A 72,089-nucleotide genomic window follows, 5' to 3' on the forward strand; every position below is an offset into this window, starting at 1 on the left:
AAGACTCAACAGCTTTATAAATTAATCTGTTGGAAAGATATTGAAATATTCTAATATTTATAAGTTATTAATTTAGTTTACTACTATACTGATGTAACAAAGCATGTTATAATATAATTCGACGTTTTTTTCCTATTGAATATTGACTACATAAGGATGATTTAAATATTTCTGATGCAGTTACTTATGATAGAGTTTTTCAATTTTACTGATCTTGGCCTGTAATTTGTTACTCATAATACCACCTTCCCAGTGTTTGCGGATCTGTAAAATTATCTAAGTTGTACAAAACAGTGTGTTAACTTAAAAAAACTAAGTTTGAAATGTTTACGAAGCGGAATAAAAACTTCAATGGTTTTTTACATTGATTACTAGTTTACGAAATTATTTTAATAAGTCTTGGCTGATAACTTTATTTTATTTATTTTTGAAAAAAATTTAGTTGGTTTTACGGTTTCAGCAAGTTTAGAAAGAGAGCTCTTGTCTTTACTGTAGAATAAAATTGTGTTATTTTAAGTGGTTTAATACATAACTAAAAAAATTAATTTTCTAGCGATTTTGGTGATAATATGTCAGCATTGAAACTTTGTTTTTCTTGTTAGAAAATATTTCTTTTGTTATATACTTTTGTTTATAGCAGTAAAAATAAAGAAGAAAGATTTACTTGTTTACATTAGTAAGAGCAACAAAGGTGCAGGTCTTGCGGTGGACTGGTTTTCTAAGGTGAGAATTGCCTTTACAATGCAGTATGGGACTCCTATTTTCGGGAAAAATAGCAACAAGATATCAAACTGAATATTAATTTTTGAATTATATAAATTAAATGTTAAGTGATATTTTAGCTTTTTGCATCAGGTTACGAAATTATCAATGCAAAAGTATATTTAAACAAAGAAAATCTAAAAAGGCCTAACACCGTGAGCAATGAAGTCTTTTTCTTTTAGATAAGTCTGGTGACAGTGTTGACTCCGAAACTAAAAATGGACGCTTGGTTGACTTGTCACCTTCTCCCTCAGCTCTACAAAAGTTCAATATTATTTAAAAGTTTCAGCTTTAAAAGAATTGAATTATTTTAAGAGCTTTTAATTACGATGTTGGTTCTCACCAGGACAGGTATATGACAGAGATAACTGTTTGTATTCTTTGTAGGTCTTTTTTTTTAAGCAGTGTTGTGAATTTTAATGGTTGAAAAGAAATAAAGTTAGTTATAATATCTAATAGTTTAAGGGATTTTTTGAGAAAAAATTTGCGCACCCCCCCTGACCAAAATACCACGCTACGCCACTGAGTGATATGCTTCAAAGTGTTGGCCGAATTTGTAGCACTGCTTCTTTTTGCTTTGTAGCACGGTTTTTTTACCAATACGCATAAGTAAGTTTGTTTAATATATTTTTTAATAGCTGTTTTTTTGAGCAGACTAATAAGATTTTAAAGTTTTGCATCGTAATCGGCAACAACTTAAAACTACAAAAACTAAAGACTGTTTGTAATAAAATTGTTTTGAAATCTTAAAGTGCTTCTGAAAGATGCTTTCTAACAAAGTTTTAAATTTGTTTAAGTGGTCGAGTTTTGCATCGTTTCTGCCGTATACTACAGATCTGCAAATTTTAGCAAAACTTTGTGTGTTGTTTTTCATCTATAAAAATTGTTTTAATCGACAGACAGAAAGAAAATAACATTTTAGTATGAAGTTTCAACAAACACATTTGTCAAATTGTGTAAAAATTTGAAACTTTTTATCTTATAATGCGGGTTTATTTTAATGCTTAGTTGCTATAATTTAAGTTACAAACTAGTGGATGTAAGAGATAAGTAGAGTCATAGTTGCCAGATTTATATGAGATATGAGAAATCGTCATACAATTAATAGATCTTGTGCTTTTCATTTAAAGAACAAACAACTATTCAGTATAAAAATTCATTGTTTCTAAAATTTGAGAAAAATGGATAGAGCTGCTATAAGTATAGTTTTTGTATTTTTTAAGCTTTAAAATTCCATAGCTCACTAGTCACTATACCTTAACTGTAAAACACCTAGTATTGGTTATTAAATTTCACAAACTATAAACTTAGTATAGCTAGATTTAAGTGAATTTATTAAAACAGCTCTGCTTTGAAAAAAAAAATCCGTTTGTCGCAAAATTAAAGTTAAATGTTATATATGCGGCATTATACATTTCTTAGTAAAATATTTTTTACCTAAACAAAAAACGTTATGAGCTTTTAAATTTTTAATAATTTAATAAATTTGAAAATAAATTTTAAAACTTTATGAAAACTATCAAATATTATTTTTAGTCAGTCAGAAAAACATTTTAAGCTTTAGCGTTTAGCCTATTTTTGAAAGTTATTTAGCAATTTATTAATCATACTTAGATATATCCAGTAACTAAAGTGCTAATGGCAATAAAAAAAGAACTAGTTTAAAAAAATAATATTTAATATAAGCAATTTAATTTCATAGCGAAATTTATTTAAAAATGTTCCATTTTCAAATAAAAGAAAGAAAATATTTTTTTTTAGTTTCGGACTCGATTAAAAAGAATTTATAAAGTTAGAAACATTCATAATTTCTACTCACTTAGTAATAAAGTTTAATAAATAATCGTTTATTAGTTTTACTTTTAAATACCTATTTTTGGTATTAATAATAAAAGCTGAGCTTAACCAAAAATCTAAGTATAAAAGTTTCATTCAGCTTTTTAAAACCATTTTCGGTCCTGGCTACTGATAGTTCTATTTTTATTGGTTCATAAAAATTAACTTTCTCCTTAATGGGCTTTTTTACTACTGATGTAACATTTTCAGCTGACTTTTGACAATAATAGAAAAATTGTTTTCTTAAAACCAAAACATATAAAATGTAGAAAAATGTAAGTTAACTTATTTTTTGATTAAAAGTTTATTAATGATAAGCCAATATTTTAAAAAAGTCATTAAGTTTTGTTTTGGAATTTATAAAAAACAAAAAGTCATATTTAGACTCATTTTTTATATTTATAGAAAGTCTGAACTCTCAAAATTATTTTCAATGTACCTGGTTTTGGTAATCAAGCTGCACATCATTAAGGGCAAAAGGGGGGTAAAACTTTTTTTACATTTTTATCTTACTTTAAAGATCTTTAACTTAGCTAAGAGTTGTTTTTTATTGCATTTTAATATTCAAATAAATTTTTGAGGTATAAGAGTTAAATAGCTTCCTTATAGAAGCACCAAAGTCATATGTCAAAATAGTTTTTATTAAAATATTTATCTTCTCCAACATATTTTAGCTTTTTTCTTAACTTGTTACAGTTATACTTTCAAAAAAAAAGTTAAAAAAAAAAGTTTAATCTTTTTCATTTATAATGTTTTTTTAGTGGTTTTTTTATTGTTTTTAATATTTTTTTTAAATAGGATTTAGCTTTTTTCAGTATTCTTCAGTTTAATATATTTTAGAATATGTAGCATTAAAGTTTTTTTATAGACAAAATTCTTTGTTAGAAATGGAAAAGTAGAAAAAATCAGAAATGTATATATAATTATTTATAAAAACAAATTGTACAGTAATCTTCCTTTATTGTACCAAAATACGTTTCTGTGTGTTAATGAATCATCACACTTTAACTGGGGTGTTTAAAAAATAATTACTGTAATGAAAGAATAGAAGCATAGAATAAAATAGGTGTATACATGTTTTCATCAAAATAAAATATTTTCTACAGATAATAGTTAATAATAGGTAAAATACTTAATATTAAATCTGACTGTTATAAAACTATATAATATTTTAGACTTAATAATCACAAATATTATATAGTTTTATAACAGTCAGATTTAATATTAAGTATTTTACCTATTATTAACTATTATCTGTAGAAAATATTTTATTTTAATGAAAACATGTATACACCTACTTTATTCTATGCTTCTATTCTTTCATTACAGTAATTATTTTTTTACAGAACCCAGTTGAAGTGTGTTGATTTGTTAACACACAGTATGTTGGTACAATAAAGGAAGATTACTGTACAATTTGTTTTTATTTATATTCCAGTGAAGTTACTTCACTTAGACCTTTTGTTTAAATGATTAAACCTATATTTTTGAACAGTTATATAATTTTTTACCTCTTTTCATTAGCTTATTACTGAAATAATCTAATAATTATTCATACATGAAAGAAAAATGCTAAAGTTTCATATTTTTTAGTTGAACTTATTATTTAGTAAAAAAAAATTAAACTTAAAACACCGTTTATTGGTTTAGTTGAAAAAAAACTTCAAACACTTATTTACTTTTTTAATGGTTGTTTATCTATGAAGTACAATAAGATAGCACTTAATTTAGAAATTTTCAAAGTTAAAATAACTACAATTATTTTTATTAGCTTTTATATATTTTATTAAGTTGGATGTCATCTTCTTTTGTGTGTCAACAAATTGTTGCCCTTGATGCTAAATACAAAAACTATAGATGTAAAAACAATGAGCACTTCAGTATGTTTTGTAGTTATTATTAGTATTGATTTTTTATCCTGAAATAGATTAGTTGAATGATTTAAAGTGTGTGGTTTTATAAAACTAAATTCTTAAATATTATATTATTAAATATAATTTAATTCAAGCATACTTTTCCTTTTAAAGGTTACAACTTTATTTTATTTTTCAGTGTAAAAGCCATATTTTGTTCTTTATTTTATTTAAGAATGTTTAAGCTCTTTATTTTATTATTATTTTTAAATAACTTAAGATAAGTTGATAGTAGAATATAAATTAAGAAAAATACCTTTTTACAACTTAAACACAATTTTATTTACTTGTATTTTTTCTCCTATAAAATCAATTAAAAGCTAAATTACTTTCCTAGACTATTTATAATTAGAAAAATTAAGAACATTTCAGATTAAATTTTTACCTTTTAACATAGAGTTCAATATATTTTTTTGGGTCTTAAACGCCATACACTATTATATATATTTATAATACAAAAAAAACAACTAATTTTTGTATTGTTTACCAAGTTTCAACTTTTAACACATATCTTCAGAAGAAATAATGTACATATCAGAATTTTTAAAGAATCACAAAAAAAAACACATTATGACGTTTCAAATAAAATTGAATAATTTTAGTTAGCTTATCTTAAAAACAACTTATATACAAGTCAACTTATTTTTTGCTTTGTTTGTTCTTGTTTTTGGTTTTATTTTATTACTATTTTTTGTTATTGATTACTGGTTTTTGTTCTTTTAAAATACATGTTGTTTTGATTGTGGAGACAGGGTTGCTGCCTTTCTTTTCTTTTATTAAATGATAAATCTTTTTTAATTTTTTCGATTTCGTACTTTTCTAGGCAACATAAATGGCATGTTTTGTTGTTTTTTGGTTTTGTTTTATTTTTACAGAGTATATCCCATTTTAAATTATAGTCCTTGTTTGTTTTAAACTATTATATATAATTTTTTTTTTGATATTTGTTGTTGAAAAAACTATTTAATGTTCAAGAATGATATTTTTCATAGTTTTTCATTTTAGAGTTTCAGTTTTTGACGGTTAAGTTTTTTCTTTTTTTTTAAAGCTTTTTTTAAAATTTTTGATCTAATTTGGTGTCCGCTTGATGACCAGAGGTCTTTTTTGTGCACCCAGGTCCTTGGACCAAAGTGTTTTTTGAGCATCTATTTGTTTTTTTTTTTTAAACTTACACTTTTTTTTTTTTGAAAGCTATTATATGAATTGCTTTTTAAATATATGTATTTAATATTAATTATACAAAAAAAAAACAACTAATGTTTGTACTGTTTACAAAAGTTTCTAAGCATTACATAGCTGAATTACACGTTTCATCAAAACAAAGATAATGCAAACAGTAAATTTTTTAAAGAATCACCAAAAAACACATTATGATGTTTCAAATGATATTGAATAATTTTAGTTAGCTAATTTATAAAACAACTTCTGTACAAGTTATCTTATGTTTTGTTTTGCCTTGTTTGTTTTTATTTTTAGTTTTCTTTTGTTGCTATTTAAAAAGAAAATATTTTGGTTGTGAAGACAGGGTTGCTGTCTTTCTTTTATTTTATTTACTTAAGACTCTTTTTTAATTTTTTTGAATTACAATTAATAGATTTTTTTTGTAAGATTGAAAACTTTGAATTGATTTACATACTTAAAATGTTATAAATTTAATTATGATATGACAAATAACTTGTAAATAAGACAAAAATTTTATTTTCCACAGCCCTAGTTACTAATTATTTATTTTGTTTATTTTTCAGAATATAAAACTAGAGTGGAAGTATACATAAAAAAAAGTATTTATGATTTATTTTCACTTGCACTTGATAAAGTTAAATGTAATAAATCATAAAAATGATTTTGCTGATAAAGCTTTATGAGAATTTGTTCCTTTGAACTAACAAAATAAGTTTTTGCTTAATTTACAGGAACTGCATATCTTCGCAGGCGTATGCAAATTTTAAGAGACTACTCAGCAAATGTAAGTTTTATAATTTTTTCTGTATGGTAATAGCTACTTAAATAAATATTTGTTTAAGAACATAGCTGATTTCCAAGTTAGAAAAGACTACTTGAGACTTCGAAAACAAATCATTTCAAGAATGTTTGGCCAAATGTCTGAAGCAAGGTTAAAATTACATTTTTGAAAGTTTTCATTAGAAATTTTTAACAATTAAAAGTTTTTTATCTAGTAGATGTGCTAGACTTAAACTTTTTTAAATAAAAGCAAGTTTTTAATTAATTTTTTAACAAAAATATTCGTTTAATACGTTTATTATCATCTTTTACAAGTTTATAACTGTATTAGTTTTTATTTGACACTATATCAATGTTTATAATAACTAATCTTAAAAATTATTTTAGTAGTATGGTTGGATCCAGCATCCAGAGTAGTCGATTACGGCTTGACACCGTTGGGGTTGGTTATTGTTAGATAAGTTTTTTAGTTTAGCTGAAAATAAATATAGGTTTATCATTCTTATAAAAAAAAACATAATTAAAAAAATAATTTATTTGGACAAAATCTAATAGCAACAATGTAAGACAGAGTATTTGGAGAAACCGTATGTTGATAAATACAATAAGTACTATAAGTTTTTCATTACACTGTAATACATGACAATTTGTTTATAAAAAAGATGAATTTTAAAAACTTTATGATGACTTGTAAAAAATTAGAAAAAAAGTTTTAAAACAAAACACATATTAAACAAAAACTTGAGACAAGATTTATTCAAATAAGAATTATAAAAATGTTTTTGAATGAATCTTGTCTTAAGTTTTTAGGCAATAACTGTAGTACTCAAAAGTTATTTAAAATCTATTTTAATTTAATATTTAGTTTATTATTTTTAAATTCAATGTAGAACTTCACTTATAACAATGAACTATTCTTTATTGAGTTCTATAGTTTTACACTTTCATTGTTCACTAAATTTAAAATATACCTTCTAAAAATATCATAAATAAAACATTCAATATTGATACGATATTAATTTTAAGTAAACTTAAAATTTTTGAGTAATTTTTTTTAATAAGAAATTTCTCGAAGTTGGTAATTAAGAATGTTTATGTAGCACAAGTTTAGTTTTTTATTTAAAAATAATTGAAACAGAATTAAAAAGAATCATAACACACTTATGTAAATTAAAAAAAACTTTACAAATATGATTAAAATACATTGCTTTTTAGATTTCATCAGAAGATAAATGTGTAGTTGCACCAAATAAAAAAATGAGTGTAGTTCCAACAGAAAATGCAGTTGCTAGTAGGTTAGTATTAATAAATGTATATTTTTGTTAATAAATAAAAAATTTAAATTACATATTAATTTAGTTGTAGATATTGTTGTTTAGTTGTATTTAAATGTATAGTTTAATTAATACTTTAATATTTATTTATAGTTTTCAAACAAACATAAATCATAAATATGTGATGATTATGAATAAATATAGTTAATTTTTCAAAAGTTTTTATATTTAAAAAATTAAGCATTTGAAAACTGAATGAATGTTCATCTAAAGACACAAATATTTAAAATAAAATTCTTAGTTGGTACTTTAAAATAATTTTTTGTTCCTGTGAAAAAAATAGAATTACCTAAGTTTAATTTGTAATATTTAAATCTAACAAAGTAAAGTTTTTGTTTAAAGTAGATGGTTTTTTTTACAGAAGTCTTGTTGGTGGTACATCAATAGCAGAAAATTATGCATTTCGAGGTATGCACCACATTTTTGATGACCATGCTGGAAGCACAAGTAAACAATTTAATAATGCTTATCAAAATAATTTTCATCGATACTTTTTTAGACTAAAATTATATTTTAAAGATTTTTATAAAGAAGATACTTATAATGTCTCTCAAAGTTTAGTAAAAGTTAATATATATCAGTATTATTGTTATTTTTTAATTCTTTTTTTTAGTTGTATACAGATAAATCACTGGTAATGGCTATTATAATATTCTTGTAAACTTTTTTTTATAGGTTTTTAATTGTATTATGTTTATGAACTTTGATATTTTTTGTAAAAATAATGTTTTTTTGTGAATTTTTAGGTTACTTTGACTATTATTTAGCGGAAAACTTAGAAACTCTAATAATTTTTAAATCAAAGAATGAAAAATGCTACAGAAAATTATTTTATTTAAATTACTATACAAAATACTCTTTTATCAATCTTTTAAGCTTAAACTTGTAATTAAAAATATTATTAAAAAACTATTTATAGTCCTAATCAATTTTCACATCATTAAACAGCTACATCAGTGAAATTTGCTAACAATGATAAAAACATGTTTGCATATTCTTCAATGTCTGGTAGTCTTTTTATATGTGAAATAAATCCTGTACCAAAAGTTTTTCATAGACTTGACAAACATGACGAAGGTGTTAGTGGTAAGTGTATCTTTTAATAATTATTCATGATTGAAATTTGTCACAAAATATTTTAAAAATTTATACTATTTTATATAAAATGCTCAAGACACAATGTAGTAAAATGGTTAAGTAACACAATTTATGTTTTAAAGTTAATTTTTTAAACTATTTATTGAGTTACTGTATTTAGTCAAAAAGCGAATAAAGAAGGGCCGAAAGTAACTTAATTTCTTAACTTAAACAAATGTTTAGTATATAAAATGCTGTTTCTAAATTTTTAAAGTTTTAAATGCCATCTATTAAATACTCATGTTAAAGCATTCCATTTAAACTTAACTATTTAAAAAGGTATTTAAGTTAAAAAAAAGATTTGTTTAAATGTTTTAATTTCAAAAAGTTTAAGTGAATAAAAAAATCTATAGTTTATACAGGTTAAACTAAAAGAATAAAAAACTTCTAATATACTAATGTCAAAAATATTTTTTATCAAAAGTTTTTAAAGGTGTGCCAGGGTAGCACATGATAATGTCAAAAGGGTCAGGAGCAAGATAGACTACTTTAAATGATATTGTTTTTTATATGTTACAATTGCAAAAATTTACGTATTGTTCAATTATGAGAGATAACTGTATTAATGGTAGTTTTATATAGCTCTGCATCTCTACGATGTTACCACGCGTCGCCTTTGGTAGTACCTATTTAAGAGTATAATATTGAAATTACTATAAACTAGTATTCTACGGCACATAAATGCTGAATATGGCCATAGCTTGCTAAGGTCTTGATCCAATCAAGTTTTAATTAAAAAAATAGATTGAATTCCAGTCGGGGTTGGATCTTGATTTAAAATCCTGGCAATAAAAAAAAAAGACTGTTTCTAGATCTTTTAATCTTAATTTAGGTGTACCAGAACAAATAATGCCGTTTTTTTTAATTCAAGGTCCAGTCAGAACTTGATTCAAATTTATTTTTTAAATTAAACCAGATCTTGGCAAGTTTTAGCTAAATCTAGCCGGATCCCTTGTTTTGATCCAATCGAACTTTAAACTTTGATATGCACTTTCTAAAGTGGCTTAAATAAGATTTTAATCCATTTGTAAAAAAAAAACATAGACCTTATATAACTTATAAATTTTCAGACAACAAAGTTTTTCTTTTATGTTTTTTTAATTCGATCAATTTTATATTTTTGTAATTAAAACAATTTTTTTTATTGTATTATTGTTTTTATAATTTCTTTTATGAAAAATTATATAATGTTTTTTTCTTATATTTTTATTTTATAACTACACTGTGTTTGCTTACAAATGTTTTCTTAAAATTTGTTGTTTAATAACTTAAAGTATTTTAAATTTTCAAACAATATTTGTTTTATATTAAAAAAATTTTTTAAAGTTCTTACAACAATATTTACTTTTTTGACTTTTGTATATTTTTACTGAAGTATTTATCTGCTTCATATTCTATAAACTTTTAGCTCATACACAAGTTAGTATCATTACTAATTTATAAATGTAAAACATATATATTAGATAGTATAAAAATATTTATATTGATTGGTTTAATTAATTAAGGAACAAACACAAATCATACAACAAAATTAAAGCTGTAAGTTGAAAAGATTTTTTATGACCTTATACTTATAGTTTTTTTATAACTTCATAAAGTTATTTTATTTTCCTTACTTAATTACAGACTTTGCTTGGTCACTTTCAAATGATTTGATAGTTTCTGTTGGACATGATTCTTGTCTTAAGCTTTGGCAGGTTAAAAATGGAAAAGTTTTACGTGTTATACAAAGGTAAAATTCTAAATTAGCTTGTTTTAAAAACTACTCTTTTAGAATTTTTCTTACCTTGAACTTGTTCTTAAATATAATTTAACTTTGAGAAACTGAATTATTTAATTTTTTTTTATATAGCAACAAGCTTGGAATGGTAAAATGTCCACTTCATTGTTGTTTGTTTCAACCATTGAATAATAACATGGCGTTGTGTGGCAATAGCTGTGGACAGATTACTGTTGCTAATATTTCCACTGGAAAGCTTGTAAAAGTTAGTTAAGTTTTTCATTTCTGCACGAAATTAAGAAATAATATATAGCAATTTTGAGACCTTGGTTAACTATAAAACTTGGTTTTGATTGTGGTATACTAAGTAAAAATTAAAAGTAATTATAAAAAAACCTGCTGTTTATTAAAAGTAAAGTTAATAATATGCTTTTAAAATAGTAATTCTGTTTATTGCAAAATAAATTTTGTTTACCAAATTAATATATATCTATAATACTTGATGATGTGTTATATTTTAAATTTATAGACTTAAATTTTTTAAAGATATTGTAACTAATGTAGTTAGTACAGAATTAAATTTTTCTTAGTACAGTAAGTAATCATTTATAACTTAAATACAGGGAGGTAGTGCTCGGGTTTCCGGTGCAGTTCTCTCAATGTCCTTTGATTCATCTGGCAGAATATTATGGGCTGGAACCGACAATGTTTGTTTTTAGTTGTAGTTGTATGAATATTTTTGTCAATAAAACATAATTTAATCTCTATCTAATGCTTAAAATAAACTTATAAAAACTTATTACAGTTCTTCAATATGTTACATGGGTTTTTAACAAATAGTAAATACTTGCTATGGCATTAATAAAATCTAAAAAAATATATTTTGTTTTTCTTAATAAATCCAAAATAGATTTTTATCTAATGACTGTCCTTCGATGTTTTTAAAAAAATTAATTTTTTGTTTAACTTCTTAAATTTTTTTTTTAGTTTCCAAAAGTTTTGAAAAAAAAGCTTAATGTTTTTAAGCCATGTAAGTCCTCTAGGTATTAATGTAGTTTTATATAGTTTGTAAAAAAAACTTTTCAACTTACCGTTTTAATTTTGTTGTATGATTTGTGTTTGATCCTTAATTATTTAAACCAATCAGTAAATATTTTATTACTATCTAATATATATGTTTTATATATTTATAAATTAGTAATGATACTAACTTGTGTATGAGCTAAAAGTTTATAGAATATGAAGCAGATAAATACTTCAGTAAAAATATACAAAAGTCAAAAAAATAATTATTGTTGTAAGAACTTTAATAAAGTTTTTTAATTAGAAAAAAAAATTGTTTAAAAATTTATAATATTTGAAGTTATTAAATAATTAATTTTAAGAAAACATTTGTAAGCAAACACAGTTTTTTCATTTTATTTATATCCTGTAAAACATCATATAATATATTTTAAACACAATTTATATTTTGGCTTCTATATTTTTGACTATAAAACTAATTAAAAGTAATTATGTTGTAGTCAAATTACAATTCTACAACATTACATCAGTAAAACTATGGAGAAAATGTCCTATATCTACTTATATCTCATTAGCTAATGTGTTTTAAGTGAAAGTATTTTATAAAATTAAAAGTTTCATTAGAAAATGCTTCAGAAAAGTAAAATTGTTATTTTTCAAAAAACAATTGTATAAAAGTAAAATGTTTGTTAAGTTAGTGTTAGTTGTATAAGCAGTAGAATTTTTAGACGATAAGTATTCATTCATAACAGTATTCTTGTATTTTACATATAATATTTTGCCGAGTATAAGTATAAGATACAGTTTTTGTTTGTAAATGTTTTGTAATGGGAAAGTTAAAATAAACTAAATAACCTTGATACATAGAAAATTTATTAAAAGTTATCTTGTTGTAATATGCATTATTAGTTTATCATTTTTATCAGCTAATAGATAAAAAGTTCAAGTTTTAAGAATTATACATTTATAAATATGAGATAACTTTTAACAGGTTTGCTAAAAAGTTTGAATCTTAAAATAACCTGAATTTTGACTATTAAGGCAAAAAAATACTAAAAAAACCTGAAACTTAAAATATTTTGAAAAAAAACCGAGAATTTTTACACGTAAAAGATTAAAATTTTGATTACAAACAAAAAATTTATCATATTAGATAATTTTTACGTATAATATACAATTTTATTTATTATAAAACACATAAACCAATATTTTCAATATTTTATACTATTTGAGACAGTTTAAATATTATTTTACACTAATTAAAGGACTTGACAGTTATATTTTCAAAAACTTGGATTTAATTTTGAAAGCCTGGATAAAAATTTCAAAACACCTTTGGCAACCCTATTTTAAGATTAGCTTTGTTCTAAGATATATATTTTTACAAGGTATAATCATTTTAAGCGTAATCAAGAAAATGAGTAGTATATTTTATATTAATTAACACTGAACATTTTCAAATATTAATTGTAACATTTATATTTTATAAATAAAAAAATAGTTATGTTAGACTTTCCAGTATTTAAGTATGGTTTGTTAAATGTTTTTTTTTAATAATTTATAATCTTGTGTAATGTCAAATAAAATTATTGTTGCCTTAAACAAATAATTGCATTACATTATTAGCAGTCTTTGAATTTTGTGTTTACTAATGATCCTCTTACAGTTAGTTTTTAAATTAGTTGCTAAACTTAACCTATTGCCTACTGATAACCAATGAAAACTATTTCAATAATCATTGTTCAATTTTTTAATGTAAATCTTAAAAGTAATAGATTCAATTCAAAAATTAGTTATATATTTATAAGTTAAGGCTACTAATACAATATACGGATATTTTGAATAAAAAAAGGATGTAAAAAAGCACAATATTACATTTTCTAAAACCTAATGCTTTAATTGAACGTTCTATTTTAAAGTACATACTTTCATCATCTTTCAAATAACCTTGGTAGTAAAAAAACTTTTTATAAAGATAATAGTAGATATTTTAGTTGTTGTTATAATATGTAGTAACATTTTCTTCACCATACAGGGATATGCGATCTCATTTACTTTTGACTTTTTGACTGGGCGAATCAGTAAGCAATATGAGATGTGTATATCCAAATTGAAGATGATTTCAAGTATAAAATCTCGTTCGTGGGTTAGCAGAGAGGCCAGAGACCCGTCACTACTCATTAATACATCCAACAACAAGTTGCAGTTATTTAAGTAAGTGTATTTTTAGTATATAATTATTAAAGAACCTTTAACTCATAAGCAATACCAGTCAGTATGTTCCTATTAAAATATTATTCATTCTTTAAAAACTAAAACTTAAAGAACGTAAATCCATACTGCTTTATCTTATACTTTTTTAATTATTACTTAATAAGTTCAAATCTATTAAAATTGTATTTTATATGTAACTAGTGTTTTAGTTGTAAATATCTAAATAACTTTAAAGATAAAGGTTGTTTAAGGCTTTTTTATTTTTACTTTAAATTTAAAACATTCTAAATAATTTAAAACTAATCATAAATAATAATTAAAGAAATAAAGTCCTATATAATTTTTCTTCTATATAAAAATAAATTTCAATTATATTTATTTATATTTAGTCTGGAACATTAGACCAGAGTGTATAAAGAATATCTGGTAAAAAGTAGTCTGATTTGGTTTATTTAGAAGGAATATTTAATAAAGTTTAGGCTGACCTAGGGTGGCATTTTTTCTTTAACGAATGCCGATTTTGAAGAAATTAAAAAAAAAAAGTATAAAATTACTAAGCATTAAGTGTTTTCAATTATTCATCAATTGGAACTAATTAGGAAATTTGATCAGAAATTTATTTGAAATGAAAAGAGTTTTTTTATCAGAATGCAGTCATTAAAGTCATTTGTAACTAAGTGAGTTAGGAGTAACTGCTAAGGGTGTGATAATTTAATGATTTAATATAAAATATAATTTATGAAACCAAGATATTTTAGACGTTTTAAACAATTTAAACATGTAAAATGATGAAATTTTGGTTAGGTACAAAATATATACTTGAAGGAAATACTTTCGTATAAATTATTGCTATTTTTATTATAAAACAAATTTAAAGTAGCATTACAGTATCTTCTTAAATGTTTTTATACTGTTTCAAGACATTTTTTTACCATAAACTTCATTTTATACTAAAAATAAACAAACTAACTTGTTCTTTCGAAAACCTGTAAAGTTAAAAAAAAAACCTTAGGTAACAAAATCTTATCAACTTTTCTGATAAGATGTCACATGAATGTCCTTATATTGAAGACCATATTCATGTAGTTTTTATAGTAAATATATGTACAGCATTTTGTTTAATTCTTTATCCTTTTATTTATAATTTATTGGTGTATTTGTAATCTAATATAAAGGTAAAATAGAAACAAGCTAGCTGTCTAGGTATTATACAAATTATACTTAAATAATAATAAAATGTCAGTTATTGAATTATTTTAATTATTATAGGTAACAAAAAACAAATTTCATGTTATTTTCAAACTTGAATAATATCCATTATAATTTTAAAAACACAGCACTTGAACTTGAACTAAAAAACAAATTAGAAGCAAATTGTTTGTTTTACTGCTATTTTTGTAGAACACAAGAGCACTTGTAGTGTGTATCTTGCTTTTCTAATTATACACTATTATGTACAAGTTGTTATCAAAGAAATTTATATGGTTTTCAATTAAACAGATTAAATAATTTTTTCTTATAAAAGCAATTTTTGAGTTATAAAATCAGTTTTTAACAAATGTTTTAAGATATCACAAAACCGTTATTGTAGCTGTTTTAGCGATTACCTGTGAATTTATTGATTATAAAACATGCAGAGTAATGGACAGTAAAGGAATGTTAAAATTGCGAAGGAGCTTTGATGTTAAGCATTCAAAAACCTTAATAAAAAGTATTTTCTGTCCCATCATGTCTTTTCGCAAGGGTGCATGTGTAGGTTAGTTTCAAAACTTTTACTTTAAATTCGGTTAGAATAGTGATAATTCTTATTAAGAGTTTGTTTTTTGAGGTTTAATAAAGTTTGAGTCTATGTATTACCCTATACAAAAATATTTAAAGAAAATTAATTCACTAAAAATGTTTCTTCTTCTTCATTTTAAAACTATTTGTCTCCATTTTTTTAGTTATTTTATTTCTATTATAATATTTAAAAATTTTCCCCAAGGAATTTTTACTTTTTAAAAAAGAATGAATTGAAAACCTACTTTAAATAAAATTTTTAAGTTTGGTTACTAATTATTAAATACTTTGTAAAATTTCAACTACTGAATTCTTTTAAACTATTTTATAAATGTTTACAAAAAGTTAGAGTTTTCTAGCTTAATAAATTAGTAATTAGGTGTTTAAATAGTTTTCGAATTGTCAAGAAAACTGATGATGATATTAGCCCTAAAAACAATAAATATAGTAGAAGTAAAGTACTAACCTTTTCTGAAAGTTTTAAAAAATGAATAATTTTTATGAGTTGAAAGTATGAACTTTGGTTATTTTTAATCTAAAGTTTTAATTTTAAACAGATAATTTTAAGTGACTTGAATGTTACTTTTTATTTTACAACATTGCATCAGCTTTTTTACTGAGATAATCGTTTTATCTTATCTTAATTAGGAGTAAGTGATTTTCCAATACATTAAATTTTGTTATTTTATCAAGGTCAGTTATGACATAAATTTATTTGTGAAGCACTATTCAAACATCCTTTAGGCATATGTACGTCATAAAAAAAGAACTATGAATTTATTAGTTATTACAAAATTGATGACTACATTTTTGATAATAACTTTTAATTTTACTTATTACTTAAGACTAATGGTAATAATTGATCAAAATTTAATCTTTGAAAAACTCAATAATGAAAAACATTTTAAGCAATTTAAAAAAAAAAAAACTTTGTTTTCATACCTTGTATTATTTAAAAATGTTCTATTAAAGTTTAAGCCGTTTTACTTTGAAATTAAAGCATCTTGCAGATATATTAAAGTTAAAAAGTTAGTTATAAGTTATTATCAGGGATAAGTTTATTAAGGTAGCCTAATGAATTTCAGTTTTATATTTTGTAAGAATAAGGTTGTTTTATTATCGACTCCAACCACCCGAAGATAATCAAGAAAAACCTACCCAAAATGATTGAGAAAAGACTAAATCGACTGTCCACAGACCTAAGAACCTTTGACAATGCAAAACATAGCTACCAAACTGCACTGCTCCAATCCAACTTCAAACACAAGCTTGAATATGAAAGCAAAGCCAACCCTGTTGACAAGAAGAAACGTAAACGAACAAGAAGAATTATGTATTTTAATCCCCCATACTGCCAGTCAGTAAAAACCAACATTGGGGGGAAATTCTTAGACCTAATTGACAAGCATTTCAAAACAGAGAGCATGAAAAAGATCTTCAACAGAAGTAATTGCAAAATATCATACTGTTGTATGGATAATGTCAAATCACTAATAAGTAGCCACAATAAGAAGATACTAAATAAACTGAATCATAAAAACAACCAAGAGGAAAAAACGTGCAACTGCCGCGACAAAGACTCCTGCCCCTTAAGTGGCAAATGTTTGCAGGGTAATGTTGTTTATAAGGCGACGATTACCAGTCAGAACGAAACAAAAGAATACATAGGATCCACAGGAAGCCAGTTCAAAAAGAGATGGTATGCGCACATTAGTGATATTAAGAATGAAAATAACAAGGGAACAGAGCTTTCCAAGTACATTTGGAGGCTAAAAAACAATAACACCAGCTACGATTTAAGATGGAGCATAATGCACAAGATCAGGGAAATGAAGAATATAGGTAAAATCTGTAAGACTTGCAATTTGGAAAAGATAGAAATAGCACTTGCTAATAAGAAACGAATTTTAAACAAAAGACAAGAGCTCTTCTACACCTGCCCGCACTTTAGGAAATTTTATTTTAAAACTTAGCGTATTAATTTTTCTATCACTTAGTTCTGTTTTTGTTATTACTCGTACCCTCATTTGTTAAGCGCCATTTTGTTTTATTTTGTTTTTTTATAAGCTAAATCCAAATCTATATAGAACAAATCATCTATTGTAAGTATAAATCATATTTAAAATTTAAAAAAAAAAAAGTCTTTTTCATTGTTATAAAACTTTTAATTTTGTTAACTAATTATCTAGTAATAGCGCTATACATTTTTAATTTTAATTTGAACTCAATTATAATTTTTTGCATTATTGTATTTTCTTAAGTTGTCCATCGTTTTATGTTTATCTTATTTTACAGGCCTGAAGATCCCTTAGGGGAGAAACATTGTTGCCTTGTAAATAAATAAATTAAAAAATTAAAGTTGTTTTATTATCATAAAATATTTACATTCAAGTAAGGGGTTGAATTTTAAGAAAAATAAATTCCATTTGTTGCCACAATTTGAGCTAGCTTTCACAGCATTGCTTAAAAGTGAAATTTGTTTATTTATTATTCTATTAGAAAATACTTTAAAATATAACTAAATATTATTTTATCGTTTAATTGACTTGAAATTCGTTCATTTGTTATAAAAAAATTAACAGTTATATATTAAGAAGTAGTTATCTATTACCAAGCTATCTTAGTTATGTAAAATTTTTAAGTTTTAATAACTAAGTTTTTAAATTAAGTTATTTTCATATTTTTCATACCTACAAGTTTTGGTCGTTTAATAATTTTTAGTTTCTATTAAAGTTTTAGAACATTTATTTATCATGTGTTGTTTTACAATTTAATCATCAACATTTGCAATACAGTTCTAAGAGTTATGAGATTAAAATGCAGGTTTTATTTTTTAATTACTCTATCTAAATAAACCTAACGTTTTATTATCACTTTAGTTTAAAATGCACATTTTCAAAATAATTAAACTTTTCTAAAACAAGCTCATATGTTTATCTCTTGTAGTACAGCCAAAATAAGTAGAGCTTTTTTTAACAGCTTACTTGTTAGTTAATCAAAGAACTCATTAAGATTACAAATAACAAGTCACTTTTTAAACTGTTACTCAGGCAATATATTCTTATTTAAAAACACTAGTTGATTGAAATAAAATGTTAGATTTATTTGTTTATAATTAGATTAGTAGTTTAAATTAAAATTAAAAAAAAGCTGTTGAAAAGTTTAAATCCGGAGTTTAAAGCAAACTTACAATAAATGTTTAAAAAACATTCACTCTGTTATAATGAAAATGACTAATATATAATAGCTTTACTAACACATCTTACAATCTTGCAGGTATTAAGATATTTATTTAAAACGTTTTCAAACTTGATCATTACATACTATTTATAAAAACATAATGTTTCAAAGCTGTTTGTTTAACTGTAAAGCATAAATGCAGAAAAGAGAGTAAAACTTAAAAACAGTTTCCCACTAATTATTAAGTACAGGTACAGATTGTTTAGACTTGTGATAGTGTTTTTTTCTTTTATACTTAAAAAAAATTATTAGTAAATGAAGTTTTATTATATTATACAGTTAAGAATTTTTTATTGAAATATTTTTTAACAACACAGTTAGTGGCGGGGAAGACAGTAACATAACATTTTTCGATGTAATGCACAAAGGTGGTAACTGTGTGGTGAATACTTTGCAGGGCCACTCTTCACCTGTCGTTGATGTATGCTTCAATTGTGACGAAAGTTTCCTTGTTTCTTGCGATACCCAAGTTTGTTGTTTGTTTAATTAACAAAAAATAAGTGGTATTTTGTTTTGATCTATACGCTCAATTAACTTCACTGTAATAATGTTTTATAATAAATTTTAATTTTTAGGGATCAGTTTTTGTTTGGAAACGGGTTTGATGCATCTGAAAAAGACGAAAAATAGTTATATACTCTTTTGTTTTAATAATTTTTTATTAATACCTTTGTGTATGCAATGCAGTTTAGATGGCTTGGTGTACTGTTTTTTTAATATAAGAAATTTATGACTTAAATTGCTAACTCTAAAAAAAAAACAATAATTAAACTTAAGGAAATACTCTTTATTTTCAAAACATTAACTGTTTATATCATATCTTTAAACTTAAACCTAATGTATTATATTCAATTCATTGTCTAAAGCTGCTGAAACTTAATTAGTTCCATTTCTTATTTTTTTTGTTTGTAGACTGTTTTAAACTTTATATGATTTATAATTTTAAAATATAACTTCCTACATATTTGCTACCACGTCAGTAAATAAGCAAGTTTTATTTTGCAAACGTATATAAAAGTTTAGTTTTTATAAAGAAATGTTCAGCAATTTGCTTGAATTTATGTTTTGGATTGCTTGAAGCATTAAATACTATTTTAGATGCTATTTTGTTTTTTAACTAATTATTGAGTGATTTTTTGTATGAAAACAGCTCAATTTTTAGTTTTATATTTTAATGTAAATATAAGGTAGTTTTTATATTTAATTAATTAAGTTGGTGGCAACCTCTCATCGATATTATGCCATGTTAATATTTTTTGCACCTAAAGTAATTTACTTATTAATTTTTTTACTAAGTTCAAATTATTGTTATAAAGTAGCTTTAATACGTAGAAAAATAATTAAAAATATTTTTTGTTCAGCTATTTATGTTTATTAGATGTATATAATTGAAGATATAGTTTTTTTTTCGTTCATCAAAGTTTTAAACACCATAACATATTTTTTTTAATCAATTTTTACACAGAAACTAACGTATATAATTGTTTAAAAAAGGTTTGTTAAATGTTATTTTAAGATGAATTTAATTTTTCAACATTAATTTTCATTCGTAAAATTGCAATTTGTTCACATATATTTTAATGCTAATATTACTTTATGTGTACATTTTTTTAGTTTTAAATGTATGTTTTTATACTTTAAGATTATCAGTTTGAATAGTAATACATTCTTTTTTAGTCTTGATAATGATTAAAAAAATTCATCTCTTGTTTTTTGCTTAGAATTACTTGGTACAACAGTTTATTTATTTTTATTAAACATTTTTTCAATGAAATTGCTTTCCAAATAATGTTTAGCTTGGCAACACGTAAGATTATCATAAAAAATTAAAAAAAAACCTTTTGAAAACAATGCATTTCTTTTGTTGGTTTTTTTGTAATCTTGTTTTATAATTTGTGTAAAACTTAAATTTATATGTACTATAATTTTTATATACATATTTTTGTTCTGTTGCAAAAAGAAAATTAAATAAAATTTACGGTATGAATTATTGAGTAATTTTTTTTTCAGATTTATGAAATGTTATTAGTGCTTACTTTAAAAAAGTCACCTACAAAATCTACAAAAGTTATCAGCTCTATTAGGAAAATTATTAGATTACAAAGATTACATCGTTTGCTAGTATGTCTCAACACTTTATTGACACGGAGGAGGATTTTTTCATCAAGCAGTCAGGCAACCGGCTTTATCCAGCTGAATCCTCGGAAGAAGAACCTTTTGATGAATGGACTGATGATGAAGATTTGGAAAGGTCCACTTCTTTCCAACAACTTGACGAAATGTTTGGATCGCCCGTACAGGACTTCGATTACGCAGACATAGGAGGCATGTACTCTAGAAGTTGCAGATCTGAAGATAAGAACTCAATATCTAAGCAATCCTCATCAGATGAAGAATCGAATGAACCCAGTGAATCGGGTAGCAGTGGTTCATCAGAATATAATACAAGCGATAGTGATCAAGTGGCAAGAACTGCATGTTGTTTTGAACGTCCTTATTCTATACATCACACCTACCTGGAAAACCGCCGTTGTTGCAATGAGACATTAGTTAACAGAACTTTTAATACTGATTTAAGCCATAGCTACAGTGTAAAAATAGCAACAAAGGTTTGTAAATTTTTTATAAGATTTTTTATTGTTTTTATGAGTCCATGTTGTTTTTCTACAATATCATAATTTGAATTTAGCTCTTATAAGAGGCTCTTATTGAATTATTTCTTGTGGTGTAAAATTTCAAATATTTTTGGTTCGTTTTTAGAAGCTTTTTTTAAAGTGAATGATTAACCTCTATACTGAATTATAAATCTCTAAGTCTTTAAGCAATTGTTTACAAAGTTTATTTTCAAAGTTTATAAATCAATCAAGTGTATATATTAATTTTAATTATCAAAAGTTATTTTAAGAGTAAAATTTGTTTAAATGTGTTAAGAAAATTATTTGAAAGTTTAAGTTTCTTAAATATATATTTAGTAGTATTTGTTTTGATTTAAAAAAAAAACAAATAAAGAGATCTCAACTACTAGTTAAAGAAATGATACATTTATTCGTTCAAGATTTTATTATGCAAACTAATATTAAGATATATATTTAGGGAGAAATTTATTTAAATTTCAAGTATAATATAAATAAACATATATTTAACGTTATCTTGCAAATAATAAAATTATTTTGATAGTTTTATTTGTTTATTTTAAATACTTCTAAATCAATAACTTTGAAATTAAGTATTTACAGTATAGACCTAGTTCTTGATTCTAATTAAACTTTAAACTGTTTTGCACTTGAAACAACAGTATTTTTTGTCACAGGTAAGGTTTGCTGATTGTCTCGTCTCGTTGACAGTAGAAGATTCAATAGAAGAGGCACAAGAACTTCTTGCCTACCGAAAGAGCGATGTGGCCAGTCAACTCGCCGACAAGCAGCGTTTCATGGACAGAATTTGCCGTGTCGGCCAACAAATAAGTCACGTGTTTAAACCAACTCATAGGTACAAGGTCTGGAAAAGAATAAACAATTGCAACGATGTTATTGATGTGTTTGTGAAAAGCTGCAAAGTTGACAGTACCTTGACTGAATAGTTAATAAAATAGGCCATCCTTGCATTATTAGACCAATTTTCGATGTTTTTATTTATTTATAAGTTTCAATAATTTTGCAGTCGTTGTTTTAAATCTATTTAGTTATTTGACACTGATATTGTTGCTACACAATGAAGTTTTAGAATTTACAAATATTTATTAAGGTGTGTATTACATTTACTACCAAAATAGTTTTTTTTTGCGAAATTTAGTTTAAAATTATTGTAAGAAAATCTAAAGCTAATTGATGGATTATAATTTACTTAAATTAAAAACTTCATGAAATTTGATTAAAAAATAAAAATTTTTATAATAAATTACTATTTATTGATTTCATACAATGTTCAGCCGTGTTGATTTGAATAATTTTCATTTCAACGGATTTTATTGTACATAATTATCAGTTACAATTGTTAATATTATCAAGTAACATTCTTTTATAATGTTAGTACTGCCATGTGCTTGTATGAATAAAGTTTCTTTTAACTTAATTCTGTTTGTAGAGTATAAAAAACTTTAAGAAAAAATATTTTTTTTTTTTTGGTAATCTTTTAATTTAGGAAATATATGATTATAATTGTGTTGGTTATGAAACAATTTTTACCGATTCTTTTATGAGATTTCAGATTACTTTAAAAACTGTTGATGACTAAATAAATGGTGTTCTACAAGTTTGTCTTTATACTTTTTGTTACATTTTTGATGAAAGTTAGGCTACGCAAAATAAAGCGTAATTGATCAAAGTTTTAAACTATTTTTTTACCACTTTGATTCCCGTGACTTCTGGATGAAGATTTTTACCAACTAAATCCTTTGATTTTTTTTTCAAATAAATAATTTAGTAATGTAATGCTTTAGAACACTCACACTTTGTGTTTTTTTTTTATTAAAACAATCCATTTTTTACTCCCGAACAGGAGTTTAACCTTTTGATAAACAACGAATCGGCAAACTGACTCGCGAGGTACTTTTTAGCTTTTAAAGATACTTTTTTAAAGTCCTTAAAATATATATTTATTATTAAAAAGTTCTAGTTTAAATAGATAATTAGTAATTACTGTTATTTATTATGTCATCTTTTATCTCTTTGTTTGTAGCGATTTTTAATTATATCATTTATATTCTAAATATTGTATTTTAACGCTAGGAAAACGAACGTTTTGAAATAATTACTTTTATGAAGTTTTTTTTATTTACGTTTAAATGTTAGATTTCAAGCTACTTTTACGACTAAACTTAAATTTTGTACCTTTTATGACGTATAAAAAAACTAATTAAATATAACAACGCTTTAAAAAATAACGAACTTTATTAATTTAATTATCTTAAGCTTTGCATTATACTTATGTTTATAAAAGTTCAAATTTTAAGATGAACTGTAACTTCTTTAGCAACTGTTAATGTTTACTTTACATATACAAAAGTAAATAAATTAATAAATAATATTTACAAGATGTAACGTTATAAGGCGTTAAATCCTGGAGATCCTGATAAGCTAAGCTTATCGGAATGTATACAACAGATGTTCTTGTGCTAAAACTTTATTTCAACTAACGGCGTTTCACTGCTCTCAAATAAATTTAAGAACAGATCTACGGAGTCTATAAAATGTTAACACACATTAGAAAAAAAGCAGAAAAAAGCATGTATAATTATGTATAGTATTTATCTAGGTAGTAACTATAAATGGACTTTATGGTTTAAAAACAAAGTTTGGGATAAAAGCATAAAATTATAAAATTGTCTACAAAAAAAACAAATTTAATAAAAGTAGGCACTAACCTCAAAAAGCTCTAAGAATAGGCAGGTTTTAAAAATGAAAGTTAAATTGAGTTGTGCAGAAATGTTACGTCATAATAATTTTAACAAATTGTTCAATAATTTATACAGCTTAAAAACATGAAGTATTAAACTTGCAAGTATATGTGAGTTTTGTGAAATAAATTAGTACATAAATAGACAGAGTTATTTAAAGTAGAATCGTCGGTTATGGGGACAGATATTCGATAAATCTTGCCGCTTATTCAGAAGTAGGTCTTTATCTTCTGCTGCAATTACTGCTCTTTCTGTATTGCAAGTTGGGCAAATTCTACTTACTCCGTTGGATGCATGTTTGATCTTTGAAACAATACTCCACTCCATGTTTGGCCTTTTACCGTACCTGTGAAAAAAGCTCCAGACATAATCCGATAAACGCGTGCTTTGTTTTTTATTTATATTTTTAAAAGTATGTTTATGATTAGCATATCTATCCTTGAAACTACCTGCTGTACTTCCGACATAAATTTTATCTGGGCCCTTACTTTCAACTTTAACTTTATAAATTACATTTTAAATTAAACAATTACCTTTTAATGGGCAGTTATCTTTTTTTAGTTTACGGCAATTACATGTTTTAGGCATATTACTTAACTTATTACTATTAGGGTTAGTTGGTTTTGAATATTTATTTATAGTTTTATTGTTATGCATTTTACTTATACTTTTAGCGCTATTATCACTTACTTGTTCTAAGTTTTCTTTTATCATTTTAGAAATACTTCTAGTTATACGTTGATTATTATAATCTACACTATTGTTAGTACTATTGATATGGATATTTTCATTTAAAGTTGTAAGTCCTAAAATTTTATGACTCTAACTCTAACTTCTTTTAGTAAGTAGCAGATATATTATATAATTGCTCTGTGTTTCCGGATGAGTTTTAAAGCTTTAAAACCTACAGAACGTTGACTTCATTAAGGTTAATTATATAATTTCTGCCTCCAAGACAACAAACCGTACCTTATTTGAATTATAAAAAGTGAAATTTAAATTATGTATAGACTTTTGTAGTTTAAAAACAAACTTGTTTTTATGAAAATACAATTTGCCTTTAATAAAATACTATCTACCAGTGTTACAAAAATTATATATATGTTATACCATCTGAAAGCTAAGTACCTAATAAACGTTTGCCTTTTTGTTTGTTAAAGTTAAAACTTCACACTTAATTTCCTAATTTGTAAATTTAGTTATAATCTTTAAATTTTATTAACAATACAATGTTTCACTCGCTTAAAACTAATCAAACGAGATCTTCAGTTGAATAAAATCTTATTTAAGTAGAATATAATTATATAAGATTTTATTTGAATAAAATTTTATTCAACTGACGATCTCATTTGACTAGTTTTTCAAGCAAGTGAAACATTGTATTGTTAATAAAATTTGAAATTTATTATTGATCATTCTCCTTGTATTTAAGTTGAGAACTTTAATTGTCATCTTTAAAATATTAAGTACACAAATTGTAAATTTAGCATTTTGTTTTAACAAGTATGCTCTTTATTCTTTTAATGTTTTCTGACCAGTTTAATCTATTATCTATCATTTCCCTGAAATATTTTATCATTTTAACAACTGTTTTATCTGTTTTGATAGCATCTTTGATTTATCTGTTTTATTTTTTTTAATTATTTTAACTGATGATATTAGTTTACTTCTAATCTTATATATTGTTAAAGCATTTTTAATACTCGTTTTATCAACATTTACAATTTTGAAAAGAAAAAACAAGCAAATCTGTTAAGCAATTAAATATGAGTAAATAACGTTTTTAGTTATTAAAAAACCGTCTTTTTTTTCAGGGTTGCAGAGACTCCAGCAAACCAGTCTAAACAGAGCCCTGCGGTTGAGTACAACTTATCGAAGATAAAAGATATAAAAATTAATTTAATTAATACCTATACTTGTCATAAGTAGTTTGAAAAATATTTAATAATTATGAAACGTTTTCAAAGAAAACTCTTTGATTGAAAAATAGAATTTAAATAAACTAAAATAAAATTTTTAATTAAAAATACAATAATCTGCCAACTAGGTTCGCACTTTCAACACTGCACAAACGTACGTAGGCGTACCAAATCGACAGTGGGTACCTAAGAAATTTTGGTCTTTAGTTTTGTTAAGCCTAATACAAATATTTTAAAAGCCACTAAAATTTAAAACTTATTACTAAAGCAAAATCCCACAAAACAAAGACTTTCATCATAAAAACAAAACATATTTGCCGCAAATTTATTAGAGTCTTAAGTGTTTATTTAGTATATGTATTTATATTTATATTAAACCCATAAAGTTTGTTAAACTATCTTATATTTTCTTAAACGTTAATAATTTACATAGTATATATAATTATTTACTAATTTTAAACAAATAGAGATTTATCAAAACTTCGATCATACTATTATAAAATTGTGTTTATCCAAAGAAAAACTTTCTTTTTTATTTGTTTTTACGTTTATGCTGCAATCATGAGGTAAGTAAATGTAAATTGCATTCTTAATATATTTTTTATACAAGTTTTATTAAATCTTAGTGTTTTAATCATTAGAAATTTAAATGTCTATTGCAATAATAACCTTCTTTCGTTTATTTAAAATTTGTACAACTTTTTAAGTGTTTTTTGTTTCAATATTTTAATCATGGCGTATGTAAATTTAAATTGCACTTTTCGTTAAATAAACTGTAATATGTTTGTTTTAAACACTTGATTTGATCTAAAAAATGTAAGTTCATAACTTATTTTCTGGTTCAATTAGTTTTAATTTAATTAAGTTTTATACAACATATTTTTTAAAAATATACTACTTTTGTATTACTACCTTTTTTTTTAAGTAAACATGTTGAACATAGCATTTTTAGACTAAAAAGTGCGTACCATACTAACATTTCGTACCTAGTTGGCAGGTTGCTGTATATAGAAATGAACTTAAAATTAAAATTAATATTTCTCATAAACTTTACACGTTCAAAAATTTTACGGATTAGAATTAATGCGTAAATTAATCATTTGACTATAACATATAATAAGGTTGAAAGTAATTTTATTTGAAATTGATTTCAGTTCGAACTGATTCCGGTTGGAAATGTTCATGGTGGAATTGATCGGGTGGAAATTGACTGGGTTGGAATTGATTCGGTGGGAATTGATTTGGTGGGATTTGATTGGGTTGCAAGTGAACGGTTCCTATTCAAAATACAATAATATAAGTATATAAACTGAAAGAAGCTGATCGCGGAAAACTTTCCAAACTAACTGGATTCGGCCAAATCTCAGCTAGAAACCGGCCGGATTCAGTTCTAGATCTTTTTAAAAAATTAGGAACCGTCCAAATCCGGGTTCAAGCAAAAAATGGCTGGTTCTGGCCGGATCCGCATCTTAGATCCGGTAGATATCTATTTTTATGCAACATAACTCTTGTGTCAGTTTTTCTAAGCCCACTTATTAAATTGTAGTTGTTAATAATAAGATAAATACATTTAGTGTAAATTACAGACTAGGATTTTTTTCTAATTATTTACATGTTAATTCATTTCGTTGAGAGAGCTAGCCCCGTTGGTAGTTTTGCTAAAAAGCGATTGATTATTTGAATATTTTTTCTATTCAGATGTTTATCTTAGTTTTTCTTTAAAATGTTAACTCCCACTATTATCCATACATCCTCGTTTTAAAAGAAATTTAATAACAGAGTAAAGCTTGTGTACATTATAAAATAGGTTTGTTTACTACATTTAGATGGTAGAGTAAGCATACTTGTGAAAAGGCAGTGACTTATTAAGCCAAGCATGAAGTTATTAACTTAAAACAAACAAAAGTTTATACGCTTTAATGCTCAATGGCATAACAACTATTAGCATTTTGACAACTCTTAGGAGTGAATACTTATAAAATATAATTCAAACACTTAGCGTTTACTTAATCAAGTCAAAAGCTTTTGACTAGTTGATCTTTTAAAAAGAAAATAAGTACTTATTTGTATAATAATTATATTTTACAGTTACATTTTAACTCCTTGCATGAACACTCAAATGTATTGTTCAATTTATTTTGCATATATAATTAAAGTTTAAGCATAAACTGTAACAGTTTTTAATTAACTGACTATACTAAAACTATAGTGTAGTTGTTCTTGTTCTATCTATGTATGCTATTTACGCTTTCATACAGTTGTTACAAGTCATTTTAGCGTGCGAAATAAGCTCAAAAGCCGATTGAAGTTCTTGAAACTCAAATAAGATTCGCAAAGAACTAATGTACTTCCCTTCTACTTATTTTTAACGTATCGACTGTAAATTACTACAAGCAAATCTATGTGTACTGTATAGTTGATAGCAGTGGCGTCACGTTGTATTTTTGTTACGGGGTGCGGAAAATTTATAAGTATCTAAAAAACTCCTTAGTTTTCATACATTTTAAAACTAGTTCGATAAGATATATAAAAAAATATACAACTAAAAAAACTATTTGTAAACAAAGTTTTATTTAAAAAGTAATAAACTTAAAAGGTTGGTTTTATTACTGTATGGATTTTGATTTTTTTTGGTGGAGCATCTGCTTCAATGCCACACTCCACGCGACGCGCTTAGTAAGTAGCAAACTTGTTCAAAACATAATAAGTATAAGTTTTTTTGTTATAACAAGGGAAATTAGCAATTTATTTTAACAAAGATTTTTAAAAAATGAAGTCTAAATTAGTAAGTTTAATAAACACGATAGAAAAAAAACAAAAGGTAAATATTTTAAATGGTGGTATATAATTTTGCTTAAAATGATAGTTTAATTTTAAACTGTGTTCTTTTATTTGTTAAAATTACAGTAGTTTTATTTTAAATCCATTAGCTAATACAAAATGAGTTTTAAAAATTGATTTATGCCGTAAATTTACTGAATAATTTACTCCATATAGGCAGACGAGCTTTTTGTTATATAAACACACATTGATTTTTTAAGTGTTTGTTTTTTATCTTTTACATCTTATAGAAAGTTCTATTAATTTTAAGTCAAACAAAGGCATCCTTATTAACATTGTTTTTGTAGTTGTTCAAAAATCTAATGAGCTCATAAATTTTTTAAAAGCCCAAAGTGCTCCATCTATTTTTACATCACCCGAAGCATACGCGCTGACAGAACTTGTTTCATCTTTAAGTATAGCATACCATGTAGTTGTCGTGGTTTTAAAGTGAGCATCGTAGTTATTTGGTAAAACTTTTTGATTGGCCGTGTAGATAATGATACAATTGCGCAACTCATAAACAAAACTTTCTTTTATATCAATAAAAGTAAACACTACTTTTATATTTTCATCACAATTTAGCTTTTCATATTTTACTTTGTAAGGAATAGCAGACATGAAAGCTTCAACTGGCATAGTGTCCACCATTCTTTTCAAGTCTGTTTTTGTGACTTGTATAGTTATACCACGTTTTAGTTCATTCGCACAGGTCAAGTAGTAGTTTCGAGCGTTGGCATTTTTCATGATCCCTGCTATTCTGAGAAGTATATCTATGTATGCTGTTTTCGCTTTCATGCAGTTGTTACAAGTCATTTTAGCGTGCGAAATAAGCTCAAAAGCCCATTGAAGTTCTTGATTAAGTGGTAGTTTGTTTGTTTTCAAATTTTCTACTGACTTTTTGATGCTTTCGTTAGCGTATCTGAGCATTAATTCAAAACCGTCTAAACCATCATTATCTTTTCGCAACATTAAATCTGCCAGCCTTTTTGCTCTTTCGCTTTTGCTTATAGGATATAAGTTTACAGGATCACCATCAAACCATCCAATGTATGAGTCATAAATCCCGCGTACTGACCATTCAACTGTTCCGTAAAACTCTTGTAAGAAACGGTGATCTTGCATATGAGCCGGAAGCTTTACAAGTGGAACAATTTCGTCTATGCCCAGAACATTATTCATTTGTCTAACAGTTTGATCATGAACGAACTGTATTGCATCTCTGTAAGTTTTTAAAGTTTCTCTAATGTAGTTTTCTCCTACTAAAGGACTAGTGTGAGATGGAATCATGTATTTTGAATTCAAAGAAATAATGAAGTCTAAGCTTGAGTACCACTGGTGAGCGTTTCTCGCGGGAGAGCCTCTTATCGTGTATATGTTTGGAAATGATTCGTATATGTTGTCGCCTGGTAACAATACGCCTTGCTCAGGTAGCCATATAGAAATTGCATCGTTTGTTTCTCCTGGAGTATGATACAACTCAATTTTTAGTCCTGAAACAAAAACTTACAATTTTTCTAAATTCATTGTGATATCCATATAATTAAAATGTTCAAAGTAGTATGGAAAATGATACTGCTAAATTAAAAGTTTAAATTAAAACATACACTTTGAAACTTTCAATTTTTTATTAAGATACATTTATTTAGACACAAAAAGGTAAAGTCACTTCATTAAAATTGATAGTTTTAAAAAAAAACTACTTTAGTGTTTTATTTGTTGATAACATTTTTAAACTTAGATTTTTTGTTGTTTAAAAAGTTGTTAATTTCAAAACCAAAATCCAAATTCAACAATTTGTAACAAACAATCAAAAATTAAATAAACAAATACTAGTTTGTTTTAGATCTTAATTAGGGGTTATCTGTAAATTTTTAATACATGTAAAGTTTGATTTTTTAAATTTATGAATGTTTTTCTGTAAATATTTTCAATATTTAGTACTTTATAATACTAAACCTGCAATAGACACAGAGAGCTTTTTGTCAAAAGTTTTAGTTGGCTCTATAACTACGATAGTCGGGTTTGAAGGACTCTCAAGAAACGGACCTATACCACTGTTAACGTTTTGTGTTTGTTTTTCAAGTATTCTTCCGAATTGTCTTACTACTCTTGGGTAATTTGAAGGTCCTAAATGACCTATTAAATTTTTGATTTATTAAAAATTTATAAATAGTCAAAGCTAGTAGTTTTTATATTGAGTTTGCTGCTACCTAAAAATTAAAAAACAAAAACAAAAATTTCTGAAGCGTATGAGTTGTTTGGTTATCCATTAAAATTTATTGTACTTTGTAAATTAAACAACTCAAAAAGATTTTCTATTTTGAACATTATTTATATGAATGAGTAGAATTGAAAGTTAACAAAAGTTTATTGCTCACGAAGTTGGTATCAAAATAGCAAATTAACTCTTAAATACAAAAATAAAGATTACTAGTATTTATACATTATTCGATTTAGTTTCGTTTTTATTTTTCATTTTTTTTGATGTATACTTATAGACTATAAAACTAAAAAAAAAGTAGCCTAGATTAAACTGCTACAAACTTTGAAGAATTTTTTTAAGTATCACAAATTATAAGCAAAGTTCTGTCTAAATATATAAAATTACCATATTTTTTGCTTTCAGACTTTAGTGTTGAATGAGCATATACTTCAATTAAACTTTCTGGATGGTCTTCAAGCAAAGCCTGTGATCCACGTATATGATCTGTTTGTCAATAAATAGATGAAAAATGTAATTGTTCCATTAATAAAATACAATCTACTAACAATAATTCATTTCAGAGTTTAAAATAACTAAATTAAAAAGGTTACTCTTTTACATTTTGATTTGTTTTTCTTTACACAAAATTAAAGTATCCATAATTTAATAACAATTTGTTATTTACAAAAAGTTTTTCAAGACACATGACTTGAAAATTACTTTGTAATTAAGTCCTGAGCATTTATTCAATCTACGTAAAATTGATATATCTTTTACAAAAATAATACCACTAATAATTAAAACATTAAAATTTTCTAAAAAACATATTATTCTTAAAGTTATATATTATAGATTTAGTAACTACCTCTGAAAAAAAGAGTAAGCATAGTTGAAATAAGTTAACTTATTTAAGGTAACAGTTCACTATAGTAATTTCTTATAAGTACAAATATTTATTTAATATTTATCAGATGACTCTAAAAGTTACTACTTTTAATTCATTTTAAACCACTACTTTATTTTGTTTAAAACATTTTTATTATGTAAAAACAATTGGATAAAATACTTGTTTATTACTTTTAAAATTAAATTATAAACATCTTAAAAATTTACAGTTTGTAAACAATCACTGGTTTAAAAAAAAGTTGTAGTTTTTTGATTAATTAAGTATATTACATTTGAAAACTTAATATCTTAAGTTCAATTTAAAAAAATAGTTTTAAATTTATCATTAGATTAAAAAAAATTAAGGATCATTTAAAGTCAGTATACAACAGTGATTCTTAACCCCTAGGGCTAAATTCCTTTGTCCTGGACAAGACGTTAAAAGGTACCCGTGGTGTGCGACTCGATAACCGAAAGGTTTTTTTGTGCACCAGGTCCTCGGACCAAATATTTTAAGCGCTTTTTTTTTGTCGTTCAATAAACTATACTTTGTTTTGGGGGGTAAATTTTCTTGTTTACAAGTTATGTTAAATAATGTTTATTAGTTGTATTTTCCCTTTATAATTTAGTATTTAGCTGCATTTTTTAGTATAATAAACGCTTTAATTATTTTAAACTTTTTTGTATATAAGCTTAAGGTTCAAGAAATCTATTTAAATTAAAAACTTTTATTTCGTCAAAACTAGTTAAATTGTTCTTTATTAGGGGTAATTTGATGATTACTTTCCTTAAAAAAGTAAAATATAACAAAAAAGGTTAAGAACCGCTTGTATACAGCATAGTATTTTAGATGTTTTTTAGTTGTTTTAACTATTTAAAAACACTACAAAAATCTCATAAAAAAGTTTTGTATTTATGAGTTGAAACAAACCAGTATGGAAGTGAGTTAAAATGATTGCCTTAAGAGGTTTTTTTGAAAACTTCTCTTGAAATTGTGAAAACAAGTACCGAGCTACATCGCAACTCTCAGTTGTATCCACAATTACAATCCCGTCTTGACCTGCGTGTACAGTTATACTATATATACATATAATACAGAACAAAAGGTAACTACTCAAACTTTTCAGTAATAAACTTTTAAAAAAATATTAGAATTAAGTTTACACAAAACGAAAGGGTTTAAAAAATATTATACTATATTATTTAGACTTCAAACAATATACATTTTTTATTTTATAAACCAGTTAAATTAAGATATATTTGTTTTATTCATAAATAATCGCTCTAATGTTTTTTTTAGAACTTTATTTACAAGGCTTAAACTTATTTAAAAGAAGAGCACTTAATTTGCATTATTTATAAATTCAGTACTAATCACAAAATGATTTGATCTTTTGATAGTTATTTACTAATTTTATGGAAAAAAAAAAACATTAAAGTTTTTAAATCCTTTTTTTTTTATATTCTTTTTAATATAGCGCTTTTTCTTAAAATTTTTATTATAAGCTATGAGATAGAATTTGTCATCGCAAAAACTCCGCTGTTTAGTAAACAACAGATATTTGTTAGTTTAAAATTTATTTTAAATTAATCTAAGAGTTGTTAAAAACATTTTACCTTTTAAAATAGGCTTTAGAAAATCTGTTTAACAAGTAAAAGTTACTTAAGTTAGTTTTTCTATAATTCAGCTTACAAAGTAGTTACTTAATTTTATTCTAATAAAATAAATAAAGTTTGTTTTTTTATATTTAACAAATTACTTTACTTAATAAATAAAATATAAGGCTGAAAAATAAAACAATTTTTAGTTTATACCTAAGTACCTAAAGTTTTTAAACCTACTTATTTCTGCTGTAACTAATTATCGATCAAAAGGAAAGTATTTTAAAAAATAGATAAAAAATTATTAAATTCTTATGTATATTCAATACTTATCACAAAAACCTTCCAGAAAGATCATATTTGAAAGTGCATATCCAATTGCAACGTAAACTCCATCAGTTACTTTTTCAATTCTTTGTTCAAACTTTTTACTGTGATTTCTTAAGGAAGCTTCAGCTTCTATTGGATCGAAGCCAGTATCTTGAATGCTTCTTCTGTTTTCGATTCTTGATGATCTGATGTTGTAGCACAACAAAACAACCAAAATGGAGGTTATAAATGCGAACCTTCTATATATTATCAAAGAAGCGAGACAGGACTTGATGTTAAAATCCAAAAATTTCATACTAGAGTAGAACTGTTATCGAAAACACTTTGTTATAATACAATAGTTTAGTTAATTATATAATGCAGTGTGTATTTGTTATTTGCTTTTTTTGTTGCTGTAAGTTAAGACTGCGTTCAATAGTTTGAGTTGAACCTTGCTCAATAAGTGTATTTAAATACATTGATCTTTTCAGAGAAACACTTTATATTTTTATCATATCAATTTTTTTTTAGATTTCGTGAAAAAAAAAATCAATTAAAAAAAAAAGTTATAAGATAAGTTTTAGTTACGTCGATCATTATAAATAATTGTAGTTTATACTAAATCTAACCTATCTACAAGATTTATATTTTTTTATAATTAAGCATGTTGTTAATTCGCATTATTTGATTACTTATTTAATTCATCGTTGTCATAAAATTGAACTTACTAAACCTATTTACTTATCTCATTTATTTATATTGTACAGCGTCAACATACTTTTTCATATTTTATGCTAAATCAGTATTGAAAATACGATAATAAGATAGCTAATTTTCAGGTATGTATGCATATATACCTCTTCTGAAAAAACGGTAAAGCAAACACTTTTGTTTGTATACATATTTAGTCAAATTTTTCATATCAAGTTACATTTGTAGTAATAATATGCAAACAAACAAACATCAAAAATAGTGGTTTGTTGACTTATTCAATATCAACTACAGTGTTTTTCTAGTATTTATGCTTTAAGAAACGGTCAACAAACTGAAGCTCTTTCACATTTAACATATCAAGGATATTAGGTTGAAAAAATGTTGAATATTGTTTGAATAAAAAAAAACTTAAACTGTCCAAAAAAAAATTCTTTTACAATCGATGAATTAATTTGTATTTTATGTGGGTAATTTAATTGTTTTTAAACTTGTTATATTTTTATACAAAATAATCATTATCTTAAATTGTTTATTGAACGACAAAAAAAAAGCGCTCAAAATTTTTGGTCCTAGGAGCTGGTACACGAAAAAACCTTTCGGTTATCGAGTCGCACACCACTTAAATACAGTTTGAAGTCTTGTCCAAGACAATTTAAAACATTGATATTGTAAAAATGTTTAGATGTACATAAAAAGTTTAAAAAGTTTAATGTTTATTTTAGAGCGTTTTAATAAACGCTATCTTTTACTAACACTATTAAAAAAAAACAATTTTTTTGTAGAATTTTAGTTCTTAATAAAATCAGAAGTAATTAATTTGTCAAATTTTGACTAATAATAACAAACAAGTATTCAACCTTTTATTAAAATACCAGTTAGCCGTTTATGGGAGATAAAAAACAATAAGTAATTTAAAGACTTATGAATAAAATGTTTGAAGAATTTTGAAGTAAATACATGCACGTTTTCACGATATTTATTAGTAATAAGCCTATAAATACTTTTTGTTGAGCTCTATACAACTTATTAAATTAAAGTAGTTTTTTATAGTATATTCAGTACAATATGTATTTTAAACTTTTACTAAATAATAAAAATACCTTTTATAATGTAAGGTTTGTAAGTATCAGTTACTTATAGTCAAACTTTTCATTGCTGTACTATTTGGTTGTCGATATAACAATTAAAAAAAAAAAAATCCAAAAACTTGAACGATTACAGGTTAGTTAATAAAAATTAAACCTTGACAGTAAATTATATAAAATAGTTAGTATACAAATGGCTTTATATTTATTTTAGGTTTAACTAAATAGAAATTAATAAAAAACGTTTTATGAGTCATCTATCATAAACGAGTAGGTATCTAATTTGCACGAGCTTACAAAATTGCACGAGTGCACAAAGTTGCACGAAGATACTTTTGCAAGAGCAGACAGTTTTGCACGGGTTGATTTTTTTATACTATTACTGCTACCCCTAGCCCTCAACCTCGGTCGGTAACTTATTTTTTTTTTATTCATTTTTTTTTCTTTACTATCACTGTTACCCCTACCTCTTACACTCTCTCAGTTATTTTTTTTTATCTTTTTTTTTTTAGATTTTTTTTTTACTTTCGTGCAAAATTGACTCTCCGTGCAAAATTGTCTTCGTGCAATTTAAACCCCTCGTGAAATTAAGTAACCTCGTGCAATTTAGTCTTCGTGCAATTTTGACCCGTTCCCATGCTAAACATCTAAGAATAAAAATAGATTTAACATTTTTTTGTAAATGAATGGGACAATTACAAATACATCTACTTAAAATACTTAAAAATAAGTTTTTGCCTCAATTATAAAGTACTAACTAATATAATTCGTTTAGTTTTTCCAAAAACTAATAAAAGTATACATTACCAGCATTTACAAATGTACAAAACTTCTGCAGCATACTTTTCTACAAATATTTTAAAATTGAATGTTAAAATTTTCTGATAAATTTATATAAAAATAGGTGTAATTTAAATAAAATACAACACTTTTTTTTTCCAAAAGTATAATTTTAAACTTTGGTTTAACAAAATAAATTTGTTGAAAAAAAACACAAAATACTAACAAATGTTTGCGGTATCTTAAGTACTTGTCGTGTGTACTTGAAATTTTTGATTAAAAATGTTATTGTTGTTTATTGAACGACAAAAAAGAAGCTAAAATATTTGGTCCTAGGACCTGATGCACTTAGAACCTTTCGGTTATCGAGTCGCACACCACTTAAATATCTTTTATCGTCTTGTCCATGTCAAAAAACACTATAAGAAAATAATTGAAAAAAAAGAAACTGAAACACTAAATTCATAATTCATTCTTGCCGTCTCATAACAACAACATAGAGAAAGTGCTGTCTTTTAAAGATAGTTTATGTTTTTATGAGTGGTTTAATCAAAAATATTTGCATTCTTAACCAACTTTGACCAACTTACAAGTAATTTAAAAAAATATTTCCAGCTTGTCTCTTTCCTTTCCTTTCCGTAACGCTTCTCATGACGAACTTTCTTAGAAGTGATAGTTTTTACAAATCCACAATCATCTTTAATCAATATATTGTTTCCTTTGTTAATAGCTTTTTTAAAGAACAAATTTAGGCAGTAAAATAGAAATATATTAGAACTGTTTTAGTTCAGAGGTCGGCAAACTGTGGTACCCGGGCCAATTGCGAGCCTTAAAGCATAGATATGCGGTCTGCGATGTACTTTTCAGCATAAACCTACCTATATATAAAGATATTTTGTGGTAAAAACCTACAATAGGGCTCCTAATCTGATAATTCGTAAACACTAGTGCTCTATTATTGTTTTTCACCACATTTTTGGTTGAAAGTAGTAATTTTTTGTTGATTACTGTAATCATTAAAAAATAAGGATCGCAGAATATTTTTTAGAAAAAACTGACCGTTATTATAAAAGGCTACCGATCCCTGTCCTAGTTAATCAGGATGACTAATTGTAAAATTGAAAAACTTAGAAACATTGACGGTTTTTAATAGTCATAATATAGCAAGTGTCAAAAACGTTCTTGTTTTTCCTTACCGCCTCACAAAGTTATGTTTTATTCTTGCTTTTTTACAAACACTTATTCTGGAATATTATATTCTAAATTACTCTGATAACTCCTCTTAATCACTATTGTGCAAGAGTTAAAAAAAGCATTTTTAATCTATTTTTCATAGCAATCAAAGGAGATTTCAGTTTTACACAATTCTTAAGTGTTGATATTAAAATGATGTTGTCGAAAATAAACTTAGTGCGCCAGAACTGATATGATTTTACTTGTTAATATCAACAAACAAATTAAGCCTTTAAACTTTAAGTTTTTTAACTGATTAAAAGTTTTTAGTAGTAAAAATTCATTAAATATTTTTTATTTATCCGCTATGAAGTCAGTTTTTCATTCATTGAAGTCATTCAGATTTATGAAGTAAATCTACTCAATAGATCTTTTTAAATTAAAAGTTTTTGATTCTATAACTTTTACATATAACATTTTTTATTTGATATCGATAAGTTTAACTAATTAAAAATCTTGTTTTATAACAGTCAAGCTTTGGCTAATAAATAATTTTTGAAAAATTAAAACACGTTTTGTTTTTTATTTTATTTAATGCGACGTGAGTATTTAAAAACTCTTACTTTTGTTGAAAAAAATTACTGATGATGTCTAATCATCGACAAAATACATAGTACTTTAGTTCTGTAGTAAGTCAGGGCTAATTTTAGTAATATTAAAAAACATTGGTACAATTTGAGAATGAATTATTTGAAGCAAAGCAACTAGTCTGGTTTAATTCATATTTCTATGGTTTTTTTATCAAATAAAAGTTTGAGACTTTGATACCATATACTTACCAAAAGTATTTTGTTTACAAATCTTAAATTTGCTTACTCTTATAATGATTAATGTAGCTCGAAACAAAGCTATTACTGTGGATAAAAAAAAAAGATACTAAACTAATTGAAATTTATTAAATACATATCAAAACAACTAGTACATTAGCTAACGTTTGTTTATCGAAGGAGAAAATGATAAGTAAAAAAGTTTTTAAATAAACTAAAAACAAGCTTAAAATCGTGTATATATCTAAAATATTCTTTACTTCACAAATCTATGTCTAATTTCAAAAAAATAATAAAAACGATTATTAGATTAACTTAATTAACCTTTTACAAACAGTGCAAACATAAAACCACAAGTTTTATTTTTATATAGTAATCTTAAGCGAAATAAAAAGACTTAAAGAACTTTACTTAAGACAAATTATGGTTATACATACTAGTTGAAAGAATAACAATTTGAACTAACTAGATTTGTAACTCCTAACTTACTTATGGTATTTAATTATACGCAGTTAATATTAAATTAAAAACTAATGAAAAACTGTTTAGTATAATTATACATCAGAGCTTTTTCTTATATTCTTTTTGACTATTTTCTTTAACCACTAGGTGACATTATTGTGCTGCAATATAAAAAACAAGTAACTTATATTTAAAAAACTGCATTAGTTTTATAAACAATAGTTCTTAATGTTTAGAAACTATGACAAGTGCATATTTTGTTTGTTTTAAAGGTGTTAAAAGTAGTACAGGTTTTAGAAGCTTACTAGATAAACTAGTACTATATAATATCTGAACAGATACGATAAAGTTTTTTCTTTTTTTAACTTATAGTATTTTCAATTGCTTTTACAAAATATAAATTGGTTAATTTTTATTTTTCTACTGAGTAATTATTTTTCTAAAATTAAGTATTAAATTTTATTCAAACTTATTGTTTAATGTTTGTACTAATTTATAATTTTTACAAGTTTGTAAGCATGAAAAATAATTTTCAAATTTACTAAAAAACAGCTATAAAATATTTCAAGCAATAAAATTTAGTTTCAAATTATAGCTGTATACTAAAGTATTAAATGTTCCTGTTTAAGTTTTTTTTTAATTAGCATTAAAGTTTTTATAAATCAATTATGCTTTGAAATAAATTTTCAAAGTTGCTTAACTTTGACTGAAGTAAAATTGAAATTTTACGATCATTATAAATTAAAAAAGATAAAAAGTAGCAAAAAAAAACACGAGATCTTTTTAATGGTCTTGTATCGCATCATGTGCTTAAAACCTTTTATAAACTTTGCTTTAGCTTAGAAACAAAACATGTCAACTAAATTTTATTAAGTTGTGCTCTCTTGTACTTTACTTTTGTTAAGTTTAGTAATATATAGCTTTAAATTTGATATTAATTAGACAAAAAAAATATTTTTATTAAAGACATAATTTTTTTTTTTTTCACTAACTTTTACATACATTTGTTTTAAGATTTGTGACTTAGAGTTTGTTAGTTACAACAAAGACTTGATTAGAAATATTTTTTTTTGCTTATAGCGTTCAATTTAGGAAAAGTTTATCTAGTAGTATACAGAAAACTAAAGGTTTTAAAAGACTAAAGCTCTTTTTACAGTGTATAAAACTAAAAGTGCATTATTAGAGTTATCAAGTTCAGCAAACTATTATTATTTCTCCATTTTTTACCTAGTTAGTATGAATAACCAGTTTAAAATTTAAAATTTTAGCCACAATAGCAATTGCTACCAAGCACATCTGCTAACCAAAGCCAACTGTTTGAAGCACAAACTGTTAACGCAAAAGTGTCAATCAGAAAGCTGAAAAAACAAAAGACCCTTGCTTTTTATTCAAAAAAAAAGATCCTTACAAAGAAATGACAAGCACAATGAAACAATGCGATTATGTTAGGGGCCTCGGTAAGGAAATGACGATCGCTTCCTTGTCTCTCGTTGCTCGTCAGCTACTCATCGTTTTTGTTGAAAAAAGGCAAGCTCTTGTGCAACGTGTGAGATCGAGCTGAGCAGTGCAAAAAAGGAACAATGGTGGTGGTAAGATGTGGTAGTGTTTTATGGATGAAATCAAAAAAAGTAGAGGTTTGAGTGTTTATGAGTTAAAAAGACATTTTAAGCTTTTATCTTTAGCTACTTAAGCAACAGAAGGTTAAATTTTTTTTTTTGTTTATAAATGAGAAAAGATTTATTAGTAGTTTTAGTTTAATAACAGATTTTTATATTAGTTAGTTTTTTTTCGAAATAACTATTTACTAGGAATCTTAATATTTAAACAAATACGTAAACGTAAGTTTTTTATTAACAACCCCGTAAAAAAATAAACAAAACAAACTGTTTTTAGCTAGAGACTAAAGTTCAATAGGCAAAATATTTTTAAACTTTAGTCGATTTTAGACTTCTTGCTTTTTTTCTAGTTTTGGTAATAAAAAACTTTGCTTAAATATATGGCTATAAATACAGATTTACAGAAAATTACAAACTTTTTTACAAAATTTCATTAGTTAGTTAACAATTTATACGACGAAGTCTTAAAAATAAGAAAGTATAATAGTATTTAGTGAGCCTGATTGTTTAAAAACCTGTTAAAATGTATAAGTGCTTTTAATGTCATAAAACAAGTGAAGAAAAAATACTTTAACTCTTTATTTTATTGATATTTTTGTAACTAGACAGTTACGGTTTTAAAGACTGCTAGTTTTTAAAAAAAAAATTGAACTTCAGTAACTTTTCATTTGTTTTAAGAAACTATAATCCTAAACGTTTTTTTTAAGTTAAAGCAAAACTTTAATTTCTTTAATTAAATAGATTGTTATTTAAGAAAATAAAATAAAAATTTTGAAACGTTCTTAAGCAAGATCAGTTTATTAGGTGATCACCAGGTTTTTTTTTTAATTCAACGAAATCTTACTTTTTTTTTTTGAAATAATAGTTCTTTCTTTTTTATGTTTAGTTAAAACACACAGTTTATTTTTTAATAAATATTAAAAATTTCGGCACATTTATAAAAAGTGGAAAATAGAGTTTTCTGATTTCAACCAAAACTTCATATATAGTATAACTATAAGTTTTAAGTTATGTTTTATATTAATAAAGAGTATACTTCTGCTTCAAAACTTTTTTAGGAAATTTCGCTTAGACAGTACTTCAATTTTTTTAAGTTATACATAAAAGAGAAATATAATATGCAATTATTTATAAAACGATTAAGCAATTAGTAAAAGGTTTTGCTTTAAACTTTATTAAACTTTTAAGGTTTGATTGTAATTATAACATATTTTATTGTTTTGTTTAAATTATTTCAAAAGTAAATGTTACAAACTTAAGTATTGTTTTATACAACTTGATTCAAATTTATTATTAAATTATTATTAAGAAAGCTATTATGATTGACAATAAATTAAGTTTTTGCTATTAAACAAGGCATAAGAGAAAAAAAATCATATTTTTTTTACAAAAATTAATACTGACTTCTATGCGAAAGCTTTTAGTACAGACTATAAGTCATTTTAAACTTATAAAGTTAATAAAAAACTTTACTTAACTTTTGAGATCATCACTTTTGTAAAACGTTTTTAGTAGAGGCATTTGGAGAGCTTTTTATTTTATTTTTAAATTTTCTCAAAAATTTAAAAACTTCCTAAATAACTATATTGTTTTTTAACTTCGTAGCTAGAGACCTTAAATTTTCAGGAAAAATTTCTTAAACAGTTTAAAAGAAATGAAAGTTTAAATTAAAAAATGTTATACAATTAAGTATTTAGACAAATATAAACAAGTAGTTTTTCAACAAAAAAAAAAGTTTTTCAAGATAAAAAAATAACGATTAGTTAGTTTATTTGAATATTAGTAATTAATCAACTGTGAAAATATGAAGGAGATTGGGTAAAATAAAGAAGAAAATAGATTTTTAGAGAACTAGACTTTTTCCGCTTTCTATAGAAACACATTTAACTCACGACTTTGATTGCTTATATCTCGAAATTACTTTAAGTTTCGTTGAGCGGGTAAAATTTTCTGGTAGCTATACAGAACTCTACAAAACAAGATTACTTGTAAAACACAAGGTTGCCCCTAACTTATTACTTGTATGTACATAGTTTTAGTAACTTAAAAGAATTAGCACTTAATAGTAAATACTTGAAAAATTTTTAGTTATAATAGTTTTCACTTCATAGGAATTGTATAAAAAAAGTTAGTATAAAACTTCAAGCATGATAGAAAACGAAATGGAAAGTAGTACTAATGAAGTGAACCCAAATGCAGTGCAAAATGATAAGCCTGTTGCTGAAGAAACATCAGATATAGCAAAACCAAGAAATTCTGCTAATTATGCAAGGCAATTACTATTATTTTTTTAAAACTTATATTATAAATCAACTATGGTAACTTAAGAAAAACTGCTTTTAATACTTGTTTATAGAACCAAATTTTTGTAAAACTTAAAGCAGTTTAATCATTGCTAAAAAATACAACTGTTTTCTTTAACCATTAGTAATAAATTGAGTACAGTATTTAAAAATATTGATTGACAAGTCGTAAACTTAGCAGGTTTTTGTGGATTTTACCTTTAAAGTTTTTTTATGTGAATAAGTAAAAATACTAAAATGAGAAGATCATGTTTTCATTACTAACTAGGTAAAAGTATAAAGCTTTTAAAATCACACATATATTTAATTTTTTAAATGTTTAAGTACTTTCTACTTAATCCTAAAACAATGTCTTCATGTGTAGAAAAATACCCTAAGTATGAAGACATTGTTTAAGCGTTAAGTAGAAGTAACTTTACTTCTCATTATAAAATGGGTAGCTTATTTAAATACATAGATAATCACGAAACTGGGAAACTGCTGTTGATACAATTCAAACGTTTTTCATTGGAACTAGTAATTAAGATTTTTATATACACAAGCTAAGTACGCAAATAAAACCACAATAAACAATCATTAAGTTAAAGAAGTATATAAAAATCACTAGTTTAATTTTCTAACTCAAAATACAGGACAACAGATACTGAAGACGAAAACTCAGCAACCGGGGAGTTTTCCCCACAAACCGGAGCTCCCTGTCTCAGTCCTCAGGCAAACCTTGAGCCTATGTTACGCAACGACCAGCAGCAAAACATTCAAGCTTCCAAACATCAGTTGACCAACCAGTTCAACTTACTTAAGTACATGTACAACTCAGTGATTCCAAGCAACTCAGCACCGATACCGACCATGCAGTCTGCTAACTTGTACTCGAACATTAACTACCCTAACGGCTTCGAAAATACTTGGTAAGTTTTTTTCCTATACATTGTTAGAATTTTAACAAATTTACAAAAGCGCTATACTAGTATACTGGTACAGCAGTATGTTTTAATTTTAGATAATATTAAAGTAATAGTTAAAAAAAAAGTTAAATGTTTTAATAAGAGTTTACTAGCTTCACCTTTTAATTAGCTTTTGTTATCTGCAACAAAACAGAAACGATCTTTAGAAGTTATAAATAATTTAAACGTTAAAGAAATTAGTTGTTTAATAAAGTTTTCTAAAATCATTACTAAACTAGAATATTATAATTTTTACAACTATTTTGGAAGCAAATATACAGATACAGAATATATACAAAAAGGCATTATTATAAAATTAGCATAGACCTTGTTTAATAAATTCTCACTTTAGCTTTTTACGAAAGATCATATATTTTTCGAAGCTTACTGTAATTTTCAAGTTAAATTTTTTGATTTTCTTTAGTATTTTATATAAATTAACTTTATAAATAGAAAGCCAACAAAAAGTCTATAAAAGTATATAAATTTTTATCATAAACTAATAAATTAACAAATTTATTTATATCTAAGTTGACTAAACACCCTCATTCGTAAATTAAAGTTATTTACAAACAATCAACTCTTACATAAAAGTATATAGTTTAAAAGGTGCAAACACTAGTTAACCTTCTAGCTTATTTTAGTTAACTAGTGAACAAACCCTTAGTTGCTATTTATTAAATTCTAACAAAACTCTGTGCGCCTCGGCTGAGCAGTAAAGCACCCGCCCACGCGACATCCACTGCTGCGTGCCGCTGCTTACCTTAAGCCGTTACTTCGCTAGCACGTAGGTCGCCTCGCATCGGAAATGACGTGTTCTTTCTCGAGTTGTGGCTCACGAAGCATCCATTTAGATGATATTTTAAACACTTTTGAGCCAGCTTACAGTGTTTTTCGCCCAATTTAAACAATACTTTTATTCTGTTGAGAGGAAATATCTCGTTGTTTTGATAGTTTTAAAATGTATAAGTTAGTTAATAACCAGTTTATTAGTTCTATTTTCTTCGAGTAGTTTTTTTATTTACTTTCAATTCAATATTTTCAAAATAGTTAAGTTATTTTTTGTGCTTTATAAGTTTTGTTTGAAGTGTTTTAGATAAGTAAAAGCTTCTAGACTTGATTATTCAGTTTATACTTTTTAAACTACTTATAAATTACATAGCTGCTGTAGCTCAGGTTAATAATGTTTCAATTATTTTTAGGCCCCAACCAGTTATAAACCCAATGATGAACCCCTTTGTAGCTACTTTGAATCAAATAATGGCTAACAGTCAAGCTAACGGTCAAGCTAACAGCAACGGTAACAATAGCAGTGATGACAAAAATTCATCAAACAAGTAAAATTTTTAATGTATTACCATATATTATCGATATCGGTAAAGCTTTGAATTTTGAATGTTTATTTAGAACTTTATTATTGATATTTTAGAGGCTAAATTTTTAAAGCTTTAGAAATATTCAAAACTACTAGGTAATAGTTTGGAAATAAGTATTTATGCATTATGTGCATAGTAAATAACTAATTTTTTCCCTAACTATTTCAAACGTTTTAATAAATACTGTTTTTGGTTAGAATTCCAAATAGTTTATAAAATATAAAACATAATTAACATTTATTTCTTGTTACAGTTTTTTGCCGAGTAGCTTCGCGCTCGCATAACTTCACCTGCTTGATATCTTCGCACTTTTAAATTGGGTTCAGTATGTGTTACGCAAAAGATAATTAATTACACTTCCCAAAAATTTACGTTACGATTAAAATTTAAAACATTAAGTTTAAACAAACTAAATTGTTGTTTAATTTTCGGAATCTATAAACTTAATATTTATTTTGTAAGTGACGTAATAATATCGTACCCATTGCCGAAATATACTTAATCTTTGCAAAAATTAAGAAAAAAGAATTTATAAAAATGTCAGTTTTTCTAAATTTATTATCCACGTTAGTTTATTTTAAAATTGTTCAAATTTAATTTAACATATTATGATATGCCCACAATTTCATAACTTTTTAACTAAAAATAACACTTACTTTAGGAATTATTTCTACTTTTAACAATTCTAAGAAAAAAATACATGCAGTTTTATTCTATTTTAATTTAGTTAATAAACTTTTTATTACTAAATACCATTAAGTAGTTGAATCCTTTTATTAGTATTTATAAATATTTTTTATCAGCGCTCCCTCAAAAACCAATGTTAGTAAAACTATGATGCTAAATGGAAACAAAGAAATTTCAAACAACCCTATTCTTTCTCAAATGTTCTCAACGCAACCTTCATATACAGGAATGAATAGCATGGTGGTTGATAGAAACAAAAACATATACAAAAAACTTGGTAATTGTTTTTAAATTATAGTTATAGCACAACTGTACATTATAGCTCGAATAATATTTTATTAATATATTTAAACTTATTTTACATGCCAACTTAATGTTTTAGTAGTCAAAAGCAAGACCAGCACAAAAGATTTTTATTACAACTCGAAACGAGTTTTACAAACTTTTAAACTTATATGATTATTATGCTTGAAATACTCAAGTAGAAGACGTTGTTATAACAATTGCTAAAAGTAAAAAAGGAACAAATTAAAGCTTTACCTTGAAATAAATATATTGCAACTACGTTTACAACCTTTTCAGTCAAAAACTCAAAAATTGAAGAAAAAATATTGAAATCAGAATATAAAAGAGTAAAATAAAAAAACTAAACATTTTTACTGTATGTGTAAATTGAAATTAAATTTGTTATTGATCTTTAAAATAATCACGTGGTAAAATTTGGCAGCATCTTGACCCCTATTAATTTTAAAAGCTTCTCACTCATTTTTTACAACTAAAGTAAATCACAGTTAGAATTTTTAAACTGAAACCTTGTTGTTCAAATTTTGTCCGCAAAAAACACGGAAGCGCGCTTATCTACTTAGCATTTAGCATAGTGCTTTTTAAAGCGTACTGCTACAAAAAATTAAAACAAAGGTAGGAAGCAAACGCTAGTTGTTTAGAAAGTAAGCAGATGATAGAACGGTGCATGAAGAAAAAAATAGAAGTTATACGATCGCTAAAGTAAACGAAGTAAAATACGCTCATGACACGTTTTTAAAGAGCAACTTCCTTTTTGCTCAGTCGTTGGTCGTATGTGCTTCGTACTAAATTTTCAAAATTACACTTAAGAACTCATTTTAGTACTAATTTTACAAATGTTGATAAAATAATTATCAAATAAATAATTTATATTCATTTGAAAAATCCACACAGCTCTACGGAATGTTATTTTGAAAATAATGGTTTCAATCAAGGCAGTAGAGGATTCACCTTGTTTTTTACAAGTTTTTGCCATATAGTTCAGTTTTATCAGACAATTTTAACTGCTTAGCAAAATTTTAATGCAGACTTTAAGATATATGGGATCAAAATCGGTTATTTCTGTAGATTCCTTGTGAAATGCGCAAACTAAAATGGCGAATAAATACTTTTTTCACTAAATAGCTTTCTTCTACCTCATTATTCAAGTAATCTTTTAAAGTATTCACATAAAGTCTATTTATATTATTACAAACTTGTTATTTTTTTTTTTAATTTGAAAAACTACCTATTTTATTCACTTTTACTTTAAACTATTTAAGAAATATTTGCTGGAAATTTTAAGTCTTTAGCTCAAAAAATAAAAAGCAGAAAACTTTTTAGTTATTTTTAAACTACCGAGAAAATTTACGGAAAATAATTACAGAAACATTTAATAAAACTATTATATCTCAGAATTAATTTAAACTCTCATATTGTTTAAAAATATATTTGCCTAAAAATAATGCCGTTAAAACCATATGGTCTTGACAAAAATTCACGATTTTTTTATTATTGTGACTCCAACAACTTGTTTTTTCAATTTAAAAAAAAAAGATATGTATATATATTAAAAAAAAGTTAGTTTTATGAGAACATTAAAAAAGAGTATGTTGTTTTAATTATTTATAGTGTTTTTAATATGCAAAGCATTCTATTGAATAAAACATGTTTAAATCACTTAATGATATCTTTAGCAAAACTTTTTTTGTAAAAAAAAATCGAAAAATTAAAACTATAGACAAAGCAACTGGACTATGTCGTTATAAGCGTTTCCCTGTCAATAAAATTTTAAAGATCTTTTCATTCTACTTGAACTTTTGTTTTTCAAGTTATCCAAAATGTTTTAATTTTTACTTACTAGTTTATTTCTTGTTTGTAAATACTTTTTCAGACCATAATAAACTTTATTGTATCAATAAATATTTTATTCTTTTACTGCTAAAAATGTTTACAAATATATATTATACAAGTTAGTGTATTTTCTGTAGTTAATAAACTTTTTTATTCTTCATTCAGATTTTTGCGACTTAGGAAAAAAATATGGGCCTTACTTTGGTAGCAATACTCATATGGGAGGCTCTGCCACCAAGTACACCCTACACATTCCAGAACCTGGAAGTCATGGTGGTGTTGACGTGCAGTTAGAAACAACCAGCAGTAATGAGAAAATACTTTTAGTAGAATGTGGCTCGAACCAGGCATATTTGTATGTTGACAAACTTTGTCAGGGCAGTAAAGGTGATTTTTTATGGGTTTAGTTCTTCATAACAACATACTGCCTTTAGAGTATGATGTCTTTGAATTTCAAGGAGCTTAAATACCAATAGATGAAGGGCGTTAAAGTTTAAAATACGGTGTTTGCAAATTTATTTTAAGTTTTGAATATTTTTTTGAATACAATTAAAAAACCGATTTCATAACCACATTAACGTAAGTTTATTGCAATTTACTTTAAAAACACACTTTATAAAACAAAAAATTATTGTTTTTACCATTTATAAATTGTTACGAAAACAAAAGTTTATCTAAATATACAACTTAAAACTTGTTTGTCTTAGTTTTAAACTACCGCCATGAAATTGTTAAAACTTAACACAGGAAAGTCGATTTTTTTCTCAAATCAATGGCTGACACCAAACGAGTTTCAAGCGCGCAGTGGCAGAGAGACGGCTAAAGATTGGAAGAGAAGCATACGACATCGCAATAAAAGCTTGAAAGTTTTAATGAACAAAAAAATATTGCTTTCTCATACAATGGATTGCTCGTGTTGTTTATGTACGTCTCCCAATAACGAGCACAAAGTCGATAGAGAGGTATGCGTGGTTAAACTTAACAAAAGTACTATTAATTTTAACAGGTTTTTTTTTAAATAACGAAATTTCAACAAAGTTCTTATAATAAAATAAAAATGATATTTTTAATGTTTGTACAGTTAAAACTATGGAAATTGAACTTTCACCAAACGTCTCTAAAAAGTGAGCTAGGTGTAGTATTGCTTGTCGTAGTGCTAACATTTAGATGTCTTGTGTATTTTTACAGCTTAAGCATATGTTTAGTTCGATCGTAGAAAAGTCTAATTTGCATGAGTAAACAAACCAGTTAAACATAAAAAATTCAAAAACGCAGCTTATTCTTAAATACCAACACAGTGTATGCGCTAACCATGATCTGTGATGGCAGTTTGCTACGAAAGCTGAGTAGGCGTGCGTTTTATGCAAGCTACCTTCTAGCTTCTTTGTCTTTTTTATTTTCGCACAATAGAATCGCATTGCAAAGGAAGTGGTCGATCATTTGAATTTTCTTTTTTATGCTACGATCTTGCTTTTTATAAATATTATGTGACTAGGATCTTGCTTACACCACGCTTCAGAACTTTATATTTATAGAATTTCATAGTTAACCTTTAAAAATATTCCTTTGAACTTAATAACAAGTTTCGCAGTATAATTTCAAATTATTAATTTGTTGCTATTTTCCCTTAAAACATATGATGTTGTATTTGCTTGTAAATGAACAAAAAAAAAGCTAAAACTATAGACTTTGTATCTAACTGTCATTGATCTTAAAATGACGCGAAATAAGGTAAGTATCGAAGTCACGATGCTAAACATGTGATAACCTTATAAAATTAATTATTACAATAAAACCACTTGACCTAAAGTCTGTTTTAATTTTTTTTTTAGAAATATCATTATCTTTTTTGCTTTAAACAAAGACTAGATTTATTTGAAAACCTCATGATCTCGAAAATAGTTTTTAATCGAATGTGTTTCTAATTTAATCTTATAAAGCTGTTTTTTTAACCGGAAAGATAATTGTTTATGCTTTAGATAACGCTTATAAAACATTTAAAATACTTATTGCATGTTGTAAATATTAACTTTTAATAATTGGTATTATCTAAACATATACTCTATAAAACAAGTTAACTAAAGAAAATCTTATTTGAAATAAGTCTAGCCATAACTTAATAACAAAATATTTAGATGATAAAGTACCAGACAAATGGGGAAAATTCTTTGGCTCCGCTGTCTGCCGAGCTGATTCCAAAACCAAGAAAAGCTTTATTTCATACTTCATCTAAAAACACCTTGTCTAATAAGTACGAAAAGTTTACTATAACAAAATAAAACAAACTCATTTCTTCAGTTTATTTGTTTTTATTAACTTTACTCTGCACTCATATAATTTATAAATATTTTAAACAAATAGTTTAACAACATAATTTGTCCTTAATTTTATAAGTAACATACTGTTTTACGTTTGACGTCGATGTTAGTTTATTGGTTGTAATTATTTTAGAATATTTTGATACTGAGCTGTAATGAAATTAATTATTGTTGTTATTCTTTGTGTTCACATTCGATAGGCTCTAAAGAGTATTATTATTTTTGTTTTTAAGATTGGTAAGTATTTTAACGTATTATAAGTTTTCATAAACGGTTAAATAAAACATGTAAAATATGTTGCATGAACTTTTAAATGTTAAGATATTTTTAAAACTTAAACTAAAATTTAAAATACGTTTGTGTTAGATTAAAAAACTACTACAAAAACGAAATTAGTTCTAATTTTGTACTTCAAAACTTTAACAAGATTTTAGTTTTTATCATTATTCTAGCAATTAGTTTAATACCTTTTCACCTAAAAAAGAACTTATTATATGTTTTTAAATCTTTTTAAAGCTTATGAGAAGTTATGTTCTATTAAAAAGTAGAAATACTTATAGTTTTAACCTTTTTACATTAAAATATGTTTTCACAATTGCAGTTTTTTTATGTTTAACAATTTTTTCAGACCAAAAATAAACAACCTGAACACGATAGTTGAAGAGTTGAGTAAAAAAACTAAAAAGCATTACCGTCAAAATGAAAACACAAGCAGCCAACTAGCACACAGTAACATGTTTGATTATAGCATTCAACCAACAGGCTCACGAAAAAGAAATTTTCCAATCAACTTTGTGAGTTGTTTATCTCTAATTAAACGGTGTTTGTAAGAATTATTTAGAATAAAACTAATATCAAATGTTTAAATGTTAATTTCAATACGTAACAAAATAATATATACAACCTTAAAACAGTTTTAAAGACAAAATTAACTTTCATAAGTTGATGTTAAACAATTATAGCTTGATTTAATTATTGTATAGACTGTGATATATACAAGTTTCAGATGTTTAAGTTTATTATCCTTTATTTGAATATGTAATAGGAAAATGAAAGCATGCTAAATCTACCACCTCCTAACAAGCAAAGGTTCAAAAATCATCTGCAAAGCAAAAGTAATGCTTTTTTTCAAGTTGTTATTTTTAATCAATCTACCATGCTACAACATACAGCACTCATCATATTTAAAAAAAATCAATATGTGTGTAATTATATTTAAATAAACTGGTTAAAGAATATATTTATATATTTTTAATGTTCAAAAGGTATAAAAAGTTATAATTTTTTTTTTTAGTTGACGGCTTAGTCGATGATAAACTCAATCTCAACACTGCAAACTTGAGGTTAATTTACTTTTAATTATTTAAAAATACATACAGTACTATAAAATAACTAAATTGTTTAAAAACATTTTAATTTATTTTTTACTTAGAGCTATCAGTCTGAAGAAACCTATTTTTCCTCCAAGCTCGCACAATGGAACAATGAAAGTTATTAAAGATGATGGATTTAACAACTACGGAAGTTCTGAAATTTACAATACTAATCAGAAAAATATAAACAACTTAAGGTATATTTTATTTGACACAATGATTTCGGTAAATTACTAAAAAAAAATTCTTCCGTTTAAAGTATAAAGTAATTGTAATAAACACTTTTAAAAGTTTATAGTAAACTAATTTTAGTACCTTAAAACCTTACTGTATGTTTTAATTTTGGTAGTTTTATTACATATGCGAGTTGTTTCTTGGACTTTTAAACACTTTCGTGTGCGAGCAGTATAATTATAGCGAAATAATCACGGAGCTAATTTTAGAAAACAATGCAACACACGCGATATGTTGTTAAACTTGTTTAATATATACACGTGCATCGTTAAATTTTATTAATGTTCCAGAAAGCATTTTATTTGTTAATACGTAACGAAGCAATAAATTATTTATTGTTTTTATAGAATCAATTACAAATAAGAATGTCTAACAAAAGGTGAAAAAGTTTGTTTTAACACTTCGTATACAGTGTACAAGTTGTTACACAGTAGTGAAGAGTTGCTTTTTCGCATTAGACTTAGAGAAACTATAAAAAGTTTTAAATCAAAACTACGCTGAACTAATAAAAATAAAACTAAGCACAGGCTTAAAAATGTTCTATAAAATACAATGATAGCTTAATCACCGTTAAATATTTAAAGTATTTTATCATTTGTAATATTATTATTGTACAAATACAACTAAACATCTTTTATTTTGTGGATATTGTGTATTTTATAATTGTGTATAACTTATAATAGTTATTTATAATTAGTATGTTAAAATTAACTACTGCTGTATACTTTTTCTAATTATTCATATTCTAAAACACTAAATTAGTAACAAATGATGTGAATATCGCAAACACGTAACTATGTTTTTATTTTTTTGAATTAATGAAATACGATGATTACAAAAGTAATGTATCAAAAAAAAGTAATAAACACTCAAGTTTGAAGTAGCATTGCAACTTAAATTATGCAATAATTAGTTAACAAATAAAAGCATTTGTGGTCAACACAATTCTTTTTGCGAAAAAAAGCTCTGCCACAAACAATTATCCTTTTCAAAAGCAAAGTAAAGTTTTCAAACAAACTATATTTAAATTTTTCTCTTTCGTATTACGGTTTTAACATCATTGGTATTGTTGCTGAAAATAAAGTTATTCTTATCGAACCTTTTTAGTTATTCGATTGTAACTACAAAATGAAGTTACAAAACGTTTGTACAGTAAAGTATTCTGCAGCTAAAACGATCTTAACAAATACTTTATTAAGTTTTTAATTGTTTCAGATCAAAGCAAAACGAATCTGCTGATATTTTTGATTGTAAATCAGATATAGTTTCCAATCAAAGCTCCTTGTTTAAAGAGCTAACTCAGATAAAAGATAACAACTATGGTTTGAACAGATCGATTATGAGTGCTCCTCCGTTTGATTTGAGAACGTTAGTTTTTCTTTAAATATCCTAAAATTTAATAGTAGAATATGGTTATGATTTTTTGTTCTTCTAGGTCTATCAACTTCAAAAAATATCTAGCAAGCTTCTTTATAACGACTAAAAACATACGTGCTAATTTTGACACATATGTTTTATTCAATGGTAGTTTTTTTTAATATAAAAATCATTTAAAAGCAAAATATATTTAAAAAAACAAGTAAATTTTTATTGCTATGACTTTTATTTTAAGAAAGTTAAACAAGTAAGTAGTATTTTTATTTTTAACCAACAATATTACTGAAGTAAAAAAAAGGTTTGAAACTATAAGTTTTAAATCAACTCTTCAAATGATTCTCTAAACTTGGGTTTCTTAAAAGATTTCAAAGTTGTACACAGTAAACCACTAAAAACTTAACTCTACTTTAAGAAACAAATTAAGTAAAAATTTTTTATATAAAACTACTGCTAATAATTTTAATTTTTTTATTCTAAGAAAATTAATAAAGTTTCAGAAATATCGGAAAGTAGCTTTAAAAATTAAATAAACAAAATATTTTCTAATTTTTAGACACTTTTTTGCAGCACATAAAATTATTTTTTTACTAAGAGTCAATTTTGTACACAATTAGTTTACACTGCTGTACACATGCGCACACTTTGAAAAAACACTTAATTGAAATATTTGTTTTGATCAATAATTAATAAACATTATAGAAAGCTTATGATTGACGTTCGAAAATCTGACAAGCCCACTCAAGTGTGCAGAAGCAAAGAAAATACTGAAGCACTTCATTCGAAAAACAACTCATCACCACCGGCATCAGCACTCTCCCAGTTCACTATTTCATCGGATCAGAAGAAAGTGTGGGACGATGTAACTCGATCAGCGCTCTCCTTGTCATCGTGGAATGAAGATGATGTTTGCGCTTTTTTGAAAGAAATAGGCCTCGAAAGATATGAACAAGTTATTTCATTAATTAGTTTTATGCACCATGACAATATTGAACAAAATTTTAGACATTGAAATAAACAAACTTTTTAAAAATATATAAAGTTTTAAGTTTTAAGGTGTTTGTAAATATCTGAAGTTTTGCATTTAAACGTAGGAAAAAGCTTAACTTTTTACTTACTTGGACTTTCAAACTTTTTTTACTATATTTAAAATGCGTTACGTAACTTCAAAATTTTCTTAATTTAGAAAAAATTTAGTTAGGAAATTTTAGTTATATCTATTCTTTAGCTTTTCGTTTTTGTTTAGTTCAAGTTTACTTAATCAAACATATTAGTATTATTTTAATTATAGTTAAGAAAAAAAAATATTAGTTCATAAACACTGATTGGCTCTTAACACTTATAGCTTTAAGGTTTATCAGTGGTTTAAACATTAAAACCCTTAAATTATTTTAATCAAGACCGTATTTTTTATTATTAAAGCTACATGGTAATTTGTTTACTTCCTGTTGGAATATTGACGACATAATTAGCAAGCAACCGTGTTACTGACGATCGACTGACGTTTAATACTTGTGTAAATGACGCTACAAAATTTCTTAAAACTTATTACATACATGTTTTAACTAAGTTCGTACTAAAAAGCTTTGATACTGAAGAGTTTTTAGAAATATTTTAAATCTAATTAAATATATTTTCAAAACAACTTACTAGTATTGTTTCTTTTACCAAGTCAATGTATGCTTTAAATCTCATCTAACTAATGTAGAGTCAACTAGTATGTTTGCAAGCTTTGTTATTTTTTACCTTATACAATTTTTACTTTCATTAAACCAAATAAAACTTCTTGTCTATATTATTAACTCGTAAATCGTCATTCTAAGGACACTCATGTTGAATAAATTCCGATTTTTTCAAGTTCTAACACTTTTTAAATGGTTTCTTTGTACTTATTAAAAACCATTAATACACTTTTCTTACTAAAAGATAAAGTTTTCTTTAATATTTACTTTTTATAATTTTATTATAATTTGCAGGTCTGCAGAGAACACTGTATAACTGGAGATTCCCTACCTTTACTCCGTCAGTCACAACTTACTGACAACATGGGTTTCAAACTCGGACATGCTCTGAAACTAATTGCTCGTGTGCATCGCAAAATAGGTAGCTACTTTTCACTTTTGATTATACAGCAGCAGTCACAGAACCAACCTGATTCAAAAGAGTAGCTTCATCTCAAAGATTTTATTTTATTTTTTTCTAGTCAATTATTTATAAGTCTCTAATACTAAATAAAAATCCAAAATATTTGTTGTCATCAAAGAGTTTATGTGCTTTTTAGCTAAAGTTGATAGAGAAAACTTTATGTTTTCTGTAATTTTTACATTTGTGTTTCATTGTTATTTAAATGGTTTAAACTTGCTCTAATTTAAACCGTATAGTATATTTAGTACATTTAATTAACTTGCTATCAAAGTTCAAAACAACTTATTTAACTATGTTTATAATAAATTATCTTAAAATTACATTTTGATTTATGTAGTGTTCAAACAATCTAATTTAATATTTTATACACAAGTTGTTAGCATATAATCCCATTTGCCTAAACATTTTATCTTTAGTTCGACTAAACACAACTTTTTGATTTAGAATCTAGTTTTAGTAAATATCTTTGTGTGCAAGTTTTGATTGGTATTTTAGTTTTCGTGTTTTCAAAATCGTTTTACTTATCTGATTTGATACAGTTATAAGTGTCTTCATGATTTAATTTACTTTGTATTTTAATATATTCAACTACTGATACAAATAAAACATGACAATTTTTTTTTGCTAATAAGCATCTATAAAAATACATACAGAAATAGTTTTTATCAATTTAGTGTTTAATGTTTAAAGTCTTGTCTATCAATTAAGTCAAAAGCAATTTTAGGAAATGAAGTAATTTGTTTCATATAAAATATAGTTAAGTATGAACATATTTAAGAAATCGACGATCAAAAAAAATACAGTCAAAGTACCTGATGTATAGAAAGCTTTTGGTCAATTAGCTACCACTTATATACTTAAACTATTTTGAACTATTACATTTTTAAAAAATAATAATTTTACTTATACAAAATCAAGAAATGTAAGTAAAAAAACATACATCAACTGAAAACTTAGAAAAGTTAAAAAAATGGGTAAAAAAATGGTAGATTTTTTTACATTTTTTTGTGTATTGATTAATAAACTAAGACGGATTAACTTGTTTAAAGTTTTGAAATAGTAAAAATTAAAGCATATGTGCTTAAAAAGCTATTTATTTTCTTAAACAACTAAACATTTTATGTGTAAACAAAAAAGTATACTTAGTTCAACTGAAACAAAATAACTCTATTAACCAGGTTTTTCTAAACTTTTTTCATAAGGCCCCCCTTCGAAGAAATTTAAAAAGCTATAGCCCCCTCAGACAATATTTCCTAAAAACTACCCTTAAATACATCTAAGACCTTTTTTTATGCTCGTCATCATCAACTCCAGAGATTGTGTAAGATTCAATATATGGTCTCTTTCTCCCCCCTCCCCCCTTCTTACAGCTTATGGCCCCTGAACTTTTCCCAAATATCTATTATAAGTTTCAAACTACCCTTAAATACGCCTAAGACCTTTTTTGCTCTTCATCACCAACTTTAAAATATCAACTGATAGTTTCAAGTTATAGTCTCATGGCCCCTTTAGTACTCACGCCTCCCCTTTTTAGCTCCTTTGTAGCTTATGGCCCTCTAAATTTCTGAAATGGCCAACTTTGGGAAACTCTAGTGTAAACTGACATAAAACAAAAATAACTGAAACTGTTTATTATAATAATTTCTACTTTAGCTAAGGTACTTAATATTTTAATAGTGTATATTAATTAATTAGTTGACTTACAAATAAACAACAACTATATTGTGCACTATGTAAATTTACCTACATAATTACACAGTTGAATATATTAAAATAAAATTTATAGTTTGTTTATTTTATTAGCTTACACCACAGATTCAAACTTTTGTAAAACTTTGCACAGTAGCTAAATGAATTAGTATCAGTGAAGTCGCGTGGTTTTTTTTTTGTGGATGCAGAAAACTAGAAAAAAAAACTTTTAATTTCAATTAATCAAGTCCTTTTTATATTATAACTTTATCAGTTTTTCAATGTAATAAAATAACTGTTTTCTAAAAAAATCTTAGTAACTATAAAACAAAATTAATGCAAAAAGTAACAACTTCTTAATAATCATAACTACTTTTAATTAAATAAAAACTATTCTGGTCCTGCTCGAGTTGTCCTTGCTCGAGTTGCCTTTGCTCGAATTGCGAGTTCAACTTTTCTACATGTCTTATTGTTCTCGCGTTGCGTTGTAGTGAGTATTCAACAATGCATGATTATGATTTTTAATTCACATGCAAGTGAAGTTTATGCAGCTCCAAAATAAAAATTATAGCGAAAGTTAAATTACCTCTTAAGAAACTTTCTACAAGTAGAACAACTTAAAATAATATTAACTATAAAAATGTAGAGCTAAAACCAAACAAAAAGTAAACAAGATAATAAGTTATTATTTACAACTTTTTTTGTGCAACAATAGTAGTTTAAACTAAAACTAAGTTTTACCTAGTTGGAAACTGTAACTTAGATAGTGATCATTAGCTTGAAGGTATGAAGCAAAACAATGACAAAATTATTTCCTAAAAATTTTAAAAACATAATAGCATTTTTAGATATATTTTAATTAGTTTTATTTTGTGCTAAAAAAATCTTTAACATCGATTATATAAACTACTAAAAAACACAAAATAGGTTAATTAAATAACTTTTATAGCATTAAAGCTTTAAAGGAAAACAAAAAAATATTATTTAAAATATCAAAACTTACTTATATTGTTTCTGACTTGAAACTTTATAAAAATATTATTTTTTTATATAATTACTTTCCTTCAAAAATGCAAAACTTGTTATAACATAACCTACGGTAAATATAAATTGTTTATTGAACGAAAAGAAAAGCACTCGAATATTTGGTCCAAGGACCTGGTGTACGAAAAAACCTTTCGGTTATCGAATCGTACACCAGGATACAGCTTAAAATCATGTCCAGGACAATTACTAATAAAACAATCAGTTAAACAAAATAAAAAATGAAAGAAAATAAAATGAATAAATTAAAACTGAACGAAAAATAACCGAATTTTGTGTTTAATAATGTACTGTGAATCTTGTTTAGTAACATAAGAACAAAAAATATATATAACTTTAAGTTAACTTTTAAAGGAGATAAACAATACTAATAGCAAACGTGTGGATATTTGAATTATAGGTTACAACCTCTAAAAAGAAAGTAAAATGTAATGCGCTGAAAGATTTTTACATATATTTTTTTAAGTATTTTGTGATAAAAAGGTAACTTCTATTTTATTTGATAATTTAAGTTGAAAAATAAAAATATTTCACATTTGAATACTTTAATAAACTATTGTAAAATGTTTATTAAATATTATGATTTAAGAATGTAAGACAAAGCCATATAGATAATATATCATTGTGCAAACAAGGTAAACCAAATAGAAAGGTTCATTAAAAACAGGATCAAATGATAAATTCTAGTTTAAGTTGTTAAAAGGTTTGCATGTAAATATAAACTGAGTTATTACTTTAAAGCAGAAAAGCATTAGTAAAAGCGTTTACGTAGTGATACCACTAGCGGCACTTATTAAGATTAGAATTGGTGTGGACCGATTTTATTTTTTGCATTTTGGTGTACACAGATTTTGATTAGCTTGACGACCACTGGTATAGATAGTGTGGCGAAAATTGTTTTGTAAATTAAACTAAAAAAATTATAAAAAAAAGACTGTTAAAACAATAAAACTTTAAGAATGCACAAGTTATTAATTACCAAACAGCTTTTTTGGTTATTGTTTATTGAATGACAAAAAAAGCGCTAAAATATTTAGTCCTAGGACTTGGTGTACGAAGAAATTTTTCGGTTATCAGGCTAATAAAAATTATTATTTAGTTTTTATTTAATTTTTGTCTTAAAATATTTATAGTATAACGAAAATAAATTACATTTCCAAATATACTGTATAAAGATTTGATATTATTGGTAGTATTTTTATTAATAAATATTAGATAGCTTTCTAATTAATTTGTATTTCTTAAAAGTATTGCTTTAAAAACATTATATATTTTTAGTTGTAGTAACTCTAGAAATTAATCTAATTCAATTCAAAAAAAAAAATGATGAAAAATTAATTTTGTACGCATCTTATAATACTAAGTTTTTATGTTTTATTTAAAACATACTCATACAGTCATACATATATAGTATTTTAGCTAATAAAATCTTAAAAAGCCATAAAGTGTAGACGCTTTAAGTTTGGCAACATTTTCAAACAAAGCTTTCAGACACTATATGAAAAAAAAAACTTAAATTGTATCACCAGTACAAGGTAAATATATAACAGCTAACTTTTTCTTCACTCATTTAAAATTTTCACCAACAATTTTATGTTTTGAAACTATTAAGTTTCATTATTTTTAATCTTAAGTGAGGTATATCATAAACTTTTAAAGTTTTTATAACAGACTTCATCAAAAAGTTCCAATACAAAAAGATATTCCTAATAACAACTGATGTATTGGTAGGTTTCTATTACAAATTAGGATATTATAACCCTCCCTATCCTTTTTTCCATGTTACACTGTATAATGTTAATAAAAGACTTTCAGAAGTTCAGAATCGAACAATCACAGAAAACATGTCCTGGACAAGGCATTAAACTGTATCCGTGGTGTATGCCTCAATAACCAAAAGGTTTTTTCGTACACCAGGTCCTATTACCAAATTTTTGAGCACTTTTCTTTAGCTTTATACAATATATTACAACAGTGTCTGTAAAGCTAATACTTTGTAGCTCAATGACTTAAAGTTCATTCTCACTAACAATACATTGACCATAGTTGTGAGGGCTCACATTTTGTTTCTTTCAATTGGTTATACTTAAATATAAATTTTTATAATGTTTTTAAACTGATTAGTTTCAAAGTACATACCTCTATGCAAATAACATATAGTTATCTTAATATATAGTAATGTGAAATGATCACTTGTAAAAAAAAGGTTGCGACTAAATGAGCCAAATTAGGATAACTCCGACTAGTTTTTTAATTTCAAACTGACTTAGGCGTGTGTCTTTTTTTTTTTGTATTTCTCAGGATAGTTAAGACATTTTTCCTAGACATTAGGCTAGTTTTTATGATAGTTAAAACAACTCCAATGATTAAAGCTGACATTTTTAAATTCTTTAATGTTTACAGATCACAATAAAAAAAAATAAGAAGAAAATAATGATGTATAAGTTAAAAAAAACGTTAGCTAAAATTGGTCAAATTTCATTTATGTTACATGCTAAATTGATACTCATAGTTTTTATGATGTTTAATTATTTTTGCTTAAAAATTATTTTTAATCATGTCCTTTTGTTATAATTATAATGTTTTTTTTTGTATCCTAGCTTGAATAATAGTTGTTATTTTCAATTTTTGACCTATATTATTTTTTAAATTTACTAAACACTCAGGCTAACTCTGGCTAGTTTTTAACCTTTTTAGGCTGGCTTTTTACCTCAAAGGATGGCAAGCATAAAGAAAGTAATGGTTACATAACAATTCAAATTTGGACAACTTGAATTCTGACAATTCAAGTTCTTGAAAAAAATATTTATGTAGATCTTATTAAAATCTACAAACCACTTTTTGATTTTTACAAAGTCTTAAATATTTTTAAAAATATTTTAAAATTAATAAAAATAACTATGTATTTTACTTTATTTAAGTCATATCTCAATAAACATTTAATGTTTTGCAAAAAGAAAAAAACCGCTTTTAGATATTATTTGGACCTACAGATGTATTTTTTATATTTGAGAAATATACATTACTTTTTTAGTTGTGACCCTTTCAATATTTTTATAAGAATTTAAATAGTTGTGCACCCCAAGCATAAAGAAAGTAACAATACTATAAGTTTATTAATCAGATTGAATAATTTAATATTTGTTTTTAACTTTAATGAACTTGTTAAAAAACAAAAAAAAAATTAATATTAGAATTTTTTATATTTCATTTTAGCTCATAGAAATGAATAGATTATATAGTACCACTAAAAGAATAGACTTACCAATGGCTGCCAAATGTGTTGTAACATACTTATGTCAGAAAGAAATTTCAAGTTTATCAAAATTAGAAGTATTGCATTTGATTGAAAATTTAAGAGAAAAGTACATGCATATGGATACAAATACATCTAAATGCAATTATTATCTTCTAAGTGTAAGTTTTTTTTTGTAAAATTGTTGATTACAAGGTATTTATCTTGCAACGTTCAACTCCAAGAGGTTATGTAAATATTAAATTATTATTTGCTTTTAGTTTGTTGATAAAGATCTTAACAAAACAAGTTTGTTGGAATATACTATGATAACTACAATTTGTACAGTGCTTTTCTTTATACATCAATTAAGGGCATAGAGGGGTCCAAAATTTTTTTTTGGGCTTAAAACAACATTGGCTCTTGTATGAAAGCTTCAGGTACAAACTACAAGCCAGTTTTTTACAGAATTAAAAATTCTTATTTAACTTTGAAAATATTGTAATTATTGTAAAAAGTTTCCAATATAAACTTAAGGACCACAAATTTTTTGGGGTCAATTTTCTTGGAAACTTATAAAATCACTAAAAATCTGTCTTCTTTATTTTTTGAGTTATAGACCTCAAACTTTCAGGAAACATTACTCTTTATATAATTTTAAAAACTTTCAATTTTAAAATTATAAAAAAATTAAAGTTTTAGATAAAAAAACAAAATGAAGGAGTTTTTTTTTAACAATTTTTTTTTAAACTAAAGAAAACTATTGCATTAAATCTTTTTTGAAATTTAATAATGGACTTTCTGTGAAAATTTGGAGGAGATTGGTTTAAAAATGAAGGAGAAGATAATATTTTTAATGTAATGGTCTTTTTTTTGCCCCTTTCATTAGAAACCTTTTGAGGTCACCGACTTTGATCTCTTATATCTCGAAAATATTTGATTTTTTTAAACTGTTAAAAATGTCCAACAGTTCAGATAAAACTCCATAAAATAAGGTCAACTTGTAAAAATCATGGTGGACCCTCCCCTATGCCCTTAAATAAAGAAAAGTACTGTGCAAATTGTTGTTTATGTTTTATATGTATGTCTATTTGTGAATTTAAATATTTTATACTGTTTTATACACAAGTAAACTGTATAAATTATTTTATTCAAACTCAGATTAATGCATTTGAGAAATAATAAACCTCGAAAAAGTAATTCAAAATTCCAATGTTGGTGATTAATTATAAATGTTATTTAAAAGTTGTTTGAAAAATAATAAGTATATACAATTAAATATTTAAACTTTTTTATTTTAAATAAGTTATATAAGGAAAGTCAGTTATTAAGACAGTTATATTTTAAATGTTTTGACTGAAACCTTACACAAATAAGATTTATCTTATAAATATTGATTGGTTTAATAAAAGAAAATATGTGAAACTGGTTTCTAAAATTATTAACTTGTTTAATTAAAAATTTAAGCTTTTCGTTTGTACAAAGTGGGTCATGAGTTCTTTGAATAATTTTAAAATGGCTTACTACAAACAGATACAAATTAAAATGATTGAAAAATAATGATTAAGCAAATTAAGAACAAATTTAAGCATGGTATTATCTAAATGATTTACTTCCATTTGAGCTAAGAATGCAAACTGTGTTTTCTTAAGTCTTTAAGCCGGTTTTCTCAGAAGGTGAATACATAACATAATTATTTCTAGCTATAAATTTGCTAACCTGTGTTTGTAAAATATATATATATATAAAACAAACACTTATTTTCTATTCCTTTAATTAGTTATACTTTTTTAAACTCAGTAGAACTGTTATAAGTTGAACTTAAAGAAAAAAAAAAACCTTAATGTTTAGTAAATTAAGTACTTTAAAGATTGTTGTTGTTATATTCTTATTAACTTCATTGTTCAGATCTATATTAACAAACTTTATTAACAACTAATATTTAAAAAATTCTTATTAAATTTTAGTTATGGAGTGATTCGATTGGGTGGCTTAGGATAGATAGAAATCACCAAATGAAGTTTTTTACAAAAGAAGTGTCTTTTTGTTCATATTCATCTTTAGACCATCAATACTTTATAGTTGTGACTAGAAAGGTAAACTGTTTTGTTGGTAAATGTAATGTTTGATTTTTTAAATCAATAATTATATCTATATTATTACAACTTAAGTGTTTTGATTTTTTATAGTTGAGTTTGATTAAGTTTTAAATAGCTTATGGCAGGGGTCAACAAACTGTGGTCTGAAAGCTGAATTTGACGCTTAACGTTAAAATGTGGTACGGCCCATGTGGTACTTTTAAGCTGAAAATAAACCTTTTAAATATAATTAAAGGAATTTTTTTATATTAAAAATTTACAATTAGGCTCTTATTTAATAATTACTTTTTACTAGTGCTCTTTTGTTGCTTATTTTGTCTGAATTGTCCGTTTTGAAAAATTCTGATCTTTTCAAATATTAAACAAAAAATTAAATTGCACCAGACAATGTTGTTTGTGTTAATGAAAAGGATAGTTAAAACTTACACTCTAATAAACTTATATTTTGTTCAGGATCTCAATTTATGTAACAAATACTATTGTTTTAAACTCTTTTTCTTTATTTAATTTTCATACCTAACCAACAATAACATTTTGTAAAAAAAAAAATTTAATTGTTTTACATAGTTAAATGGTAATAAATGACAACTGTTCACTTATAAAATCCTTTTTTTTTAATTGCACACTTCTAGCTCTATATTTTAAAGTAAAAGTGAAAACTTTATTGGAAGCATATTATTTTGTAAAGTAAAGTCTAAAGTATCATAAGATATAAAATAACTCACAAATCCCTTGATAAAAATTTAGGCTCATAAAGTATTTAGAAAACTTTCATTAACTATAACTAAATGACTGTCTCATAAATTAGTTCAAACAGTTAAATCTGGCATATATTTTATTAAATTACACTTTTTTATGTATACTAGAAATTTTCAGCTACAAAGTCGAAAGAATTGAAAACTAGTTAAAATATTTTGTTAAGATTGTTAAGACTCACAATATGTTTATCATCATTGTTTTTCAAATACTGCTAATTTTATAGTACCATTAAGTTTTTAATTTTTAAATTGTAAAAATTTTCCAAACTTGGTAAATACTAAAAATAGGACTATTTTATTCTAAACTTAACTTTATTTTCTTCATTTATGCTCATGGAAAGCTTAAAAGGTTTAGAAAATCAATAAAGTTGTAAAATATAATTGCATGAAGTTTGAGCTGTTTTAACTCATAGTTGTATTTCATGCATTTAATTATGTTTTAGGATTGTTCTGCGGAATCAACGAAGAAAAATAATAAAACTTATTGCCATTTTTTCAAACTTGGTGCTAGCATATCATGTCATCACAAGCATCAAGCAATTGCAAAAGAGTTAGTTATTCTATGTTTTGTAGAACCGAAAACAATTTAAACTTAGTAAAAAAAAGTATTATCTATGTTAAAAAAATAATTTTGTAATGAGAAAAAGTACAATTTCAATGATTAACATTTGATATAATATTTTATTAAAATTTTCTAAGAAAGTATACTATTCGACTTAGTTTTTTCATACTTATAACTGCTAAAATAGTTGAGTGATTTAAAAGTACTTATTATTTAAAAAAAAACATAAATACAAAAAGTTTAAAATAAAGATAGGTTTTTAAGTTTTATGTAACTAGTTTAGTCTCCATGGGCGTGTAAACAAGCAAATTTGTAAGACAAAAATTCTAAAACGATAGTTAAAAACAGAAGAAAAACTTCTGAGTTTTATGGATAACATTAAGAATAGTATTACATAAATTTTAGAGTTATGTTTCTGTTGTACTGAGAAAAAAAGATGCAAATTATTGATATACTTACAGTTATAATTCTGTTTTATTGAAATAACTTCACAAACTATAAAGAATAACAACAATTAAAATATATTTTAAACTAGTACTTATTAAAATAATTATAAAGCCACTACTTTTTTTAAAATTATTTAAATTTTTAACTGTAAATATTTTAACTGTCTGTTTTTGTTTTACTTTGATAACTGCTATTAGAAATATTTGAAAGTTACATTTTTTGTCAAAGATTAAATTATTTTTAAGTTCTTAATTTATATTTAAAATATTTTTAGTAAATATCAAACTTAAAAATAATTGTTATAATCTTTTACATTTGTTTATAATTATCAGGTAGAAAATAATTTATTTTTATTAGTTTTTTTGTAAATAATTAAGTTTGTTGTTAAATAGACGCAAGCGCTTAAAAAAAGTTATGCTTGTTAATTGATATATTTATTAAATACATTTTAAACCTTGAAGTAAGCTTTTAATTAAAGCTCATATACTGTATTCCAAATAAACATTAATTTAGGTGTATGTATGTAGTAGAAATTTAGTAGCATGTATAAAGCGAGTCTTTCTTATACTTTAATATTTATTTATTTTATTGTATTTATTTATAGACTCACATAAAGTAATTAATGATAGTTATTTTTGCTGAATTAAAATTACATTTATTATTTTTTTTGCAAATTTTAAATCCACAAGAAGGCGCTGTTCGTTTGTTTTAATTTTTTATCCATAACATGTAAGCAAAGTTTTTCTAAAATTTTAAATATTAATTTTTTTCTTTAAAAATGCGCTAAAAATAACATTTTAATTAGTTACACTTTGCATAACTTTAGAAAAAAATACTTACTTTTTAGTGATTGAAATTTAAATTAAAGCAGAAACTAACATGTAATTAGTTTATACAATTAAGTTTAACTGTTTCTTAATTTTAATCTATTGAAATTATATCGTATTTTTTTAATTGAAAGAAAATTTTACAGATTTTCACTCCAATGTACTACAGACGAAACGGGCTGTTGCGCGGAATTTCCATCTTCTGCTGTCTATTTTATCGAAATGCTTCAAAGTTTTATTGAGTCAAATAAAGAAAACAGTTAGTAAATAAGTTTTTAGTTTTAGTACAAACACAATCATTTATTTTTAAAATTTAGTAAAACTATGAGTATGTTTAGAATTAGACAAATGTAATCTATATATATGTTCTATTGACATATTTTGACTACTACAAAAGTTTTAAAAACTATATAAATTAAACTGCTCAATCTATTTATAAAATTAGAGAGCTAAATTAACATAAGTTTATTCAACTATTTGTCACTAAGCTTTATTATTGTCATTAATAAGCTCTGACGAACCTTTTCGGTGAAACATTGTAAGCTTAGTGACAAATGGTTAAATAAACGTATGTTTATTAACAATATTAGTTTAAAAAAATTAAGTACTCTGTAAATTTTATTTAGTTTAGTTAACGTAAAGACAATCAAGAACAATATTTTTTTCCACCACATTCAAAAAGTTCTTTAATGTGAATAATTTTCAGGTTGCATAAATATGGATGATGAAAGATCTTCTGTGGTGGTAATTAATCTGATTTTTATCTAGATTTGTTGATGTTTTAAAACAGGATTGAAGTTAAATAAAAAACTACTTTTAAATATAATTTTTTACAATTTTCAATTTTTTTTGTGTCAGAATTTAGTTTTACGTTTATAGTACAAATTTTAAAAGTGATTTAAAATAATCTGGCAAACTTTTTATTTCAATACATTTATTACAGGAAAATGAAATAGATGAATTTGATTTTAAAATCCCCCTTAAAACATCCAATAAAATAAAGAAAAACCGTCGGAAATCAGGTAGGTAGTTTATTTGTTACAACACTTTTTTTTATAATGAGCTTTTACAAAAGTTATTGAGCTATACTAAGTCAGCAAGTGTGTTAAAATATTTACATAGTTACTTTATTGTCCTACTAATTATGTTGTTTTGTAATGATATTTAGAACAGTGTTCCGAGTTCTTTTACGAGTCGGTTAACCTAGTTTTTGTCTGATATTCAAATTGTTTTAGTTTGTATTAAATTAGTTTTATTAAGCTACAACTTGCGTTAACAAAATACATATACGAAATTCCTTAAAACAATTTAAAAGTTAAAGTGACTGTTTATCAAGTTTACATGTTAGTTACTATTTCAAGTTAGTTGAAAAGTGTTATATTTAAATTTAGTAAGTTAAGTGTAATATTGTATATTTTTAACAGCTAAAATATAGCGAATTATCTACACTACATTGACTACCAAAAGTTTATTCACAATTACTGAGCTATGCTGTAAAAATTAGATAAAAGTAATGGTTTTAAAAGTATTATTAATAAAAATGCGCCAAAAACTATTTGTTTTCTTAAAAAGATCGTAGTCATTTAGTTTTTAAATTGATCTTTTTAAGTTTAAATCAATTTGACGTGTATTTTTTAACTCAAGAAGTTTAAATTTTTTTAAAACAATCTTCTTCAGGTATAAATCATCTACTCTTTCACATAAAATATTTTTCAAAATGCACATTTATGAGTTTTTATAAATTAGAATTAGATTAAAAGTCAATACAAATTAAAAATAAATTTAGCTTGTAATTCAGATTTCATTTCAAACTCTGAAAATAATTAGGTTGTATTTTTGTTTCTAATTATTTTTGAATTGTAATAGAAACTATTTAAATGCAAAAATGAAATTTTTTATAGGTTTTTTCTCTAACTCTATGGAGAATTTACGCAACTCTACAAGAACTAGATTTTCTGTTAGTTTTTAAAGCTTTGTTGATAACTTTATACATACTAAGTAATGCTGAGAAAGTGTAAATAAAACTTTAAGGCTGAGATTTTTTCAGTTATGTTGGATCATATTTAAAGAGTCTGATTTAATATAACATTATTTCACAGTTGTAAAAGGTAACTTTTTTGTAAAAGCCACACAGATAGTTTTAAACTTCTTTTCAAGAATTAATACAGTAGTTGATCATTACAATTAAACATTCTAAAAAGTCTTTCAGATTTTAAAATTAAAACAATGGAGCTAAAATAAAAACTACTTACTAAATTGTTTTTAAAATAAACGTATAAATTTTTCAGTGGTAAAGTAATTTTTATTGTTTAACTTTTAGCATATTTCGACACAATTTTTACAAAAAATTATAGTAGTATTTAATACATGCTTTTATATATGATTTTAGAAGTCTTACATTTCAGAACTAGATAGTTTTTTATAAATGTACATTAAACAATCACATTTTAATAAATCTACGTGTAACTTTGTATTTTTATATTTTTAAGTTTTAATCAATAGCATAAAGCAAGTTTAGGTAAATCATTGCCCGCCAAGTAAAAATATCCAACCCTCACTGTTTTTTACTTAGAAAACAACTTGTGCAAATCAACTTATACAATAAAAGTTTATAAAAATTGTCTTAATTTATTTGTGAATAACCAATATTGCTTACTCAGTTATTATTTCATAAATATTTTGCAGCTCATTTTTTTATCTTGTTATATAATTTACTGTTTTACGACGGCCCGCGAAATACCTTTTCTAGCCAGCCTTGCACATTACTTGGTAAAGGCTTTACTTCTTGTATAAAGGATTATGAGGTTTATCTTCTAAATTGCTTACAATAATAATTAAAAGACTTTGTAAATATTTAGTCAACTTTAAAATGTTCCTGCAGAATGATAGCTATATTATAATTTACAAACAAAAATTTAAATTTTAGTATAATACTTTTTGAATTTTGTTTTTTAAACTATTTCAAGATTTAAATCACAAAAAGTTATAATATAAAAAAAAAAAAATTAGCTTACCTATCACTATAAGCAGTTTTTAAAAGTTTATTTTTATATAATATAAATCTAAAAATAGCTGTGAAAAACTTGTTTATGTTTTTTAGGTTAGTAAAAGTTAAAGAATATATAGTCAAATATTGATACTTAAAAAAATGTTTTTAATAATTAATGGAGAACTTTATAAAGATTTATTTTTACTAACCTACAAGTATTTAAATAACTTAGATTACTACTAAAAATCATTATATATAAACACCTCTAAAACTTAGAAGTTTTTTAATGTATTTTTACAACAAGTTATATAGAATATAATATATTTATAAACATAATTTTACTTAGAATCGTGTTAAAACTAAATTCGAATGTAAATTAATTGTAAGATGTTTTGTATCTTAAAATATTCAGACTAAGAGGTTAGACTCAAGGGTATAAGTTTGTAACTCTGAAACTAGTTATTCAGTTGTAGAAGCTGGAAAAAAGACTGTACACAGACCCTGCTTTGTGTTAGGATTAATATTAGTTTTGGGGTGTTTCGTTCAACGTTTTATAATGCACATTTTTGTTATTAATTCAACAAAGAAGTATTATAGTTCATTGGAATTTGTATATATAAATATATTCGTAATTTATATATTACGAGGGGTACATATTATACTTTTTTTTTTTTTTTTTTCATAATATGCATGTTGTAAAATTTTTATCTTTAAAGATAACAGTTTAAGATCTTGATCTATTGGTTATGAGAATAACACATCTTCAAATGTTTTAAGAATTTATTTTTAAACCAATGTTTCACTCAAAAATAGAGATCATCGATTAATAATAAAATATGGTAAGCATATAAGAAGACATTAGGCTTAACTGAAATGCAAACTGCCAATCAGTTATGAAAACAAACAAAAATAAAATTAAAACTAAAATGCTTAGTAGTTTAGCCAAAAACTTAAGTCTTTACATAAATTAATTTGGTTAAATAACCTAATAGTTTTAAGATAAACATTGTTTTGAAAATAAAATATTATAAGTTATAATACGCATATTAGTTATTTAGTACTAAAATAGTTTTTTTTATAACCAAAACAATAGTAACTAAATATTTATGAAAATAATTTTCATTTTAAATCATGTTTTGTTTTAAAAAGGTTTGTTGCTCATTTACTATTTTGTACTATGTTTGTTTTTGTATTTTGCTTTTCTACTTGACATATGTATGTTATTATTCGGCAATAAGTGTTAAGCTGATAATTAAAGCTTTCACTTTGTTTATTTTTTGTTTTAGTAAGAACTTAGTGTTTTTATTGATTTCGGTTAGTAAATTGTATACAATAGTTGTTAGTATGAATATTTTACAAATGATAGTTATATTTACATGTTTGATTATACTTTTCTTAATGTTCAATACCTAAATATTTTAATTTTTGTATTAAAACGCTGTAAAATTACAAACTAAATAGTATTTTATGACAGTCTTTACTAAGCGTCTGTAAGAGTTATAGCCAAAATGCTAGTTATAGATTTTATTTTTTTAGTCGATCTTAGTTCGTAAAGTTTTCACGGTTAAAAACAGCTAGCATTTGTCAATTACTTTTTTTATGTTTTTTTAGTAAACTAGTTATATAACTGTTAAAAAACAGTATTTTTTTTTCTTAATTAAATTTTATCTGTATTAGCGACAGCTTGTTTAAACTTATTGTTTAATTCAGTAGGTATGCTAGCTATGTTATTTCATTAAAAGTAATTTTTTTATTAATTCTACATTCTAGCTGCTTAATGAATTTACCTACTTAAACAAAATTTTATAAATTATTTTATTGCACTAGCATCGCATATTTTTCTAAATAACATCTTTGAAATCTTTGATTTTAAGTTTAATTTTTTCAACTAGTTTAATTCTCGGTGAAAATTAGTATTTATTATCTGTTAGCATTGGCGAAGCGTGGTATTTTTGTTAGAGGCTGCAGAAAATTTACAAGTTAAAAAAAATCTTTATTTTATGTTTTGAAAAGTTATTTTAGTAAGATAAAAATACTACAATTACAACAAATCGTAATTAACGAAAGCTTAATTAAAAAATAACAATTTTAACAAATCTACAATTTCAGGTGGAGCATTCGACCTAATGCTCCACCCATTGCGACGCCCCTGTCTGCTAGTGCATTTGTTCTTTTTAAATAATTCAATACACTCAGTCCTTTTTTACTCTATTTCCAAAATTCATACAATATGTAAATAATAAAAAAAGATTAACTAATATAGAATGCAGTATGTCAAGTACTACTTTAAGCAAATGTATTGTACATTAATATGATGCTTTTATATCACCATATAAAAGCACTATTCTTAGATTTTAAATGTGCTCAATTTTAATGCTAACTTTAGAAGTACATTATTATACTATATTGATTTTTTGTATTGTATTTTTATACTAATATCATTTGAAGCTTATAATACCGAATTAATTTTACGTGGTAATTTTACTTGGTTTACTTAATAAACTAAACACAACCTCATAAAAAGATAGTGTTTAAGAATTTTTAGTTTGTGTTAGGTTTTATATGGAAAAAGTATTCCAATTAACTATACAAACTTTTTTTTTTGTAAAAAAAAAGAATCTAAATTAGATACATTTGAACTTAGTTCAGTAAAACTTAGTTTTCTTGCTTTAGACACAGTTATTTATTGATTTTTTTCCAGTCTCTTTTTTTGAATACAGTATGTTATGCATGTTTTATATCTATAACGTTAATACTTTACTTTTGTTTTAATATATACCACTTTTTATCTCATAGTTGATATTTCTAAACGTTTATAAATATCAAAGTGATATAT

At 24.8% G+C, this 72,089-nt stretch overlaps 5 protein-coding genes across 6 annotated transcripts; 4 read left to right on the plus strand and 1 right to left on the minus strand.

The window, feature by feature from the left end:
- Positions 1–4,370: 4,370 nt before the first annotated feature.
- On the plus strand, positions 4,371–20,283 carry LOC145829749 (WD repeat-containing protein 13-like). 2 transcript variants are annotated; one of them, XM_082937627.1, is made up of 14 exons: positions 4,371–4,478; positions 6,425–6,481; positions 6,543–6,624; positions 6,861–6,915; positions 7,689–7,768; positions 8,169–8,254; positions 8,756–8,893; positions 10,571–10,676; positions 10,797–10,929; positions 11,288–11,371; positions 13,723–13,901; positions 15,539–15,657; positions 19,238–19,389; positions 19,496–20,283. In XM_082937627.1, the coding sequence occupies exons 1-14, from the start codon at positions 4,394–4,396 to the stop codon at positions 19,523–19,525; spliced, it is 1,386 nt and encodes a 461-aa protein (XP_082793753.1). In that variant the 5' UTR covers positions 4,371–4,393; the 3' UTR covers positions 19,526–20,283. The 2 variants fall into 2 exon arrangements, with proteins under 2 accessions (XP_082793753.1, XP_082793747.1); XM_082937621.1 differs by having other exon boundaries at positions 6,425–6,477; positions 6,536–6,624; positions 19,496–20,201.
- Positions 20,284–20,934: 651 nt separating this feature from the next.
- LOC145844549 (uncharacterized) lies at positions 20,935–22,959 on the plus strand. Its single transcript, XM_082951950.1, has 2 exons — positions 20,935–21,529; positions 22,231–22,959. The coding sequence occupies exons 1-2, from the start codon at positions 21,044–21,046 to the stop codon at positions 22,498–22,500; spliced, it is 756 nt and encodes a 251-aa protein (XP_082808076.1). The 5' UTR covers positions 20,935–21,043; the 3' UTR covers positions 22,501–22,959.
- Positions 22,960–29,366: 6,407 nt separating this feature from the next.
- LOC145837451 (linear primary-alkylsulfatase-like) lies at positions 29,367–34,372 on the minus strand. The gene is made up of 5 exons (XM_082945118.1): positions 34,090–34,372; positions 33,077–33,205; positions 31,666–31,764; positions 31,014–31,193; positions 29,367–30,547 (listed from the first exon to the last, which is right to left on the minus strand). The coding sequence occupies exons 1-5, from the start codon at positions 34,370–34,372 to the stop codon at positions 29,367–29,369; spliced, it is 1,872 nt and encodes a 623-aa protein (XP_082801244.1).
- An 8,488-nt stretch (positions 34,373–42,860) lies between these two features.
- On the plus strand, positions 42,861–48,566 carry LOC145837467 (uncharacterized). Its single transcript, XM_082945119.1, has 5 exons — positions 42,861–42,985; positions 43,649–43,924; positions 45,163–45,297; positions 46,140–46,300; positions 48,325–48,566. Exons 1-5 carry the CDS (start codon positions 42,861–42,863, stop codon positions 48,564–48,566), a joined length of 939 nt encoding a protein of 312 aa, XP_082801245.1.
- Positions 48,567–53,423: 4,857 nt separating this feature from the next.
- LOC145837483 (sterile alpha motif domain-containing protein 11-like) lies at positions 53,424–55,626 on the plus strand. Its single transcript, XM_082945120.1, has 3 exons — positions 53,424–53,452; positions 54,161–54,410; positions 55,435–55,626. Exons 1-3 carry the CDS (start codon positions 53,424–53,426, stop codon positions 55,624–55,626), a joined length of 471 nt encoding a protein of 156 aa, XP_082801246.1.
- The last annotated feature ends 16,463 nt before the right edge of the window (positions 55,627–72,089 follow it).

This window comes from Thalia democratica, chromosome 1 (genome assembly GCF_965202585.1).
Source record: "Thalia democratica chromosome 1, ktThaDemo2.hap1.1, whole genome shotgun sequence".
Lineage (NCBI taxonomy): Eukaryota > Metazoa > Chordata > Thaliacea > Salpida > Salpidae > Thalia > Thalia democratica.

Excerpts from the sequence above, each read along its gene's own strand:
- LOC145829749 (XM_082937621.1), top strand. The coding sequence starts at position 4,394 with ATGTCATCTTCTTTTGTGTGTCAACAAATTGTTGCCCTTGATGCTAAA. Across the intron at positions 8,255-8,755 it reads TGACCATGCTGGAAGCACAA|CTACATCAGTGAAATTTGCT; the intron begins GTAAACAATTTA and ends ATCATTAAACAG. Across the intron at positions 11,372-13,722 it reads TATGGGCTGGAACCGACAAT|GGATATGCGATCTCATTTAC; the intron begins GTTTGTTTTTAG and ends TTCACCATACAG.
- LOC145844549 (XM_082951950.1), top strand. The coding sequence starts at position 21,044 with ATGTCTCAACACTTTATTGACACGGAGGAGGATTTTTTCATCAAGCAG. Across the intron at positions 21,530-22,230 it reads GTGTAAAAATAGCAACAAAG|GTAAGGTTTGCTGATTGTCT; the intron begins GTTTGTAAATTT and ends TTTTTGTCACAG.
- LOC145837451 (XM_082945118.1), bottom strand. The coding sequence starts at position 34,372 with ATGAAATTTTTGGATTTTAACATCAAGTCCTGTCTCGCTTCTTTGATA. Across the intron at positions 33,206-34,089 it reads AAATATGATCTTTCTGGAAG|GTCAAGACGGGATTGTAATT; the intron begins GTTTTTGTGATA and ends CTGTACACGCAG. Across the intron at positions 30,548-31,013 it reads GCTCTCTGTGTCTATTGCAG|GACTAAAAATTGAGTTGTAT; the intron begins GTTTAGTATTAT and ends TTTTTGTTTCAG.
- LOC145837467 (XM_082945119.1), top strand. The coding sequence starts at position 42,861 with ATGATAGAAAACGAAATGGAAAGTAGTACTAATGAAGTGAACCCAAAT. Across the intron at positions 43,925-45,162 it reads AACGGCTTCGAAAATACTTG|GCCCCAACCAGTTATAAACC; the intron begins GTAAGTTTTTTT and ends AATTATTTTTAG. Across the intron at positions 46,301-48,324 it reads AAACATATACAAAAAACTTG|ATTTTTGCGACTTAGGAAAA; the intron begins GTAATTGTTTTT and ends TTCTTCATTCAG.
- LOC145837483 (XM_082945120.1), top strand. The coding sequence starts at position 53,424 with ATGAGTGCTCCTCCGTTTGATTTGAGAAC. Across the intron at positions 53,453-54,160 it reads CCTCCGTTTGATTTGAGAAC|AAAGCTTATGATTGACGTTC; the intron begins GTTAGTTTTTCT and ends TAAACATTATAG. Across the intron at positions 54,411-55,434 it reads GCCTCGAAAGATATGAACAA|GTCTGCAGAGAACACTGTAT; the intron begins GTTATTTCATTA and ends TATAATTTGCAG.